General features: G+C 46.2%; 1 protein-coding gene across 1 annotated transcript; it reads left to right on the top strand.

Moving 5' to 3' along the window:
* Window positions 1–17,181: 17,181 nt before the first annotated feature.
* GLDN (gliomedin) lies at window positions 17,182–69,273 on the top strand (the record flags this gene model as incomplete). The annotated part of the gene is made up of 10 exons (XM_081106624.1): window positions 17,182–17,556; window positions 43,870–43,921; window positions 50,247–50,264; window positions 50,629–50,736; window positions 60,387–60,524; window positions 63,083–63,220; window positions 65,763–65,846; window positions 65,944–66,069; window positions 67,221–67,371; window positions 68,796–69,273. Exons 1-10 carry the CDS (start codon window positions 17,194–17,196, stop codon window positions 69,271–69,273), a joined length of 1,656 nt encoding a protein of 551 aa, XP_080962750.1. The 5' UTR covers window positions 17,182–17,193.
* Between the last annotated feature and the right edge of the window lie 2,816 nt (window positions 69,274–72,089).

Here is a 72,089-nt window from a genome sequence, read left to right as displayed (position 1 = left end):
TACATCCTGAATCATCCAAAAGAAGCTCAAGCTTTTAGTTTCAGGCCGTCAATCAAAGTTCTTAATCATCTAGCAACTCAAAAGAAAAACCAGAAAAACCACTCTAACATTTAGAAGTAAAGTAACCTAGGACTTAGTCCAGCCCTAAACGGAAGCTGGTGGGTGATACCAGGCGCCATATGTCAGGCTGGTGACAGCCCAGATCTCTCCTGCTTGTGCTCATCTCTGTTCTCTGTTTCTTCCAGAATCAGGTGCCAGGGCTAATTAAATTCCTGATTACAGCTCAAGGCACCACTAGGGGTTCAGCTGGTGAGCTGGCTGGGTAGAAAGCACAAAACAGTTGCCTCTGTTTGATTTCCATAGACATTGGGATTAAATGAGTAGAGCTATCCAATATTCCTCCCAAACCATTCATTCAATCATTCGTTCACATTCTTAATGAGCACCTTAGGACATAGGATACATCAATCTCTCCCCTGGAGGAATTTACAGTCCATTTGAGGAGATAAAAAATAAACACATGAGAAAGACAAGCACCATATGATTTCACTTATATGTGGAATCTAAAAAACAAAATAAGCAAACAAACAAAATAGAAACAGACTTATAGATACAAAGAACAGACTGATGGTTGCCAGAGAGGAGGGGGTTGGAGGACTGGGTGAAAAAGGTGAAGGAGTTAAAAAGTACAAATTGGTAGTTACAAAATAGTCACCGGGATGTGAAGTACAGCATAGGGAATGTAGTCAATAATATTATAATAATATGTATGGTGCCACGTGGGTACTAGAAATCTCCAGGGGATCACTTAGTAAAGTATATGATTATCTAACCACTATGCTGTATACCTGAAACTAATACAAAATAATACTGAATGTAAACTGTAATTGAAAAATAAAATTTAAATTTAAAAAGTTTTTTAAAATGAACTCATGCCCTGACTGGTTTGGCTCAGTGGATAGAGCGTTGGCCTGTGGACTCAAGGGTTCCAGGTTCGATTCTGGTCACGGGCACCAAAAATAAATAAATAAATAAATAAATAAATAAATAAACAAACTCATGAGAAGTCAATGTAGAGCAAATTGTAGGCAGATCAGAAGAACAAAGACAAAGGTTCCTCGAGGTGGAGCTAATCCATGCGGCATTCGTGGAGGAGGCAGAGCCTATAAGCTCCTAGGAAGAACTAGACATAAAACTTCTTGATCCTTCCATTCCTTATTTGAGCAAAGAAATATCTCAGTGACACTGAAAAGTAGGACACATCAGCCTGTTGCCTAGAGATTTGATAATTTCTGATGTTTCCCCGAAGTGAAAGCTAAGGTTATTGGGGATCCAGTCTCCTTACTATACACAGGCCCCTTGGGGCCATGCTTGGGATGACAGATAGATGAGCATTTCTTCCGAGGCACTAGCTCACTTAGAATATTATCTCTCATCCACATTAGACCGAATGCCCCTTTTATAACAAATAATTTATAACTCTCCCTTCATTATGCTCAAATGAAAACTACAGATAATATAATCTGCCTACACACAAAATTCCCCCTCCAAATCCATAATTTCAAAACAATTAAAATAATGCACTCACTGTGTTATAATTAAGGAACAAAGAAAAGCAATTTTATAGTAAAAGAGTAAGTATTTCAATGCCTAGGAAAAATGTGTACACAGCTACCCTGGAAGACCAAATGAGTAGTTAGATGTCTGCACTTAGGTGCAGAATCCCTGTGAACACAATACTTAATAATTGCACAGGTTCATGTGTGTTTTAAGGGCCACTCAAATACTGTAATTTGCACTGCCATTCACAGTATGATTTGCCAGAATAGTGAACAGTAAAGTTACTGTAAAGTTACTCCTCAGTAAAGTTACTCCTTCACTCGATTTTGTCCCTTCAGTGTGTACCTCCTTCATTCAATTTTTCATTCCTGAAAAATTCAATGTCTGTTAAAACTGCAAAAAATTCTTGTGTAAATGGTGTTGGGTGCTAGAACCTGATAACTATGAACAGGATTTTCACAGACATCAACATGTAGTGGGACATTTGAAAGCATGCAGAACAGCCCCCTGTGTGCAGACTGTCCTGGCTACTGCAGAAACTCTGGCATCTTTGCCCATCCACACAGTGTCAGGGACACTTCTCACTCCCATCATTGTGACAGTACCTCAATAAGTTCTCAAAAATGCCTCTTACTTATAGCAGGTAGAACCACCCTCTCTGGGAAGCCTAAATTAGAGGATTAGAGGGCAGGGTGTGTGTGTGTGTGTGTGTGTGTGTGTGTGTGTGTGTGTGTAAGTCATATGTGTCTTCCAAAACCTGGAGTTAGAGATCACCTATGGTCACCCTATTGCCCCCTGTGATGGTTAATTTTATCAACTTTGTCAGGGTCATGGGGTACCAAGGTATTTGGTCAAACAGTATTCTGGGAGTTGATGTGAGTGTGTTTTCAGGTGAGATTAACATTGAAATCAGTAGGCTGAGTAAAAAAACTTTCTCTCCCCAATGTGGGTGGGTCTCATCCAATCAGTTGCAGGCCTGAATAGAACAGAAAGGCTGACCCTTCCTCAAGTCAGGGAGAATTCTTTCTGCCTGATGGCCTTTGCTGGCATTTAGACTGGAGCCATACTGTCCACATTCCTGGATCTCCAGCTTAGCAACTCACCCTGCACATCTTGTCAGCCTCCATAATCATGCAAGCCAATTCCTTATAATACATATCTGTGTATCTGTATAGTGAGAGACTGTTTCTATATACTGTCTATTCTTATCTGTGCATACATGCTATTGCTTCTGTTTCTCTAAACACTCTGATACAAGTCAGAGCCATGTCCTTGCTCTGGCCTGCCTCCTGCCTCTGGTCCCCCACTCCAGGTGCTGGGCTCTCCCCATCACTGCCCTTCGTCCTCCCTATGACACCCTAAAGCTCTGATGGAGGTTTCAGCTTCAATACACAGGACCCACCTCAAACTCAGCATGAACCAGGCCATGGCAAACAAGAAGGAGAGGGATGTCAACAAGGCACCCTCTGGAGATGGCTGGATCCTGGGGATTTGGCCCCTTTCAGTATCCGCTTGAACACTCAGGCTTGGAGCCTCTTGTGAAACAGGAAGCACCTTGAGAGGAAGACATCGGTATTAGTTGTGCTCCCCCCAAAATGCAACAGGAAGGTCAATGGCCAGGCCAAAGGCAGGGAGATTTTACAGGGTGAGCAGATGTAGAGAACCCCCTCTAAACACCTGGGATGGAGAAAGTTCTTAAGGGAGTAGCTTCTCTCACTGCACAGAGGGCTGGTGGCATGAAACTTTGAGATTACTCCCCCTTCAGTGAGTGAATCCTATGTTCAGGAAAGGAGGTCTCAGAAAGAAACCATGGCAATGTTATTTCATCTATATATATATATATAAAATGCTAATATGCAAATAGACTGGACGGCGGAACAACCCAACAACAGGTCGCTATGACATGTGCTGACCACCAGGGGGCGCATGTGGAACATGGCAGCCATCGGCAGCAAGCAGCAGAGTGCAGAACATGGCGGGTGGCGGCCGTTGCAGAATGGTGGAGCAGGTGAGGGGGGGAAGCCAGACCAAAGTGGGGTGCCAGTCACTATCATCAGGCTGAGCCTCTGGTGGTTACTGAAAATTTTTTGCTCCCATGCACCACAGTCCCGCCTGGCCTCACACCTACTGCTGGCGCCGGTCCTGCTCACACCTGTTGCTGGTGCCCGGCACCAGCCCCGATCTCTCGGCGTCAGCGGGTGCAAGTGGCGGCTGCCAGCCCTGATCACCCCTGAGGGATTCTCCACCTCCCCCTGCTCCTGAGGAGCAATCGAGGCAGCAGCTGCCACTTGTACCCACTGACGGCACCGACGCCGCTCACACCCGCTGCTGGTGCTGGCCCCAATCACTCCATGCCATCAGCAGGTGCAAGCAGAGCCTGGGAGCAGCAGCAGCAGGAGCGGAGCTGCCAGCAGACAGGGGACAGGGGGCTGTGGTGGGAGGGGCCAGGTGGGGGTGTGGAGGATGGGCTGACACCTGCCCCTGTGTCCACCGCAGCCTCGCAGCCCACAGTTCCTTTCAAGGTGCATGAATTCGTGCACCGAGCCCCTAGTTTTATCATATATTCAGTCATTCAAAAATGTATTGTATTGAATGTCTACTGTATGCCAGGCATGCATTAAGTTCTGGGAATATAATGATGAGTGATGTTGTATTTTAAGGAGTTCACAACCTGGCAGGGAGATGTCATATAAAAAGGCAATGATAAAATGATGGGATGTACACTGGGACAGGTAAACAATTGCAGTGGGAGCACACAGTTGGGGCAGCTAAACCTCTCAAGGAGGTGGGGTCCGGATGGAGGAAGGCTCCCTAGAGGGAACACCAGAGGTTGGTTTTGAAGAATAATAAAGAAGGGGAAGGGACAAAAAAGGAAGAGATGAGCACTGCAATGGCATGGAGAAAGGAAGGAGCGGGTTCCTCCCAAAAGCTGGGAAAAGGAATATAAGCACAAGTGTGGAATGGTGAGAAACAGGTTAGAGTGAGTAGGCAGCGGCCAGGTCAGAGAGGGCACTGTGTGGGCCATGTCGGTGAGCTTGGTTTTCACTCTGAAGGCAATAGAAAGCCATGAAGTATTTTAAGCAAGGGAGTGACATGACCAGATTTGTGCAATAAACATATAACTCGGACCGAAGAATTTAAGAGCATAAATTAGCAGACTGGGAGCAAGAGGAGCACTCTGGAAAGTGTTGCAGTAATCTGGTTGAGGTGTGATTGGGCCCAAATTAAGTCACAGGGCAGGAAGGAAGGAAAGGCTATACGGCAGCGGTTCTCAACCTGTGGATCGCGACCCCTTTGGTGGTCGAACGACCCTTTCACAGGGGTCGCCTAAGACCATCCTGTGTATCAGATATTTACATTACGATTCATAACAGTAGCAACATTACAGTTATGAAGTAGCAATGAAAATAATTTTATGGTTGGGTCACAACATGAGGAACTGTATTTAAAGGGCCAGAAGGTTGAGAACCACTGCTATAAGGAGTGGCAAGTGAAGAAAGGATTTGCATACTTGCATGCACACACAGACACACGCGCACACACACATATAGATCAATAAAATATTTTTAGAAGTTTACCATCACTAATCCTATATAATAAATGCCTAATATGCTAAGTGTCCGGTCGTCTGGTCTACCAATCAATCACAACGCAATATGCTAATGATTGCTAAAGCCGCTCAACCGCTCACTATGACATGCACTGACCACCAGCGGGCAGACCGTCCACCAGTTGAGCAGTCGCTATAATGTTCATGACCACCAGGGGGCAGATGCTCTGACCATAGGTTAGCTTGCTGCTGGGGTCTGGCCGATTGGGACTGAGCGAGATGAGCCAGACATGCCCTGGGGCCCTCCCATGGCCCCTCTCCGGCTCGCCACCCTCCCACGTCCCTTCCCAGCCCTGATCATGCACTGGTGGGGTCCCTTGACCTGGCCCGCACCCTCTGGCAATCCGGGCTGAGAGACCCCCACCCCCACCCCCCGAGTGCTTGCATTTTGTGCACCGGGCCTCTAGTAAAGCAATAAAAAATAAAATGATATGGTACTTTCTTCCATCAACTTAATTAGAGTCTTTGTTTTGTTTTGTTTCTAGGGAATACAGGAGCAAAAGATGTGAGGACAATTTGAACATGTTGAATTTGAGATCCCTGTGGGCCTCCAAGTGGCAGCTGGCCCTGTGTGTCTAGACCTCAGAAGAGAGGCCTAGGCTGCAGAGTTTGGGAATAGTCCATGGTAAGTGGTGCTCAGAAGCTTTGGAAACGGATGAAATCAACAAAGGAGAGTCTATAGAGAGGTTGTAGGGTAAACCCTAGGAGAATGCTGGCAATTGAGATGTATAAAGGTTGCAGAGCTGTTGAAGAAGGTTGAGAAGGATGGTCAGAGAAGTAGCAGGAAAACTAGAAGAAAGTGATGTCATGAGAGCCAAGAGCCAAGAGAGGAAGGAGTGTCAAGGAGGGAGTGATGAAGAGCACCAAAGGTTGCAGAGGGGTCAAAAACAGTTGGCCTTCAGACTGAAAAGTATGCACTGTATTTAGCAAACAAGTCATCAGTGATTTATTTCTTCTCTTTTACTTCATGTTTATTACTTATCTCACCCTTTCCCCCATTTCCTTTGCATTAGTTAGTTAGCTAAAGTGGCTGTTCCATTCTTTTACATATTTCCCTTTTTAATTTGGGAGCTCTACTCTTCCATTCTACCAACTGCCGCCTCCTTTTTTGTCACTCATAGTTGGATTCATACTTTTCTTGCGTCATGTGAAGATGAGAGTCCAACTATTTCCCCCAGATTCTCTATTTTCCTTCTGTTCTTCCTCCTCTACAGGGTGAAAACTTTAGAATGCTTTCACTTCCCCCGTCACACACCAACATGAGACATAGCTATGGAACGCTTTTACTTCCCCTTTTTCCCTTAGTACTTTTAGTTCCAGACTATTATTAATGTTTCCCTTGAGATACATCTCTTCTGTTTTGAGCACTTCTATTACATATTCCTAAATGATCTATTATTGTCCATCCAAATGTAACTAATTATATATTGTACTGATCCTTGCTCATCACTCTTTTTTCTTCCTTTTCATCTTCCCTCCATCATGAAGCCTTTAAGCCGATTCATTTATTATTTGGTAGGTCTTTTTTAACATCTTTTCCTCTGATGGAAGATGTGGGTGGCATGCCCTTTGAATGCTTGCATCTCCTCAGCTGCATTTCTTTCACTCTGACAGAGGAGTAAGGTCTTGCCACAGGATTCTTGGTATGCACTTGGTATGCAACATTTTTATCTCGCAGATCTTCAAATGATTCACCTCAATCGACTCTGCTTCAAGTATTATAGAAGAGAAAGCTGATGCCTCCATGATCCTTCATCCTCTGTAAATAACTTGTACCCTCTGAAAGGTTGTAAGAGTTTCTTTTTATCCTTAGCCTTCAGGAAATTACCAAGCTATGACTCATTTGTCTTGCCCAGAACTTGCCCAAACCTTTTAATCAGCAGACTCAGACCTTTCATTTAGCTTGGGAAATTAACTTCCTATTGCTTAAGTATTACCTATCTCTTTTCAATCTACTTAGTCTGCAGATGTTGTCTTTGGTCCCTGAAAGACTTTTTATGTTCTAACTGGAATCTCTATATCCCAATGTTATTATTTTTAAAGTTATCATTGTTCTCTAGTGGTTTGGTTTCGTGTGCACCTCTTTTAAGAGCATTGCTGGACTTCTTAGTATTATGGTGCTGTTTTCTTTTGTCTGCTCCCTGGGCTCAATGCCAGCCACAATGGTGGGTGTTCATCCCCATATCAAGGCCCTACAAGGAAAACTCTCATTCTCCAGTATTCTCATATTTTTTCCATCTCCGAGGTAGAGAAAGAACTCAGTGCACCTACAACTTCCCTCCCTCTCATCCAACCAGGTTCCTATGCCAGGATACCTACTGGTGCCCAGATACTGGTACCTTCTTAAGATCACAGAAGGGGCAGTTTAGATATCACATACTTTCATGCACAGCTTTAAGAAAACAGCACGAGCCCCATTCAAGAAGTCATCTCAGACTTCCCCCAACAGACACACTAATTCAGCAGCAATTCATGGACAGATTTCCCCTGTGAGAAATCTAGAAACTAATTGAAAGGCTCGTGGACCTCAGGCAAGCATGAAGCCAGTCTCACTGAAACCAGTAGGAAAGTTCAGAACACTCTTTTGCCAGAATTCCTACTTCCAGCCATCATAATCCTACCAACAAAGAAAAGCCCAGGACTGGATGGCTTCCCTGGTAAATTCCACCAAACATTTAAAGTAGAATTAATGCCAATCCTCTTCAAAGTCTTTCAAAAGATTGAAAAGGAGGGAACACTTCCATACTCATTTAATGAGGCCAGCAAAGACACCACAGAAAAAGAAAACTGCAGGCCAATATCCCTGATAAACATAGATGCAAAAATTCTCAACAAAATACCAGCAAATTGAATTCAACTGCACATTTAAAGGATCATACACCATGACCAAGTGAAGTTTATCCCTGGGATGCAAAGATGGTTCAACATATGAAAATCCATTAATGTGATATACCTCATTAGCATAATAAAGGATAATACTCACTTGATAATCTCAATAAATGTAACAAAAAGTTCCATCCTGGCTGGCAGCTCAATGGCTAGAGCGAAGGCCTTACACTGTTCGATGCCCTGTCAGTTGGGGGCACATGCCTGGGTTGCAGATTCAATCCCTGGCCCTGGTTGGGATGCATGTGGGAGGCAACCAGTCAATGTCTCTCTCTAACACCAATGTTTCTTTCTCTCTTCCCCTCCTCCCTTCCTTTCTACTCTCTAAAAATCAATGGGAAAAATATCCTTGGGTGAGGATTAACAACAAAAACAAAAAGTTTGACAAATTCAACAAATTTTATTCATGATTTAAAAAAAAAAACACACACACCTCTTGCTGTGGCCAGTGTGGCTTCGTGGTTAGGCGGCGTCCTATGCCCCGAAAGGTTACACATGCCCAAGTTGTGGGCTTGATCCCCAGTAGGAGACAGCTGATTGATGATATGTTCTCACATTGATGTTTCTCTCTCTCCCTCTCCCTTCCTCTCTCTAAAAATCAACAAAAAAATATTTTTAAAAGACTCTAAACAAACTAGGGACAGTAGTAAAGTACCCCAGTATAATAAAGACACTACATGATAAGCCCACAGCCAGCAGCATCCTCAATGATGAAGAGCTGCAAGCTTTTCCTTTAGATGAGGAACAAGGTAAGGATTCCTACTTTTGCCATTTCTATTCAACATAGTGCTGGATGTCCTATCTAGAGCAAACAGATAAGAAAAATAAATATAAGGCATCCAAATTGGAAGAAAAGAGTAAAATTGTCATTTTCAGACAACATAATCTTATATATAAAAAACCCTAAAGATTCCATGAAAATACTGTTAGAACTTGTCTGGCCAGCATGGCTCAATGTTTGAGTGTTGACCCAAGAACCAGGAGTCACAGTTTGATTCCTGGTCAGGGCACATACCCAGGTTGTGGGCTTGATCCCCAGTGGGGGGCATGCAGGAGGCAGCTGATGAATGACTGTTTCACCATTGATGTTTCTCTCTCTCTCCTTCTCCCTTCCTCTCTTAAATCAATAAAAATGTTTTTGTAAATACTCTTAGAACTAATAAATGAATTCAGTAAAAATGTAGGATACAAAATCAAGATACAAAAATCAGTTTTGTTTCTATACAGTAACAACAAATCATATAAAAAGGAAATTAGAAAAACAATCTCATTTACAGTAGCACTATAAAAATAAAATACTTAGGAATGAATTTAAAGTAGTGAAAGACATAAATAAAACTGATTAAAGAAATTCATGAAAACACAAACAAAAGGAATGACTGTGGTCATGGTTTGGAAGATTTAATATTGTTAAAATGTCTATATTACCCAAATTTATCTGCAGATTCAATTCCCAATCAAAATCCCAATGGCAGCTTTTACAGAAAAAAAAATTCTAAAATTCATATGGACCAGCAAAAGACCAAATCAATGAATAGCCAAATCAATCTTGAGAAGAATGAAGCTGGAGACATTATACTTCCTGACTTCAACTTATAAAGGCACAGTAATCAAAATAGTACAGTTCTGGCATAAAGACAGACATATAGACCGATGTAATAGACTCAAGAACCCAGAAATCCATATATATACAGTCAACTGATGTTTGACAAAGGTGCTAATAATACACAATGGGTAAAGTATAGTCTCTTCAACAGATAGTGTTGAGAAAACTGATTATAAATATGCAAAAGAAAGAAATTGGATCCTTTTCACCACACACAAAGATAAATTCAGAATGGATTAAAGACTTAAACATAAGACCTGAAACCATAAAACTCCTAGGAAAAAAACACAGTGGGAAAGCTTCAGGACATTGGTCTTGGTGATAATTTCATGGCTCTGACACCAAAAGCACAGGCAACAGAAGCAAAAAATGGACAAGTGGGACTACATCAAATTAAAAAGCTGCTGTACAGCAAAAGAAATAATCAACAGAGTAAAAAGGACACGTATGGAATGGGAAAAACCATATGAAAACCATTATGTGATAGGGATTCCTCCAAAATATGTAAGGAACTCCTATAACTCAATAGCAAAAATAACATAACCCAGTTTAAAAACAGGCTAAGGACTTGAATAGACATTTCTCCAGTGAAGACATACAAATGGCCAACAGGCACATGAAAAGATGCTTAGTATCTCCATCAGGGAAATGCAAGTCTAAATGACAATGAGATATCACTTCACACTTGTCAGGATGGCCATTATAAAAAACACAAGACAAGTGTTGGTGAGAATGTGGAGAAATGGGAGCCTTGTACACCAAGGGTAGGACCGTAAAGTGTTGCAGCTACTATGGAAAACAGCACAGTTTCCTCAAACAATTAAAAATAGAATTATAATGTGACCCACCAATCCCACTTCTGGGTATTTATCCTAAAGAATGAAAATCGGGATCTCAAAGAGATACCTGTACTCCCCTGTTTACTGCAGTACTAGTCACAATAGCCAAGATGTGAAAACACCCTAAATGTCCATTGACATCTGAATGGATTAAAAAAATATTCCACATAATGGAATATTATTTCATCTTTAAAAAGAAAGAAATTCTGCAGTATGAGATATGCATAAGCCTTGAGGACATTATGCCAAGTGAAATAAGCCAGTCATAAAAAGACAAATAGTGCATGATTTCCCTTACATGAGGTATCTAAAGCATTCAAATTCATAGAATCAGAGTGGAATGGTAATTGCAGGGACTGGGGGGAAGGGATTTATGGGGAGTTACTAATCAAAGGACATGATGTTGTAGTTAATCAAGATGAATATGGCCTGTCCAGCGTTGCTCAGTGGTAGAGCGTCGATCCATGAACCAGGTCACAGTTTGATTCTCAGTCAGGGCACCTACCCGGGTTGTGGGCTCAATCCCCAGTAGGAGGCATGTGGGAGGCAGCCAATCAATGATTCTCCTCATTGATGGTTCTCTCTCTCCCTCTCCCTATCTCTCTAAAATCAAGAAAAACATTTAAAAAAATATTTTTAAAGAAATATGTTCTAGAGATCCGCTGTATGACATTGTGCCTATAGTCAACAATACTGTATAATATACTTAAAATTTTGTAAAGGAGATCTCATGTTAAGTATTCTTACCATAATAAAATTGAGAAGAAAAAAAGAAGTTTACTAGTAAATGGCACATAAGAATAACTCATTTCTAATTGTTTGGGGGTTTTTTTGGTTTGTTTTTTTTGAGATAGAAAGAGAAGGAAGGAGGGAAGGAGGAAGGAGGGAGGGAGGGAGCGGGGGGGGGGGAGAGAGAGAGAGAGAGAGAGAGAGAGAGAGAGAGAGAGAGAAAGAAAGAAAAAGGTATAGCCCAATATCACAGCTGTGCACATCTCTAAAAGAAGTCACCCCAGTTCACGGTCTGTATCTGACCTGTGCTCCCCCTGTCCAGGGGCAGTCCTTCCATCCGCTGGCTCAGCAGATGGACTTCCATCCTTTTCAGGCTTGATATTGGCAGGCATCCCTTTTGGTCCCTCCCACTTAGCGTCTGGAGAGGTGAAACATATCTTATCTTGCTTGTCACTCTGGCTCCTGACCCCAGGAAGGAAAGGTCTTGGACTCTCAGGTCCCCAGTTCACCTTTCTTTCCGGTTCCCTATTCATCTCTGAGATGCAGAAATCCCCTACCTGGTCTCCAGGAAATCATGTTCTGGTCATTGCTCTCTCTGAATCCTCCATAAAATGCTAGACTGGGGACTGGATTCCTCTCTCATGAAGCTTGCATATTCTAGTATTCACTGCTTGCCCCGCCTTTGTTTTTAAGCTTTGGAGCCGAGTGCCACTCTAAGCCATTTTCCATTTCATCCATTTGAATCCTTTCCCTGCCCTATTTTTTCACTTCCTGTACATCATCTTGAACATTCCTAACTGGCCCAAACTTTAGGATAAAAAGGTTCCCACTTAAAAAAATTTATTTTTTAAAATTCATTGGTTGATTCTTGTATGTGCCCTGACCAAGGATGGAACACACAACCACGGCATATCTGGGTGACTCTCTAACCAACTGGCCTATCTAGCCAGGGCAGCAGGTTCCCACTTTTGATGAAGAGGCCATGGATGAATGCTAGCCAGATTTCAATAGTATGACCACCTTGGGCAAGTCACTTAGCCATCTTGAACTTTGCTTTCTCATCCACGAAAAGGTTCTAAGACTTGCCCTGCTCACTTCACAGGCTTATTATGGTGCTCAAATGACATGAGAAAGGACGTGGAACACTGAAGGCCTACACATGTCTGCTTTGTTTTGTCCTTTCAAAAACAGTGGTTCAAGTTTCCTAAGTGAGGCTTTGCAGTATTAACTTACTTACACGGATTTAGCCATTTTAAAGACACCATAGAACTTCTCTTCATATTTTAATTCAGTTTCCGAAAATCACTCTTTTTATTTACGGAAAGGCCATAATTCCAGGTGAAAAAGAAGCCTTCTTTCTACAGTATGACAAGGTCACAATGTAAAGTCTACTTGCGGACCTGTCTCTGACATTGATCAGGTGGGCAATGCGGTACACAGAAATGTGCTCCCTCCCCTTTTAAGAAGGAATGGGTCCTTGACCTGATGGCTCAGTTGGTTGGAGTATCATCCTGCACACAGAAAGGTTATAGGTTTGATTTCCAGTCAGGTTGCGAGTTTAATCCCTAGTCGGGGCACATATAGGAGACAACTGATACCTCTCTCTCTCTCTCCCACTCTTTCTAAAAAAAAAAAAAAAAAAAAAAAAAAAAAAAAAAAAAAAAAAAATCAAGAAACATATCCTTGGGTGAGGATTAATAATAATTTGGGAGTATTCCAATTTTTAAAAAAGTATTTGCTGCCCAGCTGCAGGATGTGAAGTCAAGGTGTGCCTCAGCTTCAAGAGCTACCTGGCCCAAGATCACACCTTTCTGGGGACAACCCACATCTGCCCTGTGACTGCGTGAGACTAGTATGAAAGCCCAGCCACTCCAGCTGACGCAGAACAATGATGGGCAATACTCAACCCAGAGCGCCCCAGTATTTGGGCTGAGGCTTTGCAGGACTGCACTGAATTGAACTTCTGCCTCTGTCTAGTCCTTCCTCCTTATTTTTCACAGGTGCTGATCCTATAAACATCTTGCACCCCAAATTCCATCTCAGTATCTGTGGCAGAAACCCAACCTGTGACAATTGGCTATGAGGAGCTAGAAGGGCCGCATAGGTGAGGTGGGAGGGGAGGGGTACGTTTATGGCAAACAAAGGAAGCATGGTATGAAAGGAGTGGAAAACTGAAATGACGCTACTCTACAACCTTGGACAGCTCCATGTCTTACAATAACTGTGATAGGTGGAAGCTGGTGTTACATGCCCAACTCAGACCAATTCTCATAAGAGAAGCAATATCATCTAGTCTTATTCAAAGCCCTAGAGATAACCTGATTTGGAGCTCTCACCTTGAAGCAAGGCTGCTCTCAGAAAATGCAAATGCCTGCTGTGTGTGTAAGACACACAGAAACCCCTGCAGGTATCAAGATTTGCCAAATCATTTAAATGTTAGTCATGGTTCTATTTTTCAACCACCTTTAAATGTGCAGTGAAAGACAAAGTGGCATGTTCTAGAACTTAAGAGTTTTCTAATTTCATTTGGAAAGGTGGGTTTAAAGGCTGAAATTTAGCTTGGTGACAGTCAGAGATCATACAAAGTTTCTGTAGTGACAGAAGCCTCTGCAAATCCTGGCAATAAAAGGTAATATTTGAAAATGAAAATCTGTCATCCACTAATCCAGTCTCCTTCTTACACTCCTGTTCCCTCCTCCCCAAACATACACATACACACTTAAAACCCCTCTCTGCCTTCCCATTGACCTCACAATAAAGACCCCAATCCTATGAGGTCCCACTTACAGAGTCTGACCCCTAACTCTGTCTCCAACCTCATTTCATTCCCTTCTCCTCTCGGATCCCCATTCTCTCTATGCTGCAGCCACATTGGCTTTCTTATGGCCCCTAAAATAAGCCATAGTGCATCCTGCCATAGGGCCTTGCACATGCTGTCCCCTCTGCCCGCCACTCTTCCACCCACACCTCTGTGTCTTTGACAGCTATTCATCTTTTTCCAGCTCAAGCATCATTAGTTCCTCAGGAAAGCCTTCCTTGACCCCACACCTCACATTTAGGACAGGTTCTTCAGTGATGAGATCTCACAGAATCACACTCCTTTCCTTCAGGGCATTTATCTCATCTCATTTAGAATTATACCTCATGTCTGTGATTACTTGTTCACGTTCATCTCCCACTTAGATTAGAGGCTTCAGGAAGGCAGGAATGGTGTCCGGTTTTGCTCTCCATTCTATTCCTGGCTCCTAGCACAGTTCCTGGCAGACAGTAAGCACCCAGTTTGTTGAATAAATAAATGGATGGATGAATGAGTTTGTAAACAAAGAAAAAGAATTGCCAGCTTTGGTTGGTTGGCTTGAAATTTCTTGAGGTTAAAATGTAGAAATGGGAGTTAAAATCGGAAGTGGTTGGGTAGAAGATGTACATGGTGGCAACCATTAGAGAGACTTTCTCCCTAACCACTGGCAAGAGGGAAGGGTGGGTGGGGAGGTAGCAAAGCACCATCAGAAGTCACAGCATAGCTGCGAACCTCATCACAGAGGACCAAATAAAAATACCCAGGACTGAGAGTAAGTGAAAATTATCCACTTCACAATTAGGAAGAAATGTTGTAGAATTAAAGTTGGAATATATTATTGAATTGGACTTCATTCTCCAGTGCCCTAAAGTTAACCAGCTGGAATCATTTTTTAAGGTGCATCCTATTTAACCTTTGGAAATGGAGCATATCTGCCTTTTAATGGAAAAACTACTTCTCATTGTAAAGATTGCACACAATGTTCTTGGCCTCTTTGGTCTCTAGAAAAGGGAAGTCATATATCTCCCTGTGTCCTCACTGTATCTTGAACCCCCCTATGTCAACAAAACAGGCCAGATTAATAGCTAACCTTAAAAAGATAATAATAAGTAGAAAGTATCAGCCCATCCTGAGAAATACTAGGCAGGGCAGGCTAGGTAGATGTATTGCCTCTCAAGAAGTGGTGGGGGACTTAAGAAGTTAGAGATTGAAGAGGCCACATAACAAACTTCAAAGCCACTGTATTCAGACAACAGGCCAAGTTCACCATGCAGTCGAAAGTTCTGTTCCCGAATAAGCATCTGTTTCAGTGCCTGAAAATCATTTTTTTATTGACTGAAAGGCCATAATTCCAGGTGAAAACGAAGCTTTCTCTCTGCAGTCTGACAAGGTCACAATTTAAAGTCCACTGGTGTTGGGATTTGCGTTGATCAGGTGGTTGATGTGGTAGACAGGGATGTGCTCCCTCCCCTCTCTCGGCATCCTAAGCCTGGATGACACAAGATAAGGGTATATGGCAGTTCTTCCATTAGGTGACAGTGTGTTAGAGTTGGGAGGAACTGGATAAAGTTGTCTATATCATCTCCCTCCCCTTCCAGTCATCATGTCCCTCTAGTTGGGGTCCTTCATGATCCACTGGGACTTGCATGCTTTCCTAATTGTTCCTCATCCCGATGGTTTTCTAAGAACACGCAAGGTAGTCAGTGTCCGTATTAAAGCTCAGGAATCCAGACCTTGACACAGAGCGGCTGAGTAACTTTGGTGTTCTTGTACTTCCTCAGAGGCTCTCTCCCAGCGCACACTGGTGAGCAGTGGGCAAGAAGTGTGAGATTGCTCTTCTGTGCAAAAAACAAACAAACAAAAAATCCCACCTACAAGAATTGGAATGTACATCTTTGGGGAGGAGATAGTTACAGAGCCCTTGCCATTAAGTCATAAGGTGTTTGCTTCCCCATCATCCTACTGGCTCCCTCTGTGCTGAAACAGCTGTGACCTGCTTTGCTAGAGAAAGTCCTTTCTCCTTGCCAGCTCCAGCGGGCTCCATGGACCACCTCCTCCTCTGAGACAATGGGCCCTGGTGTGGGGGGCCTCCTGCCGGCCCTGGGGCCCTGGAGCACCAGAACCATTCTGGGGAAAGCCGAGAAAGACAGAGAGCGAAGAGGCTGAGAAGTGACTCTGCTTTGGGGAGACAGTGGCCCTTGAGGCACAGCAGGCATCTGAGCTGACAGGAAAGGGAGGTTGTGCCCCCTCAAGCAAGGCAGGCTAAGCAAGGCTCAGAAAGGGCCTGGCTAGAGTCCCAGCCCTTCAGCCAGAAGGCACCCCGGATCAGCCCGGAGTTGTCCTGGGACACGAAATGCCCCGCTCCCCTAGCGACAGAATGGGATTAGAACCAGGTCTGATTCCACCCTTGATTGTTCTCTCATTACCCTGCCACCTCCCAGGCATGGGTTTCATGGGAGAGTTCTTGACCTGTCAAATCCTGGAACTCTCCCTGCACAGATGACTGGCCAGGCAAGGCTGGGTTTTCTTGTTTCTGAACAGTGGCCTTCTTAACCCTCTAATGTCAACTGTCTCCGTCTCTATCCCCTTCGTTGAAAAGATCTAGTGGGGTCATCAGGGGCTCTCTCCGGTCCTGTGATGGTGGGAGGAGTGACGGGCAGCCTGGACTCTGCCCAGCAACAGATCTTTCAGGGTCAGTGGACCTGTGCTTTGGCGTGGGACATGATCTTTCCCAGAGAGGGCAGTGTGGGGGGAACAGAGGGAAGAATCCAGTGACTTCTTGGTCATGGACATTCCTGCTCTCCCCCTCAGACTGACCCTAGCCTGCCCGTCTGGGCCACAGCAATACCGACGGGCTGGGCAGCAGGAAAAGGGAGAGGCGGGTTTCCTGGTTTGCTTGGCCAGCGCCCGGTGCATGAGCCCTTTCTACCCCTCCCTCGCGGGCCGTCCCCACTGGCTCCTCTCCCCCTCTGCACACCTCCGCCCGCCGGTCCCTCCGGGCTGCTCGGGCGCCACTGCTACTGTCCCCCTACCCGCCCCGCCAGCCGGGCCAAAGGGCGGCGTGACTCACGGCGCTGCCACCAGCCCACGGCTGGCCCGTGGCGTATAAAGGCTGCCCCGGCGCGAGGCCGCCCAGCCCGGTCCGGCCGCCCGAGGTGCGCAGAGCATGGCCCGGAGCGCGGAGCGAGGCTGCGGGGGCGCGGGCTGGGGGCTGCGCGGCGCCCTAGCGGCCGTGGCGCTGCTCTCGGCGCTCAATGCCGCGGGCACGGTGTTCGCCCTGTGCCAGTGGCGCGGGCTGAGCGCGGCGCTGCGGGCGCTGGAGGCGCAGCGGGGCCGGGAGCAGCGCGAGGATGGCGCCCTGCGCGCCTTCCTGGAGGAGTTGAGTCGCGCGCCGCGCCGGGCGCCCCCGCCACCCCGGGACCCCGCGGGCGCCGCGCGCAACAGGCGCAGCCACGGCGGGGAGCCCGTGCCGCACCTCCGCGCCGAGAGCCAGGACATGCTGATGATGATGACCTACTCCATGGTGCCGGTAGGCGGGGCTCGGGCCCCGTGGCGCCCCTGCCAGGGTGGGCGGCGGGCAGTGCGGGAAAGAGCCCGGACGCCCTCTCCCCGCTGGCCAGAGGGCGGGGCGCTGTGCGGCCGAGCCCCGGAGGGTGTCTCTGGGGTCAGTGTTCAATGGGGAAGGGTCGTCGTTGAGTCTGCAGATAAATGAGGGCTGTAGAACGTGTTTGTAAGAGCCTACTTTCCTTTGTAACTTTGGACAAAAGTTTTCACCTTCCGGCGTGAAGGGAGCCATGGCAGTCCAGGGCTCTGCCGGTGCAACGCCCTGGCCCCCTGAGAGCAGGGAGGCCGCATTTCTGAAAGAGTGCGGACTTCTTCAACCAAGGGATTCTTTTCCTGGCATAATCTAGTGGTCTGGTTTTTCACCTGCCTCGGCCCGCCCCATGTCATGAGATTGCTGACCTAATTGTCTGTGTTTAAGTGAAAACAGTCAGCCCTAATTTTACCAACCACCTAGGACCTTGTTGCTGAAAAAGTTGCTCCTAAGCATAATACGGCTTTCTTACATTCAGTTTCAAAGCTGAGGCTCTAATATGTGCTCCAGGGAGTCTAGAACTCCAGAAATTGCTTGCAGGTGGTGCATGTGGGGAGAGGCTGTAGCTTCTCATTCTCTTTCCAAAGGGGCTCCGTTGCACCCCCCCCCCCCAAAAGGTTTAAGAAGCACTGCTCTAAGGAGAGTCCTTAAAGCAAAGCCCCATTTTTTTCCAGTTCTAAGTTTCTTTGATTTTGCTGATTTTAACTCAGTAATTATCTAACAATTACAAGTAGATCACATTGCTGTTCCCCATTCCATTTTATTACCCATTACAACACCGTGATCTTATTTCACTTTATAATTACAAAGATTTCAGTTCTGTCACCTCAAGTCAAGTGTGAGGAATAGTTTGGAATCCTAGGTATTTGAAGATCAATCCACTTAATGCTTCTGTTATCACAGAAGCTTTTAAGCGTTTCAGCTTTTAAATATCTTATATGAACTGAAATGCTTTTAAACCACATGGAAGTATTACACACTACACACACATCTATTGAGAGGTCAGATTCTTCCATCCCTGGCTTCATTTTTTTTAAACCCATAAATATTTAAAAATCGGGGCCTAAGCAGAAACTTCAAAACCTTCAAAAATGAAGAAATATCATTAGGGGAATTTGCTCTTTCTCTTGTCTCTCTACTGTGGGCTTTGAGGGTTGTGTTTTCTTTTTTAAACCCTCCAAGAGGATGCATCTAAGCATCATCGTTTTATATTTTTTTAATCCTGCTTTTAAGGTAGAGACTTATGTATCCAAATTGTAGCCTGTTCAGTCACTAACTCAAGAACATTGACTCGTTTCTGTGTCAAACTTAAAGCTAAATTTAACTACCATCACCTGCTCTATTACAGGTCAGCGAGCATGAATATCACATTTGTCAGGCTGAGAAATGGGCGTGCTTTGACTATTTAGAGTCAATGAGAGAATTTCCATGCAGTCCAGGCAGTGGTTGCCAGCCAGTGGTCCGAAAGATTGGCGACTGCTGGTCCTGGGAAGGCAACCATCATATTGCTGGCTTTCCTCTTAGGAGTAGTTCTCAAACGGTAGGCATATTAAAAATAATTCCAGGGCTCCCCCCTCAGACATATAGAATTGTAATTTCCCACCTTTCGACCCCCTCGGTGAGTTTGATGCAGGTGGCTCAGGTGCCACACTGTGAGAAACGCTACTCTAGACCACTGCTTCTCTAACTTCAATGTGCATATGAATGTCTTAGGGGTCTTACTAAAATGCTGATTCTGATTCAGAAGGTCTAAGTTGGGACCTCAGATTCTGCATTTCTAACAAACCTCCACTGACACCAAGGCTGCCAGTCTGAGGACCACACTTTGAGTAGCTGGGTTCTAGAGCAGTGGTTGCACACTGAAGTCGTATGGGGAGCTTTAAACATGACTGATGCATAGATGTCACCCCCAGAGATTCTGAACTAATTGTTAAGGGTGCCGCACGCCTGGGGTGGGTGCCCACTCCCCAGCAGGAAGGACTTGGACATGCCTTCCTGATGGCAGAGCTGCCTTAGCATCTCTCTCTCACTGGGTCTCCCTTGAGGCCTCTGCTTCAGGCAGAGGAACCAATTTTATTACTGAGAAGCCCTTTACTCCCCCCCCCCCCCCGCCCCAACATCCTCCCTCTTCACCTTTACAAATTTTTCTCATCTTTATTTTTCTTAGAACAGAGAATTATTTAGATGAGGAAACAGTTTTTAAAAAAAGAACTGTCCTAGGGCAGTTCCTCTAGTAGAAAAGGTTGCTAAGAGAACTATTTAGTGCACAGCATGACAGAGGTGTACACACGTCCTAAGGCTGAAGTCTACACCTTCCCCGCCCTTTTATACAGCACCAGTAGGTCTTGAATGAGGGGAAGATCAGAGGTCCCCTCATTGAGGTCACCACATGTCCTTAGAGATCTCAGAACAAAGAAGTAAGTTGTATGCAGATTAATATCACTTTGAAGTCCTCCAGAATGGCTCATTTATCCATGATGAGCCTCCTTAAGCTAACAGATAATTCAGAGTTCTGTGCTTTGGGCTGAAAGTACGTGTACTCAGCATGGTGATTCTGGCTAGCACATTCTGATCAGAGATCGGTTGGCAGCTGTAAGTGACTTTGTTACAAGGGCAACATAACTAATTATTAAGTACAGTTAGTTTGGAATTGCCAAGCACATTACATCTTTAAAGTAAGTGGGTGCTTTGAAGGAAAGTAATAAAAGGGGCCCTGGGAACCTAGATCAGTAATGGGAACTCCTGTAGGAGATGCTGTTCTGCCTGGGCCCCATCTGCCCACTTCTCTCTCACTTCTCCTCCCGTCAGCTGCTCTCTCTCATTCCAGGTCTCCTTGCTGATGTTCTGGTAGCTTTATCATCCTGCCCAAAATCTAGGGTTGAGCATCCAGTAGGAAGAAAGTTTTGCTTCTCACAGTGTGCACCTTAAGTTCTAAATGGATCAAAAATTTACATTTAAAAATAATGAAACTCTATGCTCAAAGTCACTGATCATTAGAGAAATGCAAATTAAAATGACAATGAAGTATCACCTCATACCTGTCAGAATGGCTACTATCAACAAATCAACACATGGCAAGTGCAGCGAGGATATGGAGAAAAAGGAACCCTAGTGCACTGCTGGTGGAAATGCAGGCTGGGGCAGCCACTGTGGATAACAGTATGAAGTTTCCTTTAAAAATTAAATATGGAACTGTCATTTGACCCAGTGATCCCACTTCTAGGAATATATCCTAAGAAACCAATCAGAAAGAACATATGCACCCCTATGTTCATAGCAGCACAATTTATAATTGCTAAGATCTGGAAACAGCCCAAGTGCCCATCAGTAGATGAGTGGATAAGAAGCTGTGGTACATTTACACCATGGAATACAATAAAAAAGAATCTCTTACCCTTTGAGACAGCATGGAGGGACCTGGAGGGTATCATGCTAAGTGAAATAAGTCAGTCAAAGAAAGACAAATATCACATGATCTCACTCATATGTGAAATCTAATGAAACAAACTGATGAAGGGAGTGAATCCAGAGATTTGAAGCATGGAACAGAGTGCAGAATCTCAGAGAGAAGGCAGGGAAGGGTTAGCGGATGGGAGATAATCAACCAAGGACCTTGTATGCATATATGCATGGCCCATGGACACAGACAATGGGTGGTGAGGTCCTAGGGCGGGGGCAATGGTGGTGGTGGGGTCAATGGGGGGAAAAGGAGACCTATGTAATACTTTCAACAATAAATAATTATTTTTTAAAAAATTAAAAAATAAAATAAAAATAATGAAATTCTAAAATTACTAGAAGAAAATGTGAGTAACTTCATTTTAAAATCTTGAAATGGGGAAGAGCTTTTTTTCAAACTATAACTTGAAAGCCAGAAACAAACAATAAATAAATAAAACTTAACATTTAAAAAGCACACACAACAATCACAAAACGTCTGTGTAGCAAATAAAAAGAAACAAGCACATGCCTTAAACAAAGGCAAAGATAAATGACAACATGGAAAAAATATTTGCAGCTCATATCATAGATGCAGAGCTAAACTTCTGATGTATATATATAACCACTCCTAGAAGATGGTAAGGGAAAAAAAAAACAACAAGAAGAATAAGTAAATCAGCAACAGAAATAGGAATCCAATAGGAAAATGGAACACAGTTCTCATGAAAAAAAAAATGCAAATGTCTCTTAAACACATGAAAAAGAACTCGATTTAAAAATGCAAATTATAACTGCCCTGAATAATGTTTACCTGTCAGAATGACAAAACTACAAACATTTGACAACACATTCTGTTGAGGAAATAGACATGCTTTTGCATTGGGTTTGGGATGCAAAATGGTGCAACCCTTGTGGAAGGCAATTTGTCAATACCTGGAAAAATGACAAATACATTTATCCTCTGACCCAGCAATTTCACTTATGAGAATTTATCCTGCACAGCAGACTATCCCCTATGAAATGACATAAGCATATAGTTGTTCACTGCACAATATTTGTAATTGCAAAAGACTTTTAACCTGTGTCCACCAGTGCAGGACTAGTTGAATAAATTGACCTATACCCTCACGGGGATACTAGGTGGCTGTGAAACAAGGATGAGGAAATCCTCTCTGTATGGCTGTTGGAACAATCCCCAGAGCCTACATAATTTTAGTGAAGAGAGCAAGGCAGAGAAAAGTATATGTTGTGTTACTTTGTGTAAGGAAGAAGAGGAAAGATAAATGAAGAAATAAAAGTACTTACTTAGGGAAGGTAGGAATGTGTGGGAAGAGCCTTGCACTGTATAGTTTTGTGTATTATTTTGACTTTTGAACCATGTGATTGTGTTACTTTTTTGGAGTGAAAGGCCATAAGCACAAGGTTACATGGCAGCTGCCACCAGGCTGCGGGATGACAGTGTGTAGGGACTGCTGCCTGAAGTCATGTGCCCTTGCCGAGTGGCTCAGTCGGTTGGAGTGTTGTCCCATACACCAGAGGGTTGCAGGTTTGATTCCCAGTCAGGCACATACCTAGGTTGTAGGTTCAGTCCTTGAGGGAAGCAACCAATCATTCATATTCTCTCTCTCTCTCTCTCTCTCTCTCTCTCTCTCTCTCTCTCTCTCTCTCTCTCTCCTTCCTTCTCCTCTCCCTTCCTCTCTCTGGAATTAATAAATAAAAAGCATACCCTCGTGTGAGGATTTAAAAATAAAGTTTGTGTGTGTGTGTTTTTTAAAAAAGAGAAGCTCTTGCTGATTGTTGCCATATAAGAACTAGAGCTCAATGTGCCTGGTCCTTTGATTTTTTTTCAAGAAAAGTAAAAAAATAAAAATAAAATCTGACTTTTTATATGAACTTGCTTGGCTTTTAAATATTGACAAAAATTCCCCCAAAATGTTTTTAATTGGCTGACAGCGTTGGCTAAACAACACAGAGTCAGGGGCCATGTTACAGCTTCCAAGCTTAGCTTGCAGCAGCCTCATCTTACAGTGTCATGAGTGGTTTTGAACAAAAATGGCTTCATTTAGCTCAAGCACGACTCCATGCCACCCAGTTATTCCCAACCTGATTCTGGTAGGACAGCAGTAGCGGTGCCATCGTTGTTGTTGGTTGATGAGTGGAGATGGCTTTTTGCCTTTGGTTTGGTTTGGCTTTTGGTTTTTTGGGCTTTTTCTAAAAGTCAACCCCACCTTCAGTGGATGGAGATTTCCCTTCACTGTGGCTTTTCAGAAGCATATGCTCCGATTCTGAGGGTGGTTCTCAAGGAGGAGATTCCAGTTGTGTTCAGCAGTAACTCATGATTGTAACAGACAGCTTTTCATGATGACCGCTATGAGGTACACGTGTATGGATCTATACGTTATCTTGTTTAAAGGGGGGGGGGGATCATATTCCCCATAGTCACAGCTCCTATTTGCATGGATGCTATCGTCCCTTGAAGGCTGTGCCAGGGCTTACCTCCCCTTCCACCCCTTGGCCTGGGTCACTTCCAGGTGGTGTAAAAGCTGAGGATTTAGACCTTGGGTCAGCACACTATGGCCTAGGGGCCAAACCCAGCCTGCTGCTGGTTTTTGTACAGCCCACAAAGTTATGGTTTTCTCATTTAATGGTTAGGGGGGAAAAAATCAAAAGAATGATATTTCATAACATAACCATAAATGAAGTTTTATTGGCACACAACCATGCCCATGTGTTTACGTATTGTCTGTGGCTACTTTCTCACGAAACAGCAGAATTGAGTAATTGCAACAGAGACCATATGGCCCACAAAGCCTAAACTATTTTCTGTCTGGTCCGTTGCAGTAAACTGTTGTCCATTAGAACAGAGGGGCACTAGGGGTCATTCCTTTGGAGAGCCCAGCTACTAAATCAGGACTGTTCGAGCATCGGTTAACCCTGGGTTTTAAGACCTCCCAGAAGAGACCTAACCCAGGGCAGAGCTGACCTGAGAGTGGGGCTACACTCTGGAGGGAGGCTGGCTTCCCCAGTCAGGTACAGTCAATGTTAGGACAGCGTGAAACACCCATTAATCCCACAGGTATTGTCTCAGACCTCATCTGTTCTCTTCAGTTGAAGGAGAGAAATTTATAACCCGCAGGTCCTACAGGATGGAGTGGCACTGATGAGAAATCAGGTACAGCAGGACAAAAAAAGGCAGGACTGCCTAAGCCATAAACCCACATGCAGAGCCTGGGAGGGGCAGCTCATAGCAGCATGTGCATATGGGCACTGGGATGTCACACCTGTCACGGTGTGGGTGGTTTCTAGGTCAGAAGCTATGTTTTTGTGTGTCAAATAAGGGTGGGGGTGAACTTGAAGGTGCATCTCTGCAAAGATGGTGTCTCGTGTTGGTACTGTTGGACATACATAAACCTAACTCGTCTATCAGGTCATGGTGGTATGTTGAGAAAGACAGGAGAGAGCTGGCACTTTAGCACTTGCTTCAGATACTTGCTTCGTCAACACAAATTCTGCACACATGCCGATAAAATATTCAGTGTAGATGTATGGTTATCATGACTCTCTAAGAACATATGTAAGGAACAAGTGGGTCAAGACTAAGCATCTGGACCTATGAGAGCAGGGCAATTGTACTGACCACATGGATGGCATTAAACCATTTGGACCCGTTCCCAGATGCTGGAGCTGTTAATACACCCCTAGACTCTTTCTAGCCAAAACAGCAGGGGTGAGAGCAGAAGGAACAAGCCTACTGGGCCTTTAAACCTGAGCAGGATGGATCTTAAAGGGCCTGATGAATCACCTCCTCTTTATCTACTGGAGCCCTACCTCTTCTCCAAACCTCATTGCCACTGTGCCAGGGGTAAAATGGGTTTTCCCCTTTGGAACCCAAAACAAATGCCCCACCTGAGAAGTGCCACTCCACTCTGGGGAGACAGCAGAACCCCTTAGACCAGCCCGTCACTTAGGGGCACTGACCAGTAGACCACAGGCTGAGAGGTCCTTGGACAGAGGGCCCTTTCTGGGTGAGTTCCACAACTCAGATCATGGGTCTTCCAGTGCCAAGGGCTTGTTCATCTCCTGAGGGCCCTTGTCCCAGGATCTCTCTCCGGTGGGTCCAGGCTTATCCCCACGTGGTGCTGCTGCTGCCTTCAGCCATTGTGTCCCTGCCCTTAACATGAACAACCTGGGAGTCTTTCTTTCACTGTTAGGTCCCAACCAAATTCTCTCTACCTGATGCTTCCCTGAGGTATGTTGTAGTGAGCAGCCTGGCCCGGGGGAGCGGGGGTGGGTGGGGGGTGGTGGGGGGCGGGTGGGGGGGTCAGGTGAATTCACATCCTGGGCTCACAGCTCAGTAGCTGGGTGACTGGCAAGTCTTTTAACTTCTCCAAGCCTGTTTCCTCATCGGTAAGACTGAGATAATAGTACGCCGCATAGAGCTGTTAGGAGTTTTAAGGGAAATGCTGTTGGTAAAGTACAAGAGCCTGGTCTAGTCAGGTTCCCCTTAAGTGTTCATTGTTGCTGGTAAGATTAATCACTACTTATCATGAGCCCTTCTTGCCCCATGCGCTCGGCATTTTATTTCTGGGTTTATTCTTTATCTCGAATCCCTCAGAATGCCAAGTTGTGTGTTCATAGGTGCTTCTATCAGCCACTGCTTCAGGATAATATTTGGCTTCTTCAAGCCTAGATCAGCATTACACCAACCGAAATTATCTTGTCATTGAAAACAAAAGAGTTAGCCTTGATATGGCCAGAGGGCTTCTTCGTCTGTCCTGGATTTCCTGGGCAACCACCCCTGTGCATGGCCACTGGTGACGAAGGTTGACACCCACTGACAGAGTCATCTTGACCCCAATTCTGACTGGCTCCACTGTTGTTAAATTCTGTTCATTTCTATTTGGTGGCAGTCCTAAAAAAAGTTTTGGATGCTTTTATTTGGAAAATTGACAAAATATAAGTGGGAGGTAGAGCAAAAACAATTTCTAAGAAAGGAGAACAATTTGCTTTACAGGGGGAAAGAGCAAAGGGTCTCCTGTTCTCCAGGATATGGTTACCTGTGTGGGAACCATCAACAGTCTTTAGATCTGATAAAACACAGTTATCAGTTGGGGGGTGAGGGGGAAGACATTCTTTTTTTGCTGACATTCCTCAAACTCCCCTCCCCTTCCCCCAAAAAGAAATCCTTGTCCAAATCGAGTTGACATTCAAACTTAATTTCCATGCATTTTATCTACAGACTAAAGGTCATGCTGTGTGAAACAAGCCGAAGCTTTTAGGTTGTGATTCTGCTACAAAGGGAGCATTTTCCAGCCCATCAGTTGCTTTTATGTAGCTCTTTGGGTTTTAACAGCTCTGTATTTTAAGAAGATATAATTTGCTTCTAGTTTAACTAAAGTTTAAGACATAATTTTCTTTAAAGGTGGAATTGAAACAACAGGGCCAACTAAAGATCATTTAAAATGCAATTTGTGGAGTTTGTTCTGATTGCAGTAGATAAGTAACCCCTTTGTCTGCCGCTGAGAAAAAGTTTCTTGTGCTCACCCAAGTGCAGGGAACTTTGGAGACGCTGCCTGGGCTGTTTGTAAAAACTGTGAAGCACTTGGGAACGTGTTGTGGGTAACTGTACTCAGCCTCAAATGATGAGCTGGCAACTACAAAATCATTCCTGTTTTTCGGTAACACTAGTGGGTGAGTGTTGGAGTCTGGAATCCTTTTCACTCAAAGGCAAAAAAGAAAAATAAAAAAGTCCTTTACATGCATGCAGCACCTGAGGACCTTGGAACCAGTCCCTCGGAACAGGAAGACCTCTAGAGGAAAGTGAGATGTGTGATGAGCATGAGGGCAGTCCAGGAGAGAGAAAACCAATTCTCACTGAAGTGATGAAGGAAGATTTCACAGAGGAGATAGAACTTGAAATGGGCAGTGTCGGGTTGGTGAGATTTGGGCAGGCAAGGAGGGCCAATCATCCCCAGCACAAGTAATAACTTGAGCCAAGATCTAGGGACTGGAATGAAAATTGTGCGGGGCTAGAAGAGCAAGAGGCCAGGCAGGCCTTCCTGCACCGGGAAGTGTGGGTGGGGGGTGGGGTGGAACTGAGGGTGGCTGGGTGAGAGAGAGCCTTGAATTTCCACTTTTGAGAAATGAATGTGATGCACAGTTGGGACTATTGTAGACCCTTCGCCAGCGGGGAGCCTTGAGAAAAGTGGTTTTATAGGAATGATTTGGTGATGTAATAGAGGAAAGAATGGATAGGGGAGAGGCCAGAGGCAAGAAAACAATTAGAAAGCTATTGCCTTAGTCCAGGCAAGAAATAACTTTGGTCTGGCTAAGGTGGTGGCATCAGAAATGGAGAGGAAGGTATATATCCTCAAAATATCAAGAGAGAAGAATGAATTGATCTTGGTAACTACAAATGTAGGAAGGAGAAATGGTCCATCTGGTCCAGACCCATCCCACACTGAGAAGGGTGGTGGCACCAGGGCCAAAATTGAGGAAGCACAGAAAGGGGTTAGTTTGGAAGTGAGGATGCTGAATTTGAGACTGAATATGAGATGAAAAGAAAGAAAAAAAAGGGGGGGAGGAAAATGGAGGAATGAGAGTACTCAGGGAGAGGAGAACTTCCTGCTTCTAAGAAGAACTCTGTCTGCTTCCTGAATGAGGTCTTTGCAAGTCTAAAAAGTAAAAGGCAGAGCCCAAAGCCTTTACAATGAGTGCTGGAATCATATGGTGTATGTTAACGTGGGATCCTCTATTAGCTGTGTGACCTTTAACAGGTCACTCAACCTCTCTGTGTCTCTCAGTTCCCTCATTCTTAAGAGAGCATTGATAGCAGTATCTACCTTAGGGTTATCATAAGGATTCAATTCAATAATCCATGAAAAGTCCTTAGCATGTTTCCTAGAACTCAGTATGTGTTAGCTTATTGTTACTGATATTTTAGTATTTCTCAAATGCAACCTTTCTGTGATTCAGGGATTTTTGGAGTCTTATAATGAAAACAATGGAGATGGGATCCACAGAACTTGCCAGAGAAAGGCAGATGCTAGGATGACTCTAAAGTTTGGTGACTGGGGAAACGCACAGACCTCTAAAAAGAATGTTGTTTCCAAGATAGTTGTTTTTCTGGTTGATGGGTTCAAAAGGAAAAATATTTTTTAGACATCAGATTTAGGGAAGTTATTTATAGTAATCATAATTTGCAAATAGTTTTATGTATGCCCAAGGTGAACTCATACATTTATTCTTTCATTGACTAAATCTTTTGGGAGCCCTTATGAATGGCATGTTTGCCAGACCAGTGATCCCATTCAGCCAGTGTTATGATGCTAACAGCATCAACAGTTATTTTGTGGGTGAGCAACTCACCCTAAGGACCTTCTCCAAATGTTTTCTGGAGTAATCACTCATAGCTCTTCCCTGTGCTGAGGGAGGAAGGGGCTGAGCAGGGAGTAGGTCGACAGAGCGTCTTCACAGCTGTTTTTGCTGTGCACAAAGAATGCCACGGGGCAGAGTCTGGGGATAATGGTTTAATTCTGTGTCCATTCCCCCAACATCAGACAACTTACTTAACTATGATTCATGTACACTTTTCTGACTATAAGGTGAGGATAAGAATGCTTAGATAAGATCAGAAATTCTCTAAAGATGCTTGTTGAAGGGAACAGTGTGAGCACAACATGTTGTTATTAACAGTTAGTGAAAGATTATTCCAGGAACACTCCTGCTTCAGAAAACTGCATTAGAAGCCTGGGGGAGACAAGTGATTCTCAACTCTCTTCAAAACACTCATCTCTTTCTCCCCTAACTCCTTCTGCACTTACTTGTCTGTATCGCACAACTAAAACCCAGTCTCTGTACAGTTGGGGTCTCTAATTTGTCACCTTTAGTCACCTTGTCTCTTTAAATATAGCTCATTGTTCTTTGCTGTGCCCCTAGTGAGATATTTGATGACAACCTCTTCACAAATGAATTCATCCACAACTCAACAAGTGCAAATATAAACTAAGCCCACTTTCTGAATCCGGTTTCTTGACATGCTAAGAGTTTTAAAGGTGGATCCTGAAGCATTTTTTAACTTCCTTCCTCAGAATTCATGCCACCCACCAAATAGGAGATGGTGTCAGGTATTGGAAAGACTGACTTAGGTGTCTTCTCTGTCAGAAATTTATTCATTCATTCAACACAGTTTCTGAGCACCTACTATGCCCCTAGGCCAGCCGTGGGCAAACTACGGCCCTCGGGCCGGATCCGGCCCGTTTGAAATAAATAAAACTAAAAAAAAAAAGACCGTACTTTTTTATGTAATGATGTTTACTTTGAATTTATATTAGTTCACACAAACACTCCATCCATGCTTTTGTTCCGGCCCTCCGGTCCAGTTTAAGAACCCATTGTGGCCCTCGAGTCAAAAAGTTTGCCCACCCCTGCCCTAGGCACTATAGTGGGTACAAGAGAAACAGTATGAATAATGCATACAAATCCCCATCCTCTTAGACTCTTTAAAAAAATATGTTTTTGTTGATTTTTAGAAAGAGAGGAAGGGAGATGGAGAGAGAAGCAGAAACATCTACGAGAAACATTGATCTGCTGCCTCCTGCATGCCCCCGACTGGTAATTGAAACGACAACCTCTTGGTGCATAGGATGATGCTCAGCCAACTGAGCCACACTGGGCACCATCCTCTTAGACTTCATGTTTTTTTCAAAGTGGGGGGGGGGGGGAACGGGGCAGATGGCCAGGCATAAACCAAAGTAAATTACCTACAATATTAGAAGAAGATAAGAGTTATGCAGAACCATGAAGTAGGGATGAGGTTTAAAGGGGGGAAGGGAAGATGCAATTATGTCATTTTGGTGGGGAAGGCCTCACTGAAAAGGTGACATTTGAGGAAAAACTTGGAGAAAATGAGCCAAGCGGATATCTGGGGAAGGGCCGTTCAGGTAAAGGGACTAGCAAATGCAAAGGCCCTGTGGTGGGACTGTGTCGGGGGAGCTCAAGGAACAGCCAGGAGACTGGAGCGGAGTGGGTGGGAGGGAGTGCTAGTAAAGGAGGTCAGAAAGATAATTGTGGGGGGAGGAACAAGGGAAGCAGTTCATGTCGGACCTCGTAAGCTGTTGTAAAGATATTGGCCTTTATGGGGAGTCTTTAAAGGATTTTAGGCAGAGAAGTAACATGATCTGACCTGCCTTTTCAAAGAATCATTATGCTGAGACTAGACTCTGTGTGGGGCAGTGGAAGCAGAAAGGCCATTAGTATAGCTATTGCATTAATCCAGGTGAAAGACAATAGTAGTTCAGACCAGGGTGGTAGCAGCAGAGATGGCAAGAAGTGGACAGTGTCTAGATATGTCTGATGGTGGAGTAGATGGGATTTGCTGACAGCTTTAACATGAGGTGTGAGATGAAGGGGTAAGAATTAAATGACTTCAAGGTTAGTGGCCAAGCAATGGGAAGATAGAATTGTCATTCAGCGAGATGACAGAACTGCAGGTGGAACAGGACTGAGGGGAGTGCCAGGAGTTCAGGGTGGGGCATGTTCACATTATTTCCATTAGATGTCCAAGTGAAGCTGTTGAAGAGGCAGCTGCATACCAGGGTAAGATTGGGTCAACGTTGGAAGTGTACGAGGAAATAGGAGAGATGCTGAACTTGAGAATACTCATTCCCTGGACACAGGGAGGCTCTAACTAAGAGTCAGTCTACTCCTTATTAAACCCAAACTTTCTTTTAAAAAAAAGCTCTTTTATAAACAAATTAAATCAATTAACTGAATTGTGAGCCTTTGGTGCCAGAGATTTTGTCTTACTTTTATTTTTTTTTAAATATATTTTTATTGATTTCAGTGAGGAAGGGAGAGGGAGAGAGAGATAGAAACATCAATGATGAGAGAGAATCATTGATTGGCTGCCTCCTGTACCCCTGCCCCCACTGGGGATCAAGCCCACAACCCGGACCTGTGCCCTGACCGGGAATTGAATCGCGACCTTCTGGTTCATAGGTCAATGCTCAACCACTGAGTCACACCGGCGGGCCTGTCTTACCTTTATAAGCACAGGGTCCGACTTATGAAGTGTTTGCTGATGAATAAATAAATATTTCTAAATCAGTCAGAAATATCTTGGAAAGGAGTTGAAAGGAAACCTTTTTACCAAATAAGCAACATATAAGTCAATATAACATGCTCAGTGCCTGTTCTGGGCAGTGTGGGTGCATCTGTGGGTGAGGAGGAGGAGCAACAGCCCCCAAGGAATGTATCGGCTAATGGGAGGGAAAAGACAAATCCTCAAACACTTCGGACACAAAGAAAAGGATAATAGAATCTTAAGAGAAGTAAGAATAAAACATCCAGTGGGCGATCAGGAAAGGTTTCAAGAAGGAGGCGGCATTTGAGCCATGCCTGGAAGGATGGGCAGGATTTTAGAAGCAAGGGCTGGAGCAGGGAAGAAGGCAGTTGAATGGCAGATGGTTCATTTTACCTGGAGCATGATAGAGGTAGACATAAAAATATCTAAAAAGTCAGCGCTGGCCATGTGGCTAGTTGGTCCCATACAACGAAAGGCCACGGGTTTGATTCCCAGTTAGGGCACATAGCCAGGTTGCAGGCTTGATCCTGGTCAGATGCATATGGGATGCAGGAGGCAACCGATTGATGTTTCTCTCCCTCTTCCTTCCACTCTCTCCAAAATCAATAACAGCATGCCCTCGGGTGAGGATTAAAAAAAAAAAAAAATGTCTGAAAAGTCTTTGCCTTCATTCTTGAAACTTATTTTGAGTTTAGAATTGGAAATGTTATCAGAAATGTCCCTAATATTTCCCCTTTATTGCATGTTCTAAGCAGTTTTATTATGCCTTAGCATCATTTTCTTCACATTTCTTGTGCTTGGATTTTATTGGTCTTGTTGGAGATAGAGGTTTATGGTTTTTATTAAATTATAAAAAGATGCCTACCTGGTATTGCTCAGTGGTTGCGTGTTGACCCAGGAACCAAGAGGTCCCCAGATCAATTCCCCATCAAGACACATGCTTGGGTTGTGGGCCTGATCGCCAGTGGGGGGGTATACAGGAGGCAGCTGATCAATGATATTTCTCTCTCATCAATGTTTCTATCTTTCAATCCCTCTCCCTTCCTCTCTCTCTAAAAAAAAAATTTTTTTTGAAAGTTTTTATTAGGCTTCTTGAAGCTGTCCCACAGCTCACTGATAATCTGTTCACTTTTTAATCTTTTTTTCTCCATGTGCTTCATTTTGACTCGTTTAATGGCTGCATGCAGCTCACTAATCTTCTGCAGTGCCCAAACTGTTCTTAGTCCCATTCAGTGTCCTCTTCACCTCAGACACTGTAATCTTCATCTCTAGAAATTTAAATTCAGTGTTTATATATTTTTTATGTTTTTATTTAACATGTTCAATCTTGCCTCTAGCTTCTTGAACATTTGGAATGCAGTTTAAATAGCTATTTTATTGTCTCTGTCTACAAATTCCTTTATATAGGTCATTTCTAGATGGATTTCAATTGACTGATCTTTTCCCCCTCATTATGGGTTGTGTTTTCCTGCTTCTTTGCAGGCCTGGTAATTTTCTATTGGGTGCTAGACATTGTGAATTTTACTTTGTCGGGTCCTATTGCTCAATTGGACGCCTTCTAATTGCCAAGGGGAAGAAACACAGCCTTGGGTAAGTTCCACATGGCTGACCAACCTACAAATGACACATTCCAACCTCGTACCAAAAAGGTCCAACTGTCTAACACTGGAGTAATAAATCAAAGGAAACACAAAAAGAACAGAAGATAAATCCAGGAAGATCAGGAAGGGAGGGTGGCCATTTCTCCTGCCTGTGGACAGATGAAGAATTTACTCATTCACAGCTCACTATGTGGAAAGCTCTGGGCTATTTGGTGCAGTTATAAAAATAACTAAATTGTATTCTTCCCTTGCCTTAGATCTTAAATTAGTGAGGAATAAACAAGTAATCAGGCAATGGCAGGAGTGCCCCAATGGGGGAGGTCCGGATGCTGTGGGACCACATAGGACACCTCTAATCCAGGACAGGAGGAAACACTTCTGGGAAAGTGACACCTAAGCTACACCTAGGATGGTACATGATGTGAGAGAATGGCTGGGGGTTTTATAACTTTCTTCTGATTGTGAGTGTGTCCTTTATAGTAAGTTAGGAAATACAGAAAAGTATAAATATTATGATTTTTAAATCATTTTGCAAATTAATAAGTTGATGTAGCATGGTAACTTGTGGAGAAGCTACCCTATGATCCTTTTTACTTTGTAAACTTATACATTTATAAAAAAAAAATCATCAGGAAAAGGACATAACGATCCCCACCTCTTTAGTCAGAGCTCAGTTCTCAAGGTCTGAGCTTACAGGGAGCTTTCCGGGGAAGGAGGGGGATGGGTAAGAGAGAAAATGCAGGACAGGCCCTTGTTTTGATGGCACAGATAGAACTTGTCAAAGTGTGGGTAGGGCCATCCATCTACATCAAGAAGACCTGTGAGAATCTGTTTAAAAAGCTGATGTCTGAGCCCCACACTGGGTCTCCTACATCAGAACTGATGGAGGCTGAGCCTGGGAATCTGTATGTAAATTGCTCCCTAGGTGATTCTAATAAGCCCTAAATTGGAGAATCATAAACCTGGAATTTGGCCAGAATGGGTGGGAGAAGGGATTAGAGCAAGCATGTCAAACTTTCGGCCTGCAGGCTGCATGCCTCATTTATTTGGCCCGTGTTAGCCTTTGAGTTTGACATGCTTGGATTAGAGGGTTGGTAGTTCAAGGTTTAAAAGAGGAGGGCTGGAAACCCTGACAGTTGGACCCCTAACAGCAGGGAGGGGCTGCAGGTGTTTGATTATGGTGAGCTAAATTATTTTTCATATTTATTGGTTATTTGAAATTTTTCATTGTGTGTTTGGTTCATTCATGTCTTAGCTTATTTTTTAATTTTTAAAAATATTTTTCTTACTAATTTATAAATAACCTTTTATAGGAAAGTTATTAGTTTTTTGTGTATTACACATGTAGCCATATTTTCCCCTTAATGAAGTTTATTAACATTTATTGAGAACTTATAACTCACCAGATGCTATGCTAAGATCTTTAGATATGTATGTCAAAACTATCTGAGGTGGGCACCATTATTATCATTACTAGATGCCCAGTGCAGGAATTCGTGGCGGGTGGGGTCCAGCCGACCCGGTCCTAATCCAGGCAGATCAGGGCTGTGGCTGTGAGGAGGAGGAGATGGCAGGAGGTCGGGCGGCCCACCTGCCCCAATTGGGGCCCAATCAGGGCCAGACCAGCTGGGGGGAGGGGCCGCAGGTGATTGGCCTGTGGCCCCACCCCTTATTGGTGTAGGGGGTGATTGGGGGCCAGCGGCCTGGGGGAGGGGCTGCAGGAGGTTGGCCGGTCAGCACCACCCCCTATTAGAGTTGGGGGGGGGGGGGGGCAACCAGGGGCGGGGTGGCCAGGGGGAAGGGCCACAGGGGGTTGGCCATCCATCCCACCATCAATCGGGGTGGGAGAGGCCAATCAAGGGTGAGGTGGTTGGGTGGAGGGGTCACGGGAGGTTGGCCACTAGCCCCACCCCCATCAGGCTGGTTTGCTGGCTGCAGTGGGAGTCATAGCGACCAGTCATTCCGGTCATTGCAGCATTCCGGTCGCTGGCTTTTTATATATAAAGATTGACATTCCCATTTTACAGACAGGTCACTGAGGCTTAGAGAGGTTAAGCATCCTGTTCATGGTCCCAGAGCCAGTGAGTGAAGGAATTAGAAATCAGAGCAGACAGAGCGGGTCTGACTCCAAAGCCCATGTTCTTCGGCCGTGGGTGTTATCTCCCTTTTACATTTGTTTCTAGGCCTTTTCATGTTTATACATTTTCATGTCATCAAATCTGTAAGGCCTTTCCTCTATGGATTCTTCTTCTGCTCCCTTGCTCAGAATGTTCTTTCCTACCTCAAGATCCAAGAGTCACCTCTGTTGTCTCATGGTTACACATCATTTCATTTGAAAGCTATTCCATTGCATTAGTATGTGTTTAAAATGTATGCACATACTAGTACTTTCCCCTTTAAGAAACAATTGGCCAGATAAGTTGTAAAATTGCTGGACTCAAAAATAGGCAATTTGCAACATAACAACTTCTTAAAAATAAAGTGCAGACAAGGATTTGAGATTAGTAACTTGATATTTGGCTGCTATTTTTCCTTTTATGTGGGGAGAGAACTGCCTCAAGATGGACGCAGCAGGACCAGACAATGCCACCCATCTCCGTGTTGTCTCCTGGAGGGAGAATGGCCCAGCACCAGAGGTGGTGCCAGCAGGAGTCCATGCTGCCAGTGACTCCTCAGGAGGAGCAGCAAAAGGCCTGACCGTTCCCAGGGTGCAGCCCAGAGGTAGCCGCCTGAACTGCAGACGGGACAAGGCTAACTCTGGGGCTTGTTGGCCCTTGAGGAGCTCCTGGTGGGAGAAGGGAAAGGTTAGGAAGGAGGTTACAGTGACCAACGGCAGCTTATATTTAGTGGGTTAGGACACTTACCTATTTGTATCTGGTTATTTCCACAAATCCTACTCTGTGTTACATTTTTAATTCAGTTGATAACCTGGTCTGGTAATTGGACTTTGGCTAAATACTTTTATAAAATAGTATGAATTGGTTTTCGAAGTGCAAAATCAGCTGATTTATATTCAAATCATGAAACAACATACGGAATGGTTTTTATAAGGACTCCCTCCTCTACTCCTCACAGTCATTGCTGGGGTATGGCCATGGGTCCTATTTTTGTCAAGGGCTGGGGCACTCACGCAGGGTCCTGGGCAGTGCAGTAGCAACACCAGGCACCTGCCACCCCTGTTTGCCCCGGGGTCAGGCCTGAAGATACACCTGGGGGAGAACATACTCCTTCGGGGACTTCTGTCCTGCAGTGTTGGATGTCTCCAGTGTTAATAAATGCCAGGCTGGGCAGTTCCCCAAGGACCTAATCCCAGCTGTAAGTAATTTTGCTGGAGACCTTGGGTGAGGGCATTTGCTGGAACTGCCCCCCTGCAACTGGGATTGTTGAGTCCTGAGCCCAGACCCGCTGCCTCAGTGTCTGTGACTTCCCAGCCTTTGCGTGCAAGGCTCATGGATGGACTCCAAACCAACCCTCGTTAATTACTTGCTCAGCACTTTATTAGTGAACCCAGGCAATGGCCGAGGCAGGGTGAGAAGGAGAGCTCTGCAGGCTGTACTCAGCTCCAGCAATTCAGTTCAGCCCATGGAACCTACTCAGCCAATCCAGTGCCTCAGGGACGAATAGTCTGACCCCTGCTCCTCGCAGGGCAGGTTGGTCTCCACCCCCATCCTAATCCACTTCGCAGAGCAAGAGGAGCTGGCGAATACCATGTTTCCCCCATGGCATGGCATTTTCAGGGATGTGTGAGTCTCCTTTTGCCAGTCTCCGCCTGGCTGACCCAACCTGGCCAGTCCTGGGTGCCTCTCAAGAGAGCCTGGAAGGTGTGTGTTATTCCCCCACAGGCCAGGGGCAATCCATGGTTCTGGTTTTTTATTAATGTTGATGTGGGGCAGGAGGAGGACAGCCCTGTGTCAGGGGCCCTAATAGGAGAAGCCTAGCATCTCTGAGCTCCTGTTTTCTAGGGATTAGTGGAGTGTCTGCCAAAGTGACACTTTCCTAAGCAAACAGGCACAAAGAGAAACAGGTAACCAACCGCCTGCTAGATACTCAGCTCCCACACATGTTACTGGGAACATCATTGATTGAGGAGCACATTTCCCACCCAGTGGAGTGAGTAATCAATAGTGAAGTGTTTATTGAGTACCTACTGTGTGCTTGATGGCGTTCTAATGGGGGGAAAGGGAATGGATCAGTGAAAGGGGCAAACAGAAAAAGGATGGAACAGCCCTACCGAGTATAGCCTATCTGGTTAGAAGCCAAAGTAATGCACTAAATGTGTGCCAACTCCCAGCCACACAGGGATGCTGCTGGGCCCAGGAGGGGGCAGTCAGTGGGAATCAGGATCTTCGGGGAAGTCTGGGCAGGACTCAACTGGGCTCTGAGGATCCCAAGCAGGATGAACCCACACGCGCATTCGGCCCCAGGCTGTTGATGTGGGGTGACCAGGGCTGGCTCACTTGAGCTGACAAATGCCTGGACCTTGTCTGGCCTTCCTGTCGGGCCCCAGAACTTCACTTCCGTACAGACAATCCCAGTTACTGTTGGGGTTTGCAGATTGTTGTCACCATGTCTTGGCCCCAGTGTGAATTCCTGCCTTTCCAAGGGATGAGCTGACCCCAGCCAGCTTCAGACCCTCGTGAGGGACTCCTCCAACACCCGTAGGCCAACTATCAGGTACAGGCAGCGGGGCCACCACATCTGTAGGCCCATCTCTGCAGTACAAGGAATCTCAGTCAATGGCAGGCTGATTATCAGCTCCCTAGGGCTGTTTCTAAAAGATCATTTGCATGCACATAATAAATCAACTTGCATAATTCAGGAGAGTCATAAAGACTACTCATCTGTCTCAGAAAAATAGAATTGAAGTTACAAAATAGGTCAGATCTGAAAGGTAACTTAGAATTGAAAGTGTCCCGGCTAGCAGACAGCAGGGAGCCTATGCTTGGGAGCTTCAGAGGAGCCAGCGAGCAAGCGCTGTTTTAGCCACTGCAGACCAGGCCAAGCTGGCCACGGCAGGCACGTTCACTCCCTTACTTTCTCATGAATCAGTCCTGAGAGTAAAATGCTTCAGGAAGGGAGTTCTAGAGGGCAGCCAACCTGTTACCAAGGGGTTTTATGTTCAGGTCAACAGCGGCAGCTCTCTGCACTTAGCTCTATTCATTCTGATGAGAAATACGTTTGATTAAACCTTTCACTTTTGCATGGGAAAGATTTCTCAAAACTGACGCATTTTCAATTAGTAAAAATCTAATATTCCATTCATATTCGAATTAAACTACAGCAAACATTAGTTTCTCACATTGAATTCAGGCCATTTGTTTTGCAAAGGCTAGACAGTATGGAAAAGTAGATGTGGGGGGAAGTAATACTCAGCTGGGAAGCTGGGGATGAGCCCAGGCCAGCTACTCCACTCGCTTTCTCTGGACCTCAGCTTTCTCATCCCTGTTCCTCCGACTCTAGGTCTCTGGGTGTTCCTCCCCACCTCCTCCCTGTATCCCCCGTGGGAGCAGTGTTTGAATCCCTCTGTCTAGTCTAACCTTCTCATTTTACAGATAAGTACTGGTAAGGCCAAGCCCCACCCCAGCTCACCCAGAGTAGCTCCATTTTTGTGTTTTATATTTTTGGGTTTGGCCATTGATGTGGGAAAAAGAAAACTCTCATGACTAATGATGAACAATTTGAAAATCACTGGACTAGACAACTGTTCTAGTTCTTTCCATATTTATTTGCCTAGAAGCAACAGAGATCTAAGTTGTTCTGAGTGATGGGGGTAATTGTGAAGGCGAGATATTTGGGTTCCCATGGAAAGCTGGATCATTAGGTTCACATAATGCTGTCGCTCTGAATTACTCAAAACACCGCGAAGGAAAAATCACCAAAGTAAAATCCTAACCCATCTGTTAAAACTGTATAAACTAAGAAGCAAAAATCTTCTTTGTATCCTTAGTCTCCAGGAGAAAAAAAATCTCAGTGAATGGTTTGGTTCATGACCCTCCCAACTTTTTCCTGTGATTATCCAGACATATCTAGATATTCTTTTCAATCAAAAAGTTGTTTTGTGTTATGTGGCCTGGGCTGTACCTTGCTTTTATTACTTGGCAGTATGTGAAGACTATTTTTCCAGATTAGTCCATTTAGAGCTACATCATTTATCTTTCTCCATTTAACAAGTGCCTGTTGATGAACATTTAAGTTGTTTGTATGCTTTTATCATCATAATGTTGCCATGAGCATTCTTGTCCAGATATCTTTATATACTCTTCCTACAAAGGAGATTCCTAATTCATAGCATTTTCTTTCTAATAGAAACTGCCAAATTATGTCCAATGTCTTTTTAGTTGGATTTAAAGTCAGCTCATGCCATCTGATGCCAGATTAGCAGGAAGTCCATTATTTTTCTTCGGGGGCCCCTTCCTTGCCTATGAATTGTCCATGAATCCCAGGAGCACTACTAATCCAGTGAGACCAGTTCTATGTTCAGCGAGGAACCAGGAAGTTCTGGTCAGGCCACTGGCAGGACCCATTCTGGCTCTTTTCTCCCATCACTAGCATGCGTTGTCGATGCTGACAAGTCCCCTACAGTGTGGTGTGTCCTTGTCCACTGCTGTATTGACTTTTCATTGGGAAGATGACCCTTACCCGCCACAGCCTTCCTTCCAGGGAGACAATTCCAGCTCTTCCGTGACATGCTGACCAAGGTTGTGCTAAGCCTGAGCTCTCGGGGATGCTGTTCTTTCTGTTGCACTCAGGGGGCAGCTGTTGTTCCCATAGAATGTGTCCTCCAAGCTCGTGTAGCTGGGTTGGGAGGGCTTCCCACCAGAGCTATGGACCTTTCCTATGCCTCACCCACCCTCTTCCCAACACTGTCGGATTCTCATATCAGAAACCCCGGTTAACAACTGGTCATCGCCTCCTCTCAAGGTCAGCTCTCCCTGGGAGACCACTGATGTGCTTTCTGACTTGAACCCTGTCTACCCCATGAAGTTCTGGGCCTGGAGTCAGGCACTGTTCTCTGCACAGGGGATTCAGACAGAAGTTCTCCTGCTCTCTAAAGGCTGCTGTTCTTTGGAGAGCAGGACAGGTAATAAATGAATATATACCTAGGCAAGACAACATGGGATAATGGCAAGTGCCACAAAGAGAAAAATCAGGTGAGGTGATGGGGCTCCTTTCAGCTGGGGTGTCAGGGAAAGCCTCCTGGCGAGCTGGCATTTATTTGAACTGAGGCTTCAGTGAAGATGTGGGCACAGCATACTGGGCACGGCAAAGACGGTCCCATGGGAATGGCCAGTGTGGCGGGTGTGGGGGAGGGGGATGGCCTCCCAGCAGGGCCACCTTACAAACAGGTCATGCCAACACCCCAGACAAAGAGCTCTAAAGCCTCTCCCAGCGTGCCCCATTCTCCCATCCTAAATCAAGATTCAGGAAGCCCTCTATGCCAACTGTGACTCCTTAATTTGACAGTGTAGATTTTGTAACTTTCAATTTGGATTTTTTTATTTTCATCCAAATTCTTAATCACTATTATCAGGAAAATAAATGTTTCTGACTTTCTTGCATTCACCTCTTCATACCCTATGTTTTCCCTTGGTACAATCTTATACAGCCCACATTTGTGAAAAGAATATTCCCAAGTAATATTCCCCAGTGAAGAGTAACACAATTTCCTGGTAAATATCTAAATTGACATTCATCATATAAATGAAGTCAAAAGGCCAGGAAATGAAATCTTCATCTTTTTCTTCTTTTTTTTTAACAGAACCTGGGCCTACACCAGACCTGTATGAGTATAAAAGAGAAAGACTAATTTTCCCTATTGATTTTCCATTGTCTGACACCCCTCCTTCTGCTGTGATCCCCCAGGCAACAAATGAAGCATTGTAAAGTCTTTAATGGTCTTCTCAATGGGCAATTATACATTTTTTATGATAAATTTTGTCAGTCGTACAGCTGATTACATTCATTTATGAAAATGACTAAAAACAATGAATCAAAATTTTTTCTGTCTGGTTCCTTTGAGATAATCATCAGAGCCATAATAAAAAGTGTAGTAGGCCTGGAGCTGAGCCCAGCTCTTCTGTGAGCCAGCGAGTGACCTTGAGTAAATGAGGCGACCTATCTGAGCCTCTGTGCTCTTATCTGTATGAAAGGGAAAGTAGCAGGGCCCACTCTACTTCAGCTGGAGTTGTTGGGGGGGCGGGAGGGGGCGGGTGTTCTGTGAAGGGGCACCTGGATGTTCCCAGTCCTTAAGATGGGCGAGGTATGTACCCATTTGTTTCATTACTCATCTTTAAATTGTTCTTGCACATTCTATACATCTGTGATGTGTGTGATATATTTCACAGTAGATTTCTAAGAAAGTCAATACTGTTGACAGACTCGACAAAAAGTCAATGCAGACCGAGTTTTCCTATGGACCTCCTAGCAAACAGCGTAAAACTAGACAGAAGACAAAACAATTTTCCCCTCTAATCAAAACATGTTCTTCCTAAAGAGTTTAATTGAAAAAGTGAAGATTTCGAATAAAACAACAGGGTGTGTCATGCTCAGGACAGCTCCCTCCCTCACGGCCCTCCCTTCCTCCTCACTTAAGGTTTCTATATTTCTCTCCAGAAATAGCCTGGAAAACCAAAGATAAACAGAGAATCTTGAAAGCAGCAAGGAGAAAGAAACACATAGAAATAAAAAGACTAACAGAGCACTGTCACCTGAGGATATGTGCTTATTGATTTTGAGAGAGAGAGAGAAACATTGATCAGTTGTCTCCCATGTGAGTGTGACTGGGAATCGAACCCACAACTTAGGTGTGTGCCCTGACTGGGAATCAAGCCTACAACCTTTTGATGTACATACAGGACAACTCTCCAACCTACTGAACCACCTAGCCAGGGCTGCGTCGCTCTTTTATGTAGATGGAAGCACATTACATATGCTGCTCTGTACTTGGCATTTTTTAATTTATCTTGGAGAGCTCCCAATATCAGCCTAATGGATCGAAATTCTTCACCCCCCACCCTGCAGCATTTCTTTGTGCAGCTATGCTACACTTTAACCAGAGCTCGCTGGTAAATACTTAGGTGGTTTTCCGTTTCTACTCTCGCTCACCTTTCTGCAACAACCATCTTTATGCGTACGTCTTCTCACACACACATGTGTGCATCTGCAGAGTAAATCCCAGAGTATCTGGATGGATCAAAAGCTAGATTCATGTAAATTTCGGTAGCTATTGCCCAAATCCCTCCAAAGAGACAGAGGATCCCTTTACACTTCCACCCACAGGACACAGGAGCACTGCTTTCCTGAGGGGCCTGTGACATGTGATCTCTCCGTCTTTACTTACAAACCTAAAAGGCGAAAATAGTATTCCATCGCTTGGGTTTATTTCTTTAGCTCTAAGTGAAGATGAAGCTCTTTACTTTTTCTGAACTTCACGTTTGGGTCCATTGCCCATTTTTCTTTTGGTTTCTTGTTCCTTTACGTGTTGCTTCGAAACAGCTCTTTATATGCAAGCCCTTTGCAAGTATTTTCCTAGGTTCGTGTTTCTCCTTTGTTATTGCTTGTAGTACTGGTGTTTTACCTCTGGTAGAAACTTTTTAAGTATTAGGTAGTCAAATGTATTGATTCAATCTCTCTCTATATGTAGTATGGGGTTGTTTTGTTCTTAGAAAAGTCTTTCCTCTTCTAATGCTATTATATTTTCCCCAGGTTTCCTCAAGTACCTTTACTAGTTTCTTTTTTACTTTTAAATTTTTGATCAGTATCATTTAAATAACTTATTTAATGTAAGGAGTGAAGTAGGGATTCAGCTTCTGTTTTCTCCTGGAATGTCTATCCAGCTGTATCAACTTTATTTCTTAACTAATAAGTTTTCTCCCTACAGCTTGAAAAGCCACATGACTTGGATCTAAAAATTGCCTTATCTAGATATTGAAAATTCTTGGATGATGAATTGATAAATTAACCAAGTTCTTAGTATATTCAAGGAATCGTCAAAACAACAGTATAAACAGAGTGGGCTTATCATGTGCTGGGCCTGTTCTAAATGAGCTGCATGTATGTGTTCATTTAATAAGGCAGGTGCTGTGAGCTTTATGACAGGCAAGGACACTGAAGCACAGAGAGGTTAAGTAACTTGTCTAAAGTCACACTGCTATGAACGTGCTTTGAACACAGGCAGTTTGACTTTAAAATCCATGCTTCTCTCCACATATTTTGCTGCCTTCGTGAAATGGAAAACGCTTTTGTGCATGCTTCCTACATGCTAGGCTCTGTTTTAAGAACTTCACACATAACACTTTTATTTAATCTTCACAACAATCCTAAGAAGTAAGCACTAATGCTCTCCCCATTTTACCGACAAGCAAACCGGGGCAGAGAGTAACTGGAGAACAGACAAAAAGGGAGGGGGAGCAGCATGTGGTGAGCCCACAGAAGGAGGAATTTTGCTCTGTCTTTAGAGCAGCAAGGAATCACAGACGTGTCTGAATCAGGACGGACCCCATCAGATTGGGTTTTTGTGAAGTTCATTAGGAGCAGTGTGGAGAATGGATGAGGGAAGGGGCTGCACAGTGGGTGTGGGAGACCCAGATATCAGGCTAACACCTCGCTGCAAGGACACCTCCAACCCCAGGTGCCATCCAGTGGTGAGTAGGCGGCATCCACACGGCCTGAGATAACTACCCTCTGGGGCTTATACTGTTTACATTTTCAGTGAAAACAAGTGTCCCTGCCCACCCAGCTTATGAGTGCTTGCTCCTAACCACTGAGCCTGTCAGCCCTCTGTATTCAGGCCCGCGGACTGAGACCTTTAGACGCTGGGGGGCCGGCTGAGTATAGCCTTGAAAATTGAATATGGCAATTCCTTCACCACCCTCTGTCTCTCCAATAGAAATCAAGGAAATTCTATTGACATCGTTGGTAGGTGAGCTTCCAATATCAAATATCTTCAGATGTTTTAAAGATTTCTTTTGTGTCTTAGGTTAACTTTTCCTAGGACATCTATATATTCTCCCAAAGTTACTTTGTGAATTTTTATAATTGCTCTTCTTGTGTGAATAAAGGGCAAGCTCACGGGCCCCCTGCCTGCTGTGCTGCTATTAATCACAGCCTCTCTCCCCGCAGATCCGCGTGATGCTGGACCTGTGCAACAGCACCAAGGGCATCTGCCTGACAGGTAGGCTGGCCGCGCCCACCCCCGCGGCCACGGGCGCACAGGCATGCTCGCCAAGGCCCGGGGCGGGAGGAGCACCTAGTAACACTGTAGGTTATAGAAATACATGTTGGTTTACTTTTAGCAGATGTGTTTAATGGCATGAAAATCAATTGTCACATAATTATGAAAAATAATATGTTCAGTATTGCCATAGAAATATAGCCATGAAAAATAATGAGGTCTCGGGTAATTAGAAACGTGTGGTACCTTGAACCAGAGCCATGGATGTTTTCCTATTCCCGTTAGTTTTTAAAAAGGAAGAGAAATAAGAAGACCTCGCTAAGTGGTAGAGTTCTCTTACCAGAGAATAATGTTCTCTTAGCAGAAATCATTATTTCCCTACATCATACACATATGGTACATATAACATGCATGGGAAGCTCTAGAAGCGAACTGCTAATTAGTTGGAAAGCACTTTTTCTGAAGCCTGGTCTGTGGGGTGCCTGCTGTGTGCTGGGTGGGACTGCAGGGTCACACGCTGACCCCCTCCGCTCAGTGATTCGAAGATGAATAGACAGGAGAGGGCATGAACCTCTGGGCAGAGCAAGCCTTTCGACAAGGAGTGCCTGATGGGTGGGACAGGGGAGGGGGGAGTGGTTTTGATATGCTTGTCCACACCTGAATCAGACAGTCCTGCATCTCACCTGAGGGGAGGGGCGCCTGCCTCCTGCCTTCAGAAGCTGGGAGCAAGGAACTCATGCACGCCCCACCCCAGGTTGGGCCATAGAGCCTGATTTCAGACATTGCGTTTCCAAAGGGAATACATTACACTCTGAGGCAACAGGAAGAATCCTTTTCGCATTAAAAGTCTGTTATGGAATAAATGCATGCTCTCGTGGACCTTGCAGTATAACCGAGACTCTGTAGCGCTCTGAAGCTTTGCTGGGCCCCTCAGACCATGGCCCACGCTCTGGGGAGATCCCATTCATGCTTCATTTGTGCCCAGGGCTGCACTGAAGGAGCCTGTAAAACCCTGCACTGTGTCTACTGAGGAGTAAGAAACCTCACCCTTATCAGAGGTATTCTCCCCAGTACCTCCTATTACCTGTGTGCAGGAGGCGCTTACTGGGAGTTTGTCGAATGACTAAACCTGGGGTTTCTGTGAGTATTAAATGGGGGTGTTGGGCTGGGAAGAAAGACACTTCCCCGAGGAACCCCAGTCCAGTCTGACTCTCATTTGCTCGGGTTGGCCTCAGAGAGAATAGCTGTAATCCTGTGGCTTCTTGGGAAATGCTAATTGAATTATTCAAGTCACATTTCAGCCCTCACAGAAAATTAAATATCTTTAGAACAGCTTGGTCCTTTATTCTGAAGCTCTTGTGGCTTAAGCACCCTTCTTCCCTCTCTGGAAGTCCCTTTTCAGAGTTCCCTCGTGTGACGGTAATGAGTGCTGGGGAAATGCTCGGATGGAGGAATTACAGGTACAAAAGCCCTGTCGAGAGGCACAGGAAAAGCCTCTTTCTTTCTTATTTTTACAGTGACAGGAGGGCCATCCTGTCCAGTGAATGTGTGAGGGGCTATTGAGACCACTTAGGGGAGATTGACGCGGCGGGAGAGCTCATCTGTGCATCCCTACAGGAGTGGTGCAGGAGGTTCTTTGGCATCTCAAATGCTTTTCAAAGGCCACACCTTCTCCTTTCACACCAGCTTGAAATTGGGCCTCCTTTTACACAGAAAGCTCTTCTATTAAAACTTTGATGTAAAATGTACAAGTTACAACGTGAGGTGGTGCCTCAGCAGAGGCCAGGCTGCCCGGGTTGGGGTGGGAAGGCCACAGGACGCAGGACTGAATTGGCAACTTCAGGGGGAGGGGAGAGAGCCTTGGTCCGGAGCCCGGGGGAGATGTGGGCAGGAAGCGATGCCAGGGCAGATCCCGGGCTCGGAGCCTGAGAACTAGATCTAGCTTTACACTGGGCTCATCTTTGAAAAACCAGGCACTTGGGGGGGGTGGGGGGTGCTCATCCGGCTATGAACAAGGACCACTTTCCTGTTCCTTGTTCTGGGCTCAGCTGAGGTTGGTATGGGGACAAGGACAGGTGCCGGGTTTTGTGCAGCCTGGACATCTCCGGTGAAGATGAGGGCAATTCAGTAGCTAAAGTAGGGGGTTTTGCTGGTGCTGCGTGTATCAAACAGCATGGGCTTTTCTGGCTGCATCTTACCCCTGAACCCAGATTTCCTTGGAACCCCAGAAGGATCTCTGCTGGGAGAGCAGGGGGCTTAAAGAAGGCGGGCTCTTGCGTTATTCTTCACTTCCAGCAGCCTCCCCATAGGGACTCATTGGAAAAATCTCTAAGCCCTCACATTGCTGATCTGCTTGTTAGGACAGACGCACAGACACACTTCGAATCCAGCGTTCATTCTCCTCACAGCCAGTGACTCCAACCCAGTGATGACAGTTATCACCACTCCGTATCCTATGTCCAGGGAAACATCAGTCACGGATCACAGCTGCTCTGAGCATGGCCTCCTGTCGTTCTTTTCTGGTGCTCCAGAAAGCTGCTAATTGGTTAGAATAGGTACCTGAAACAAAACCCATTTGCCATCCCTATGCTAATTTATTAAGGTTGCCATAGCTCAAAGTTGAAATGCACCAAATAGATGGGATTGGACCAAAGCTGCAGCCCCATGGGGATGGAAGGCGGCGGCAGTCGCTGCTGGGGGCTGGGGTGTAGAGTGGGGCAAACACACCACACCAGGGCAGGGAGCAGGCAGGAAACTGGTCCTGGGGAAGCAGAGAGGCCAGGGAAGCAGCACCACATTCGAACCGAGGCCCCAAGTCCCTGGAACGTGCATCATCATCCCCTCGGACTTCATTTACAAACCACAGATTCAAAGGTAAAGTTAGAATTTCTAGATGCTTCCACAGCACATTATTCCCAAGCACAGGCCCGTTCAGAGGTGGCAGGCCCAGGGAACCAGCCCCGTGCAGCATTCACAGGACGGCCGCTGTCCACAGGTATTCCTAGAGGGTCAGAGAAGGAGAACGGTCAGGAGCTGAGAAAACATTCTGAGAAACAGTATTCTAAATGCCAGTTGGCACATGTAAGTAATGTGACATTTGACGTGACGATAATGCCGCATATTTGGGGCCGCTTCCAGGTGTAAGGAGCCCCGGGCAGCTGAATTGGCGCCCTGAGAAGACAGTGGCAGGGCCTCGCCATCACTGGAGCTCTCTGCTTCTGCGCGCTCTCCTCTCCCGTAGCTTCAGGGCAGGGGCCCTGCTGGATGGCCCCCTACATCTTCTTTCCTGGTGCTGCTTCTGTCACCTGCCTCCCCACAGATAGGGTGTGTCCCCATCCCTCTGCACCCCAAAATTAGGCTGGCCCCAAATTTTTACTCTTCCTGTAAACAAATAGCTCTCAACCTTTCTAGGGTCAGGGACCCCTTCAAGGATCTGCTGATCGTGACTGATTCTTTTCCAAGAAAATGTTCACATCAGGTGTGGGGTGGAGGGAGGAGACCCAAGACCATCTGCATCCCAGTCACCTGTCATGCTTGGTAAAAATGCAGGTTCCTGGGCCTCTGCACCCAAACTCAATTAGAATCTCCAGATGAGACCCAGGGAGCTGCATTGTCACAGGCACTCCAGGAGACTCTGTGGACTCAGATGATTAAGAGCTGTAGCCATGGGGTGTCCATGGATCTTTTGTCAGGAAACCCTAATCTAAGCACTTCACTCTAGTGGCACCCTTGGCCAAGGCTAATGTGTCCTAAACATATGGTTCCAGCCAGGACCTTTCTTCAGTAGTCCCGCTGCCTGGAAATGGTATAAGACCGTCCTGGGAACTTTGAAGCCTACTATATACAGCTGGTCTGACTTGTTCCCCGTCCCCCGCCCCCCCCCCCCATCTGCACATCTGAATTTGGGTCCATCTGCACTCGGGAATGAGATTGATTGATTTCTTTGGACCTCTGTCAGCTGTCCAGTGTGTGTGTGTGTGTGTGTGTGTGTGTGTGTGTGTGTGTACGCGCCATCTTGTGGCAAAGTCATGTAGCTCAGGCTACACTGATCCTAAAAATGTGGTGCCATTTTCAGCAAATTGTTTTGGCCTGAGGTAGGCCTATATGTATTGAAAGCATACCTTCAAACACGTGTTCTTCCATGAGTCCCCATGTATGCAAAACAGCCTCTCGCCATTAATATCCTAGGCTTTTTTTTGCCTCACACAAAGCCCTGCTCATTCTGCTGAAATACCTCTGGAATGTCTAGCTTTTCCTGCAACTCTACAGTCACCAGCCACTTTTATCCAGAGCCTCACCCCCAATTTTAGCCACAAAGACCTCCTGGGTATTTTCTCTCTATCCTTTCTTTTCCCTCTTTCTCTCTCTCGTCTTATTCCCAAGTTCTCTTCAACTTCCATCTACAGGGGAGATCTCCTGGTATCACTGACTTCATGGTATCAGCCCTCTCCCCTGTTTAATAACCTGCTATAGCTCCCTACTGCCTCACAGACACTGTCCACACCTCTCTGCTTGGCAATCAAGTGCTGCTGCCCCACATTGGCCTCATCTCCACACACCAGCTTGATCTATCTTCTTCCTTCCTCACCCTGAATCATACAGATTCCCACCTCTGTACTTTTGCTCCTACATGGGATGTCCAGCCCTCACCCCTGCAGCCATCCCAGGCCCACCGTTTCTTCGGCGCCCCAGATCCAGGCTCACGCTTCTCTGGAGGCCTCTCAGACAGCCGTGTGCCCAGGCTGCCCCAGCAGCCCTTTGGGGTTTTGCTTCTCTGCAGCTCCCTCACATTTCATTGTGATTGCCAAGTATCTACCTTCCCCTAGTAGGTTGTCAACACAACAGACACAGGGGCCAAGCTTGCTGCTGCTTAGTGAATTTTGGTGCACATAGTAGGTGCTTAGTAAATGGTGATTTTTCTGAAAGGCCACAGCTTGGATTTATGGAAGACCTTTCCCTGTAGTACTGGTGATCACATGCAGTCTGGAGAACGGAAGGACCTCAGCTGCTCCGGCTACAGCCTCACTAGCTTGTCTGAGTGCTCACATAGAATAACTGATAAGAATACTCTTCTATTTGGGAAAGCAAAATCCTTTTGTTAGATTATGTGTAAATGATCCATATGAACACCCTTAGATTTTCTGGGTAATTACACACTAAGGAAAGTATTTGCTACCTGATCTGGGCCCTCAATTCGTCTTGGGCTATTTCATGCAACAAAATAGAGATCTGGAAGGTGAACTGTTGTAATGTAACCCGCGAATCACAGAAGGACGCTTCAAGAAGTCGAATTAAAGAGTCACATTTATTGCAATCCGGGACTATGAGGGGCCATTCCCCAAATCTTATAGCCATAAGATGGTGGCAAAACCAGACTTATATAGGCAAAGATCACAAAGGTATTGATTACATCTCAAGGTTTGGAATGAGGAACCTGGCTCGCAAAAAGCAGTTTACAGAAGAATTAAGCATGTTAATTATAGTTTTGGGTCTCAGGGTCACTGAATTGACAGAAATACATTATCTTGAGCCCTCGGGTCTGGAATGAGGAACCTAGTTTGCAAAAAGCAGTTTAAACAGCATGTTATAAACACATTATCTAACCTGGGTTAAACTTAGGCATGTTATCTAAATTACAGTTTTGGGCCTAGAGCCCTCTGACCTTGGGATAACTGTGCTGTCCTTCCCAGGTGAAGAATGTGCTTCTAAAACGAGTAAGATCACAACCAATGGGATAGTCACGGTACAATCAATAAGGCATTCAATCGAATGGGATGATTTATACAATTCAGAAAATCAAAGTAACTTTTCTATTGTTAAGCCAAACAACAGGTTAGAGTTAAACTACAGTTTCAATCTGAAATGATTGCTACCATACTTCAGAACCAGCTTCTGCTCTCAGACCCCCTCAGTGGCCTAGCGGAGACACACTGGCTAGCTGGGAGCCCTTGGGACTGCTCTCGTGACAGCCAGACCTCAGCCCTGCAGTGCCGGCACTTACCTGTGCCAGGTCTGTAGTGCCTACCTGTATTGTCACCCAGCCTCATTTAATTAAGTTGATTGCTTGAGAGATGACTGATTTCTGAATCGATACAATTATTCTTGGTCCACTGAAACTTAAACAGGAGTGGTTTTGGTTGGCAAATGTGTCTGTGCTGACTTGATTTTAAGAATCTTTCGGGTAAATATACTGAATTCTAAGTAAAAGGCATGGGGTGGCTCCTCGCCAGTACATTCTAAGAGGGGGGAAATAATTTTGGGGTGTGGAGCTGCTTTGCTTTCTTCCACCTATAGTTCACCATTTAAATTTCTTTTCCTCTTCTAGGACCACCTGGCCCACCAGGTAAGAGCCCATGGCTTTTCCTAGTTCATAGGGGGGAATATGGGTGGCTAACTCCCCAGGATCACTCAGAAGGGACTAAGGTGGGGAAGGGGGAAGAGTTTAGCGCCAACCCCGACTGTCGCTGTGTTCCCCCTTCTCTCTCCCCCAGTCTTGAACTCTCCTGCCCCTCCCACTTGAGAGCCTGCCTTCGCCATCCTCCACTTGTCACTGCTCCAGGCCAGGGTAGCAAAGGAGGCGAAGGAAGGGAGGAAGCGGGAAGGATCTGGGAAAGGTGTCAATGCTGCCCACCTTCACTGGCTGCAGGAAATGACCTGAACTTCAGTGAGGAGATGTTTTTAATGTTCGTTTCCCGTGTTTGATGCAGGACCGCCAGGAGTTGGTGGGCTACCAGGACACAACGGGTCGGATGGACAGCCTGGTCCCCAGGGCCCAAAGGGCGAAAAAGGAGCAAATGGAAAGAGAGGAAAAATTGGTATTTTGGCAACTCTTTCATTATTTTCCTTGTTGCTTGTTTCTGTTTCTGCATTTTGAATGGGCTAATGTGTGTGCAGTGGCTAGAAAGTGCTATATCTTTGCAGGCAAGGCTGGTTCGACTCTTGCCTGGAAGTTGCCGTGTTTTGGGGGCCAAGGGCATTCTTTTTAGTACTGACAATGGTTTGTCTCCCTGGGAACTGCTTGCTCTGATGCAGAATGACAGATGGAAGGGGCGGGAGCCAGAGCCCAGGGTGGGCACGTGTGGGCTGTGTGCTGGCTGCATGTGTCACACCCCGTCTTTCCAGGGTCAGTTCCTGCCTTGCCCTCTCACTGCCTTCATCTGCCCAGAAACGCTATGTTTAATTGAAAATCAGTTGTGTGATGTCAGCCCCTGAGTTTTCCTAGTAGAGGAATAGCTGGAACGATTTGAATGGACTGGTGGCATCCAGGCCTCCCTGAGGCCTGCACTCGGGTTGTGGGGTCCCAGCTGTCAGGGCCTCCTGTCCGGGGGCCACAGGGTGGTTACAGAGATGTGGGGTGTCTCCGAGAGACTTCCTGTGCCTCTGTGAGCAGCAGTGCTGCCATCACCCGAGCCAAGGCCCCAAAGCCCCGAGGTGTCAGGTATGTCCAGGGGTCAGTGAGCGGCAGGGGCTCCTGCGGGGTCTGGCAGGAGGCAGGGAGCAGGCGGGCGGGCGAGTTCTAAGGGTCTCTGAGTACCAATCCTGAGGGGCCGGGGAAAGGCCTGCTGGGCAGATTCACTGAAGAAAGCTGGCATGTGGCATGTGGAAGCTCAAGTGCAGGGGTAGGGCTGCTCAGGAGGCCTCTAGGAGGCCTGGCTCTCAGCCTCTGGCAGGTGGAGGCTTCATCACACCCTCTAGCTTATTTCCAACTTCGTGGCTCTGCTACTCCCGCTCACTTAAACAGGCTCTGGGCTAGAAGAGCTACTGGAAGATTCTTCCAGACAGCACAGTCCCCCTCCCAGCACTCTGCTCTTATCGCCCGTGGAGAGGGAGAGTCGTGGAGGGGCTTTGCCACTTGGCCAAACCTGCACGCTCACGTTCCCAGGGGACAGCCCCTGTGACAATGGGCAACATAGCCAGTCAGCTCCGTCCCCAGAAGGCCAGTAATTACAGCCCGTGCTACGGAGCAGTAATGGATTGTTCCGTGTTGGATAATAATTATAAATGAACATCAGCATTGAATAATGATGACCAGCAGTGTACAGACATTTGGTTTATCCTGAGAAGCCCCCAGAAATGTGACCCAGTCCTAAGGATTCAGCAACGAGTGTATGAGGGGCAGCTGAGGGGAGGCAGCACTGTGCTAGCATGGGCGTGGGCAGGGGGGAAAGGAGTGGTTTCCAGAAGGGCTCTGGCTTTGCAGAGTGTGCTCAGCATGCAGCCCACAACCCAGTGAGGGCAAAGGGCCGTCCACTCAGGTACCGCATATTTATGTGGCAGGTACTGTTGTAGGTGCTGGAGATCCAGAAGTGAAAACGCTCACAACATCCCTGCCTTCATAAAGCTTAAATTCTAAGCTGGGAGAATGAGTAGTCGACAAGATCGACAAGTAGAGTAGATTGTTACACGGTGGTAAAGGAGAAATATAGAGCCAGGAGAGGGAATGGGGAGTGCGGGGGGTGACTGTGGAGTGGGAAGCCATGTAAGACCCCTGGGAAGGGAGCTTTGAGCAAACACCTAGAGGAGGTGAGAGCGGGGGCCTGGGGAGAGGGTTCCAGCAGAACCGGGGAGTGCAGCTTGCCCCCATGAGTCTGAGAAGCCACAAGGAAGCCAGGGTGGCCGGACAGAGAATGAGAGGTAACTGTGGTCAAGTTAAGACCAGAAAGGAAAGAGGACAAATCAGATTGGCCCTGGGCATTTGAAGAACTGGTTTGTGCTTAGCGAGATGGGCAGGATTTACAGCAGAGCAGAGACCTGCCCCACTGGTGAACCCACCACCCTGGTGGCTGTGCCGGGGAGGCCGCAGGGCAGAAGGGAGGAGGCTTGGAGAGGGGTGGCAGTGGCTGGTTGAGGAGGTGCTGGATTCTGTTTCTCTGGAGGTTGACCAAGTCCTCATTTCCTGGAGATCCCATGGGAAGGGTAGCAAAGACACGGGCCTTCCCAATGAGGGAGGCCTCCGGGGTCAGCAACGTTAGACCTTAGAACAAGAAATTTCCACTAAGGTTGAGGTTAGAACTGGAGTCATCAAGGGCCCAACAGGGGGTCCTCGCCCTGGGCCAGGGGAAGTGGAGACTAGCCTCCCTTCTAATGTATAGAGACAACGGCCATTAGAAGAGCCTGTCTCTATGGAAAGGGGTTGTTGAAAGCTTTGCTCAGCCCTGGGCCCGCTCAGACTCCAGAGCGAGGGCTGTGCTGTCCGCAGTCACCCTGCTAAGGGCCTGGGCCGTGCTTTCCCTCCTGCTTCTGACCTGAGCCTCGAAGGCATGTCCATACCACCCAGCAGCCAGCTTTCTCTCAGGGGCACCAGGGATGGCAGAGCCACGGAGGGAAGATGTCTTTATCTTGAGAGCAGGAGACGCCTGGAGGGGCTCGAGCAGGAGAGAGTGACGGGATCAGATCTGCCTTTATAAGAACCAATGTGCATGGAACACATTGAAATAAGCACAGGAGACAAGTGAGCACGGAGGCAGGGAGACGTTCAGAAGCTTCTCAAAGAGCAGGCGGGGGGAGGGCGGGGATGGGCATGGAGAGACAAATGGAGTGGGTATTTGGGGGTGAAATCTGCAGTCTATGATGACAGGTGGAGAAACAGAGGTGGAGGAGGGAGGCCCTCAGGCAGACTCCAGGCCTCTGCACTGCCTGACTGCTCTGCCCCCAGGTGGGAGCCTTGCACTGACTCGGGTTCAGGGAGACTGTCAGGAGCTCAGCATGGGATGTGCTGAGATTGAGACACCAGGGGAGGAGATGTAGGGGGTGGGGGTGTGCCTTGGGGATGCAGGTCTGCGGTCAGAGGAGACCAGCAGACTAGAGGTCTACATGGCCGAGTATCAGAGACCACCGGCATGTGGGCATAGCTGTGGGAGAGCCTGGGTGGAGCCCTGAGGAGAGTAGCATCTAGTGACCACGCAGAAGGGAGCCTCCAGGTGAGCCGACCCAGAGGCTGAGCACAGCAGAAGCGGGTGGGAGTTTGTCAGCAAATATTTATTGGACAGATTGCGAATACTGCTGGGGAAACAAAGTAGACACAGTTCCCACTCTGGACCCCTTCCCATCTGATTGTTCATAGTCAGAAGTCTAGTACATTGGTAACCACATTACATTCATATTTGAAGGAAAGAACAGGGCGCTTTGAGATACACTGGTCTGATTAAATCAGAATTTCAGAGCTCTAGCCTAACCGTTGTTTCCAGGAGATTAAAGCATCAAAGATAACCCTCAGTTTCTGACCGCAGGAATGCTAAGCACGATGGAGGACTAGCATGGAGCCAGAGCCAGAGCTCAGGTGGAATTCTGGCTCCTCCACTTGGTAGCTGTGTGCCCTGGGGCAAGTTATTTAATCACTCTGTGCCATGGATTCCTCATCTGTATAAAGGGGACAATAATAGTATCAACCCCATAGCACTGTTAGGAAGAGCGAGTGATTATATATATATATGCTATTTATATTAGTGTTAGCTGTTGTTACCAAAAATGGGAAGAGAAACTTGGTTTTATACCTAAAGGAAGTCTAAGTGGAAATACCTGTATTCATTTGAAAATACTGACTTAGATTTGGAGAGAAGAACTAAAAGAGACTTAAATGTTGTCATTTTGCAACTAGCATCTTCTATGAAGTTTGACATTCTGTTGCCTCAAAACCAAACATTTACTTTCTCTCTCCATCTGTCTTACTGTCTCACTTAAGAGTTAATGCTGCAGTGTCTTCTCTAAAAATCAAATCCTCATGAAAACAGAAATAAACGCCCTCCTCCTTACTCATCCCCGTCTTGGGACTGGGTATTGTGGACACCCTCCAGTCCCCTTCCCCCCACCCTCAGTCTGTGACAGAGAGTCCTGCCAAAAATAAGCCATCCTCCCTCAACTCCTGCTGAGAAGATGCTGGAGTTGACCCCTGCAGCATCGCACAACCCCCAACTCTAACGCTAGTGAGATGGTTTGTTTTGAGTGGGCGCCACGGAGGAAGAAAAATAGCAGAGAGCCCCTTGTAGCACAGAACCTCGGCCAGCAGATCTGACCTTTCTTCCCTGGCAGAATGTGCTGACTCAAAGCTTGCCAGAGCCCAGGCGACACAGTGATAGTATCACTGAGTTCAGCTGAGTGGGGCGGGGCAGAGTGCCCCCCACGGGCCTTCTGATGGTGCCTGTGATTAGAGAGCAGGGTACTTCTGACACCAGCGCATGGCCAGTGTGAGGACAAGGAGATTTTATCTACAGACAAAGGGAAACTTTGTCACAGGCAATAGTCATAAGAGGGCAAAGAGAAAACATTTTGTATCTTGACAAAACGTCCATGACTCTTTCTTTTTCATTTTTATTGAATGTATTGGGGTGACATTGGTTAAATAAAATATATAGGTTTCAGGTGTACAATCTATAATACATCATCTGTAGATTGTACTGTGTGTTCATCACCCCAAGTCCTCTCCTTCCATCACCACTTATCCAGCCTTCACCCTCTTCATCCTCTCCCAACCCCCTTTCCCTTGGAAATCACTATACTGCTGTCTGTGTCTATGAGGGTTTGGGGATGGGTTTTTTTTTGTTGTTTTTTTTTTTGCTTGATTCCTTCACCTTTTTCACAAGGTCCTTACCCGCCTCCCCTCTAACAATTGTCAGTCTGTTTTCTGTATCTATGAGTCTGTTTCTATTTTATTAGTTTATTTTTTTTTCCATTAGATTCCACATATAAGTGAAATTGTATGGTACTTGTCTTTCTCTAACTGGCTTATTTCACTTAGCATGATACCTCTACAGGTCCATCCATGCTGTCACAAAGGTAAGGTTTACTTCTTTACGGTCGAGTAATATTCCATTGTGTAAATGTTTTATCCACTCACCTATTGATGGGCACTTGGGCTGCTCCCAAATCTTGTCTACTGTAAACAACACTACAATAAAATAGGGATCGGGCCTAAATTGGCAATTGGACATCCCCCAAGGGCGCAGGTCAGGCTGAGGGACACCCCCCCCCCCTCAGGTGCATGGATTTTTTGCACTGGGCCTCTAGTTGACTACAAAGGCAGGGGTATATTTCTGCTTTATCTAATCTACTATTTATTCTTTCAGGTATTGTATTCTTCATTTCTGATTTGTTGTTTTTTTATTGTTTCTATGTCCTTTGAATGCTTTATAACTCTTTATTGAAGTTTTTACTAAGTTCCTTGCGCATCCTTATAACCACTTTTTGAACTCTATATCTAGTAAATTGATTGCCTCCATTTCAGTTAGCTTTTTTTTCTGGAGATTTCCCTGTTCTTCTATTTGGGGTATATTTCTTTGTCTCCCTATTTCTGCTACTTCTTTATCTTTGTTTCTATGTATTAGGTGGATCTGCTATGACTCCTGGTCTTGGTAGGGCAACCTTATGTAGTTGGTGTCCTGTGGAGACCCAGTGGTGCAGTCTCCTTAATCACCTGAGCTGGGTGCTCCAGGAATGTCCTCTGTGACCCCACCCTTTCTTAACAAATGCTTAAAAATGATCATGCACGCCCTGGCCAGTGTTGTTCAGTGTTTAGAGCATTGGCCTGTGCACATCATCACAGGTTGAATTCCTGGCCAAGGGCACATACCTGGATTGCAGGTTCAATCCCTGGCCCTGATTGGGGTGAGTGTGGGAGGCAACCAATCAATGTATCTCTTTCTCTCTCCCTCTCTCTCCTCTCCCTCCCACTCTCTCTAAAAAAAAAAAACAATGGGCCGAAACCGGTTTGGCTCAGTGAATAGAGCATCGGCCTGCAGACTGAAAGGTCCCAGGTTTGATTCTGGTCAAGGGCATGTACCTGGGTTGTGGGCACATCCCCAGTAGGAGATGTGCAGGAGGCAGCTGATCGATGTTTCTCTCTCATCGATGTTTCTAACTCTCTATCTCTCTCCCTTCCTCTCTGTAAAAAATCAATAAAATATATTTAAAAAACAAACAAACAAAAAAGAAACATGACTACTTTAAATAAAATAAAATAAAATAAAATAAAATAAAATAAAAAAACAATGGAAAAAATATCCTCAGGTGAGGATTAACAACAACAACAACAACAAAAGATTATGCACATCCAGATAAGTATCAAAATACACCTTTAAGCAAAGGTCTTTAATATCTTTAGTTTTAAACACCTGCCCCTGTAGGGGCTGCCTTACAACAGCTGCATTACAGCATGAATATTTTCCTGTTTCACAGATGACCTTTTTGAGAAAGAAAATAAAAGGCATATGAGGAAAGAATAAAAGAAAAGAAGGGAAAATAGGATGATGATGCAGAAAGGCTTTTTGTGACTAGAATAAATGCCTGAAAAAGAAAACTCTGAGGTAACGAGAAGATACCATTTCCCTGAGCTTTGCTAAATCTGGGCATGTGAAACCTTTAGACGGTATCAGTTATACTTGGTGCATTGTGCTGACTGGACTCTATGGCAACGGACTCATCTTTTGTGTCCTGCAGATAATGTGCCAAATTGCCTATTTCAAACACTGACAAAAGAAAGCCTCCTCATGCAGAGGTTCCCGATTAAAGGCTCCTTTAAGTGAGCAAACCACTTTCCAGCAAGATGTCCTGATGACCTGGGCAGGGATGACCCAGACCAATGGATTTCCAATGCTGTTGTGAGAGATGCATCATGAGCCATGAACCACCCAAGAGGCACGATTTGCTTCATACTGAATCCATAGCAGAGCAAATTCCGACAATGGGGTGGGGTAAGGTGGGGGGCTTCTGCTCTTCTTCACTCCCCTCTATTGTGTAACAGCTCCCCCTTCAGTGCATGGCATCTGCCTGGGATCATGCTGGAGGGAGCCTGAGGCCTCTGACTCCCAGATACAGCTGAATTTCCTAGTTTTTTACTGAGGTGTTTGTTTGTTTGTTTGTTTTTACGGTTGGCTGAAATGTAGCAAATGTTTCTTTGTTCACTACATTTACTAATAGTGATCAGCATCTTAAGGTTTTTTCACACACTGTCTTCTTTGGCATGGCTTGTAGGGTGCCTTGAGTATCGAAGAGCAGAAACCATTTTGAATATGTATTACTCCTCCAGCATAAAGGAAAGGTGTTAAGAGATTCAGATTTATGCTTTAGAGAATAACTGCCTTCCATGGCTGTGCAGAGTATTGGGGTATGATATGTGATGTGATGCGATGTGAATGCAGTTATCTCCCCATTGCTGAAAAGATGTGAAGAGAGGCTTTTGGGATTTTGGAGGTTAATCTAATTGACCTTTTAGGTACCTTCCAATCTGGAATTCTATGATTCCCTTGGGACAGTTATGTTGAATCCTGTGGTGCTAGCGGACAGTGAGGGTGGGGTCAATCCAGATTTGATTTTTCATCTGGAGAGAGGATAATTGTAACGCCAGAGGATAACCATTAGAGAGTAGGGATTGTCCCAGTTTATGGGGCATAGGAGGGGGGCAAACGGGCAGTCACTTGGCCAGAGCCTATAAAAAGGGGAATAGAGACTGACAGGGTAGTTAGAAAAGATCCTAAGCCCTCTTGGTTATTGACTTTGAGAGGAATCAAAGTTTTTCCTGTTGTAAGACATGCCTCCAGGTCTTTCCTGTTGCCTGAAATCTCTACCACTCTGAATAATACCTCTACTGAGCAATAAATGTAGGAGGCTGTCATCAAAATGAACAGGGGGCTCCCTGCAATAGTAGATCATGTAAATTGATCCATACCTGGCAATACCTTTGCACAATATTAGGCAATCCCTTCCCCTCTCAGGAACCCAGTGTCCCTGGGTGCTCATGAGATCGAGTAGCTCTTTTATAGATTTCATGAAAATTTCTACATACTAGTAAACAATCATGTCCTCTGAATTTAAATTTAATTTTTTTTTAATTCATCCTTTCCAATCTGCTTGCCTTTTATTCCTTTTTGCTTGCTTTTTTTTTTCCCCCCCAATAGCTAGAACCTCCAGTGATGAGCATAGATACCTTGTCTTATTCCTGATCTGAGGGAAAAGCATTTAGTCTTCCACCATTAAGGATGATGGCAGCTGTAGGTGTTTCATAGATGCCCTTTTCCATATTGAGAAAGTTTCCTCTATTCCTATTTTGATGAGAATTTTTATTGAGAATAGGTGTTGAATTTTATAAAATTCCTTTTCTGCATCCTCTGAGATGATCATATGATTTTTCTCATAAATTGTTAAGTTGCTGCATCACCTTGACTGAATAATTCAAATTTTGGGTCTATTTGGGCATGCAGTTCATCTATTTGCAGATTAGTGTAATCCTTTCAAAGCTTATTTTTAAGCATTGTTATGATGGACCCATGGCAGCCTTGTCTCTCGGGCTTATTTAGCCCCACTATTAAGACAAGACTTTTCCAAGGACTCTACCCAATATCCTGCCATTTTCTGAGCTCTCTCCGCCTTGATTGGTGGGAATGAGAACTTTCCCTGTGCAGGCTCTGAGAGTTGTGTAGTGAAGTGCTTTCTGTCCATTCTTTCCCCTGCCTAGCATCCTGCACAGATCATTCCTCAGCCAAAGACTCCAAGTTCTGAAGTTCTCCAGCTCTTTCTATACAACGACCTCCTCTCTCATATTCTACCTCACAAGTTCTAGCCACCTCTAGGTCCAAAAATTCTTGTTTTTGTTTCTTCTCTATAGCAACATTGCCAGGCTCTACTTGGGTTCCCCTCCCTTGCGGCTGTGTGGAAACTACCCACCAGCAGTGAACTGTAACAACCGTATGAACCTATTTGCTTCCTTTCTCTCAGGGGTCAGAATCCTGTGCTGCCCGTAGAGTAGTGCTGAGAGGTCATGGTACACATCTCGACAGTTGCTGTGTGTGGCGGGGCTGCAGTTCCTGGAGTGATGGCTCCTGGAGAGCAGAGGCAGACGTTTCACCCACAGCAGTTTGTTCACCCTGTACCCACCCGTCTTAACGCCTGTCCTAAAGCAGCTTTACTTGTTTTGCTATTCTGAGTAAAAGCATTTTGCACTGGAATGCCCCAGAAGGAGGCCATGGTGGTAGAATTGGATCTCTCTCTGCTACTCACGTAGCAGCATCAGTTATAACCACTGTATCCTTAGTTCCAATTTCTAAAAGTGAAAGTATGGATGAGTGCCTAGCCTCCACTCCAATATGTTGTGAGGAATCAAGCAAATAATGCAGATGACGTCTCCATTGTTATAGCACCAAGTCGGCCCCTCACAGTGCTCCATCCAACCTGTGTGGATAGATCAGACTTCTGATCAGGCCTCACCTTCTTTCTACTCTTCCTGTGACTATCCCTCTTGAGGTTCAGTCCTCTGTTCAGCCTGTTGTTCCAATCAAGCGTCTCTAAAAATATCCCGTCAGAGCCACCTGCAAATACAATTCTCCAGCGATGGCCACGCTGCTGTCCTAAAGTGGTTGTGTGTGTTAGGTACTTGGTGTTTGAAGCTGCTTCACCTTTAAAGTGCACAGTATAATATCACAAAGCAGTGTGTCAGAATTTCTTGTACAACAGGCTAATATATCTTTTTCCCCCTCAGGGCTACCTGGAGCCACGGGAATTCCAGGGGAAAAGGGAGACCCTGGTGAACTGGGCTTGACTGGAAATGAGGGCCCAGCAGGGCAGAAGGGTGAAAAGGGAGACAAGGGGGACGTGTCCAATGATGTGCTCCCTGCAGGTGAGAGGCTGCGCTGGGGCCCTCTCCCGGGGGGATAGCCTGAGACCTGTCTGATTTCAATGCAAGGGCTGCTCTGGGTCTTCTCTCCTCATCCACCTTATGAGGCCATCTGTTCTATGCTTTCAAAAAGGAGAAGACTGTGGATGTTACCCCACTGTAGGCAAGACCAAATCTGGGATCTAAGCAGAAGTAGGCTTAATACTTCAGGTCTAAACATCATGGCTGGATTAAATTAGGATGAAGGAAACTTCCTTTTTCCAAGTATCCGTTAAATCCAGCACGATCCAGAATAATACCTGTCAGCAAGCATGTTTCCGATTCCTCAGAGAACAACTGACAGGAAGCACAGACATTTCCTTTGCAATAGAGACAGGGCCATCCTCGGGCCTTTATCCTAAGCTTTTGACACAGAAAATGGGGGCAATCATGGTTGCTGGTCTTCTTTTTCCAGTTTTCAGCCCAGATTAAAAGCAGATAATTGGTGTCTATGGGGGAGATGGAGGAGGTGCAGGAAGCCACAGAAAGACAATTACCTGGTGGAAAAAGTAGGTGACAGTTGAGGTCATGGAGGAGATGAGGCAGGAGAATTTTAAAAGCACAGGACTTTGGAGACCATCTATATCATAAAAACATAGCTATCCTATTAATGTATTCAGTAAACATCTATTGAACATCAGAGAGCAGTATTTATGAATTGGGCACTTTGCTGAGAGCTGAGACTATGAATGTGAAAATGAGCAAGACATGGCATCTGTCCTCAAGAAGCTAAGATGATAGATGTTCAGAATAATGACCCTAATCATTCATTTGCCCATCTATCCCTCGGAAATTAACTGAGCACCTGCTATTTGCCAGACACTGTGCTAAGACCAAAGCATCAAGGAAAGATCAAGTTATATTTAGCATGCTTTGTTTCATAAACAGGGGAGGGTGCTATGCAAAATGCATAACATTTAAGAAGTGTTTTCACAGGGTAATATACATGAATATAATTTTAAAACATAAGACCATGTTACACTTCAGTTATATGGACGTCTATACATCCCTATACTGCTGAACAAGTGAAGGGTGATGATACACCATTCAGAAAAGCAACCATGCTTAGTGCACCCCAATTCAGGAGCCCAGGCCAGAGCTGAGTGTGTCCTCTGGTCAGAGAGGAGAGGAGGTGTAGTAGGGTTGGATCATGCCTGCCCTGCCCTGGGCACAGACCTGCCTCTCACCTTTGTGACCCCTGCTTGCCCCCTCTAAAGAGACTGACTGGGAAGAGGCAGCTAAAGAGACCTTAGAATGGGACTGGCCAGGTGAATGGAACCGAAGGGCTGAGCGGCCCAGCCTAATGGCACCTTTATGAGAGCTCCAGAACCAGCCCCTGCGGAGGGCGACACCCACATTGGCACCCGAGGCTAGAGGAATGGCTGCCTTCAGATGTGTAGGGGCCCCAGTGACCTCAGTCATTCTCAAGGCAGGGTTGGGAGTAGGAGATTGTGTTAGAGATGAAACCGGCTCAGCAGGGTTGAGCTGCCTGCTCAAGGTCACAGAGCTGGACAGGAGCGCCTTACTTCTACCACACAGAGCAGTGCTTCTCATGGCTGGCTGCAGAGGAGGAAACTTTAAAAAATACAGAGGAATAAGAAATAGCCACGGATATAAAGTACAGCATAGGGAATATAGTCAATAATATTGTCATAACTGTGTATGGTGTCTGATGGGTCCTCAATTTACCAGGGTGGTCGCTTAGTAAGTTACATAATTATCTAATACTCTGTTTTACATCTGAAACTAATATGTCAACTGTAATTGAAAATTTTTTTAAATATATTTTTTAAAAAGTACAGATGACCCACCTTCCCACAATTCTGATCTAATTGGTCTGGGAGGGAACCCAAGCATAGAATTGTATTAAAGCTCCTTGCATGATTCTGATGAGCAGTCAGGTTTGGGACCCACCAACATGGCCAGTGACAAAAGGATGAGCTTTGAAGTGAGACACCCCTGGGCCTGAGTTCCAGCCTATTCATGTGACCTCGGGCAAAGCACTAGACTTCCCTGAGACTGAAGTCGTTTAGAGCAGTGATGGAGAACCTTTTGAGCTCGGCGTGTCAGCATTTTGAAAAACCCTAACTTAACTCTGGTGCCGTGTCACATATAGAAATTTTTTGATATTTGCAACCATAGTAAAACAAAGACTTATATTTTTGATATTTATTTTATACATTTAAATGCCATTTAACAAAGAAAAATCAACCAAAAAAACAAGTTCGCGTGTCACCTGTGACACGCGTGTCATAGGTTCACCATCACTGGTTTAGAGTCTGCTTCATAGAGTGGTTGGGTGGAGCCATGAGGAGATTTATAAATTCTAGCGCGGTTCCTGCTGCACAGTGGCAGCTCAGCCTGGCTATGGGAGCTTCCAGCTCCACATGGACAAGTGCACGAGCAGTCGCCTGTGGCAAGCCCCTGGGAGGTACTCATTCTCTATATCTTCTGTGTGAAACCCAACTCTGATTATGGCTCCTTAATCAATCTCCCCCCACCTTCTTTCTCTCTCTCTCCAGGTGCCAAAGGTGACCCAGGCCCACCAGGCCCTCCTGGCCCACCTGGGCCCCCAGGCCCTCCAGGTCCCCCAGGATCCCCTGGAAGCAGAAGATCCAAAGGCCCGCGGCAGCCAAACATGTTCAACGGCCAGTGCCCAGGTCACCAACCTTGCCCCAGGGAACGTGCCTCTTCCATTAACAGTCCCAACTCGGGCTTCATCCAGGCTTTGTGACAGGTTTTTTAAACAGAGGGAGGAGATTTTATCCAAGGAGTTCCCCCTTGTACCATGATTGTGGGAGGCCTGAGCAGTCTATCCTGGGTGAGGACTGGTGGCAGGTTTAGAATTGGGCCTCCCTCCCCCTTTCCTCATCTCCCTCCCTTCCCTTGTCACTGGACTTTCTCTTTCTGCCAAATGCACCATCCCTCTCCCCAGAATAGTCTGGAAAGCTAAGCTGCTCACTCTTGGAGCTTGAAGGGCTTGGCTGATGCTAGAGGAGATGATGGGGAAGGTCTGACTGGTTAATCCCCGCTGATACTACAACACTACCGCTGCCACCATCAAGCTTTCAGTGCTAAGAGTGTGCCAGGCACGGTGCCAGCTGCTAAGTTCATTTCATTCTCACAGCAGCCCTAGGACATAGGAATTGTTATTGTCACCAACTCACAGACACAAAACTGAAACACTCCGTCGTGAGTGGCAGAACACCCAGCCCTGAAGGGTTTGAATCCTGTACTTGACTGTAAGGCCCCGGCTCTCAGAGCATCTTCCTTCGGAGGTGGAAATTCACACTTTGAGACTAAGCCGATCAAGGGCGAGGAGGCCAAGAGGCCTGGCTCTGGGGCCATTTTGTGATAGGTGTGGCCACAGGATGGACAGCTGCTGAAAAACAGGATCCACACTAATGGAGAACACTTACTGGTAGGGCGATGCTAGGTGAGACCCGGGATCTGCCCACCTCCTTAGCCACATGGAGGCTCAACTTGCTGCTGTTGCTTCGGTGGCAGACAGGACGCCCTGCCAGCAGTGTCTGCCACTCTCGCTGGATTGCACAGCCGCCTTCCTGAGCAGCCCTTAGTTCTCTCTGGTGAACTGCTTTTGCTGGAGGGTGTTTTGGGGCCATGCACTCTGTTATCAGAGTGGGCAAATCTGTGCTTTCAAAGATGTCACACGTGACACCCTCCCACTCCCCATAAATGGAGCCTGATTAGAATTCTCCCTGGAAGTTTGGTTCCATCACAGGCATTCAGTACCACCCCCTCCATTAGCAGCAGCCCTTTGTTCAGCTTCCCTTGGAGAGTGACCTGAATGGGACCTTTGGCCGTCATCTGAGAGGAGGGGAGGTCTGGCCTGAGCATGTGGGACTCTGACTTGCCAAGGCTCCGCCAGCCAGTTACAGTGGTGCCCAGAGAAGCACTCCCGCGGCCTCGCTGCTGAGAGGCAGGGCTAGGCCCCAGGGTTGTGAAGACTGAGCTGTGAAGGTTTCAGTGAGAGGCCATCGTCTCCCACTCCACCCCCTAGAGCTGAGTCCTCAGCTGCCAGGCTGCCTGCCGCCGAACGTGGCCCTCTCCCGGCACCAGATCCATTTCTCTCCCTCCCGTCCCCACAGCATCAGAAGCAGGTTGGTACTGAGGGACTAATGAGAGCCTCTTCTCCAGACGAAGAACAGGAGGGCCTCCCTGTCCCTTTCTTGTACAAAGCCCAGGCTCCTGAGGGAAACTGCATGTGGGGGAGTCCTCAGGGACCCCGGACAAGGGGACTTCATCCAGCTGGCAAGGAGCTTGGAGATCACGGAGGGCCCCGCCCCCTGGTGGCTGCTAAGGAAACCGCTCCAGATTGCTCTGCGCTTCCTCACTGAGCGCTGAGCTGCTGCTTTGAGTCTAGCAGCCACAGGGTGGTGCGAACCCATCAGAATGGCCTGGCCTTTCCCAGAAAGTCCCATTTGCCCCAACCTGCCCTAGACCGGGGCCCTTACCGCCAATTCACTTCCTCCTGTCTTCACAGTGGCCATGTCCCTCCCCTTCTCCTGTCCTGCTTCTGCCGCCCTGAGCCACCTCTCCACCGAAGGTCTGAGTTAAGCCCATTTGATACAGGAACAGTGACAGACTGAGGAGAATGGATTCTAGCTCAGGCATAGCCTCAAACCGAGTGTGAATCAGGTGCCCATCCAGGACCTGGGAGGGGAGGCCTTCGAGCAGAGGCAGTGGGGAGATGGTGGTGAGGGGCTCCGACGGTCTGGGCCAGGCTGCCTCCTCCTTCCTCTGTGATCCCTGCCCTGGGCGGCTCAGTCCCTCCTGAGGCCGCTGCCTCCCACCTCTCCATCGGCCCCCTGAGAGTGAAAACCCTCCCAGAAAGTTGCAAAGTTGACTTATCTAGATAAGGAGAGTGTCACTAAGCCTCTTCCCCTCAGATTGCTAAGGGCCGGACCACACTGGCTCAGGCCTCCGTTTCCCCTTATTGACATCTCTGGGGATGGTTCCATCTTGGCAGCTGTGGTCCTGGAAAGCTTGCTGGGAACTCACTAATGAAGGGGGGAAATTTGGAAGCGTATGACTTGATGGTTCTTAGAAGCAAGCAGCCAGAACCCTTGGTGGGCCTGTTGTAAGGGATGCCTATGGGCCTAGATCTGGACTGGGGTGGGGAGTTGTGCGTGCTCACTGTGCCGACTGCGCTTGCCCTGATTGCTGTTGTTATTGTTTTAGGTGAGACATGTGCTGTCCCCAATGACGATACCTTGGTGGGAAAAGCCGACGAGAAAGTCAATGAACACCATTCCCCACAAGCGGGTACAGAAACAAAGCATCCTATTTCGAAATTCAGAAATTGGATGCCTTAAAGTCAAAATTGGGAGGTGAGCAACTTTTTTCTCTCCTCCTTTGGTAGAGTCCATGATCACCTCCATTGGAAACGCAACACAAGTGCTGAAGGTCACGGAGACATTTGGGACTTGGATTCGAGAGTCTGCAAACAAGAGTGATGAGCGGGTCTGGGTGACTGAACATTTTTCAGGTACCTTCACTTGGCAGGTGATCTGAACCTGTGTTGTTGTGTCTTCCATCTGCTGCCCGCCTGCAGGCTGATCCTCTTTGTGTCTGTCTGAAATCCCTGCTATCTGGTGTAACAATGACTCTTTATTTTAGGAAACACAAATGAGTGGGCAGAATACTTTCCTCCTTTGAGGACACTGATGGCAAACCTTGCTGTTCAGGTCACAGGGACATTCACGAGCAGGGCACCCCAGTGTAGATTTAGGCAAACTATCCAAAGGAAACCATGGAGCGTTAGGACTGATGGCCTCGGAGAGCCCACACACACAGTGGGGAAAGATGTCAGAGAGGAAGGCTTCCGCCCTGTCCCTCTGTCTGCCGTTGGCTCCGCCCTGGGAGAGTGCTTTGGTCCTCGGCCTCAGGTGTCCGTGGGACAGAGCCCCCAGGAGGAGGTGAAGGGCCGCCTCCCGGGGCACTGCTCCCGCGCGTGACCCTCGCCACGCTGCGTCACGGGATGCGGTCGGGAACTGCTGGTCGTGGGAGCAGTGGCCTCACCCCAGAAGGGGTGTAGCCACGCTCACTGGTCGGAGCAATAGCTGAGATACGCGGCTTCGTTTCATCCAGGCTAACTGTCCAGCTGGCGGCGACTGCCCAGATGACCAGCCGAGAAGCATTCTGGGCTCACGAGGAAAGAGCAATAATGTGAATGAGCAGTCGCTGCTGTGGAGGCAGGAGGAGTCAGGAGGGACTGCACAGCTGTTCCCGGGTTAGGCCTATGTCAGTCTGATAGAAAAGTTCATGAATAATCGAGAGCGGGTTGGGGAAGGCTGGCCGTTTTTCTGGAGCAAAGCTGACGCTGTGGAGACTGTGTTCAAAAGACAAATCAGAATCCGTAGAAGAGAACTGGGCTTTGAGTTTGGTCAGGTCACAGGGACATGACCAGGGTACCCCGCCTGTAGCTTATCCAATTTTAGGCAAAGTATCCAGAGGGAAACCATAGCATTGTGAGTTTAAGGGTCTGAGACTCTTCAAGCTGGACAAGGACCCTCCTTACAGGACATCTCCCTCCACTTCCCTCCATTTTCCTCTCCCTCCCCCCGCCAGACTCCTCCCCAGCTGTGATTGCCAGGCCAAAGGGCAGGTAAGAGCCTTTCCTGGGCTTCTCTCCTGCAGGCATCAGGGTGAAGGAGTTCAAGGACCAGCCCTCCCTGCTGAATGGCAGTTACTCGCTCATCCACCTCCCGTATTATTTCCACGGCTGTGGGCATGCCGTTTACAACAACTCTCTCTACTACCACAAAGGAGGCTCCAACACCATAGTGAGGTGAGTCATGTGGGCCCCGCAGCACCTTCTCACACATCCCAGACAGCTCCTACTATGGTGCCCTAGTTCCCCAATCCCATCACTTCGTGCCCTCAGGGCCTGGCACACGCTCAGAGGTCAGTCAGGACTCGGATGATGAGCCCCTGGCCCAGCCCCTGCCTGGGTCTGCATGCATTGCTGGTCTGGACACCGAGAGTAAGGTTGGAGCCAGAGAGAAGGAGACCGGAGTGGTCAGAGGGGCAGCTTGTCATCCTCAGAGACAGGAAGCAGCCAGAACGCAGGGCTCCCTCTGGCAGGAAGGTGTCACACCCAAAGCCGGTCCCCGCCAGGGCCGGACAGGGACCACAAGGCAGCCCTGAGTTCCAGACGTTCGGAAGAAGCCGAGGTGGGCAGCCAGGCCTCTCAAGTCCCCTCCTCTCTGGTTCTTTCAAACTCCAGTATTTCTTCATTGGATTCAGGTTTGTTAGGCTCAGCGCACATCCCCAGATCACAGGCTGCACATTTCTCCTGCTGCTCAATGGCACCCTCTGGTGTTTTTCTTTTCTTGTAACTTAATATCCGAACTTTCATTCCTGCAGGCAGGTGCTTCTGGAATCATAAATCCCCTTTATGATTCAGTCTAGATTTGGAGTTGGTCAGATCAGACAGCCTCCAGGAGCTGAGGGCGTGGGATCCCACACACAGCTCCATCTGTCCAGTCACCCACCAGCCGTGACTTCGCTGCATCTCTTCCAGCTGGTGACCTTCTTAGCTGAGCCTGCTATGAAAAATTTTTTAAATATATTTTTATTGATTTCAGAGAGGAAGGGAGAGAAATGGAAACATCTATGATGAGAGAGAATCATTGGTCAGCTGCCTCCTACATATATTCCCCGCCTCCCCTTCCTCCCCCCCCCCCACCCCTCCACAATGGGGAGCAATCCTATAACCCAGGCATGTGCCCTGACCTCCTGGTTCATAGGTCGATGCTCAACCACTGAGCCACACCAGCAGGGCTGCTGTGAAATTTTTTACTTAAAATTTCAGCGTGGGGTGGAGGAAGAACCCCCAAACTTGGGGTTGGCTCTGTGAGTTACTTGTATCCTGGGCCTGTCACTCCTCCTTTTTCACTTGCCAAACGAAAGGACTGAACTAGGCCCCCTGCGGCTCCAGGAACCTTTGCGAAGGCATTTCAGGAGGTCAGCCAACACAGAGTTCTTGAGGTGAAGGACTTTTCCTGGGCTCAAAGGGCTGGGAGGTGAACACTTAGATGTCATCACCATCCTTTACACCCCGCTGCTCATAGCACTGGGACGGACCAGCAGAACCTGGGAACATACTAGAAATGCAGTCTCAGGCCCCGCCCCAGTTTAACAGAGGAGCCTAGAAAACTACCCTTGTCAGAAAAAGTGGTGACTCGTATCTACTTTTTTTACACATTTCAGATTTGAATTTGGCAAAGAAACATCCAAAACTCTGAAGCTTGAAAATGCCTTGTATTTTGATCGAAAATACCTCTTTGCCAATTCCAAGACTTACTTCAATTTAGCTGTGGATGAAAAGGGCCTTTGGATTATCTACGCTTCCAGTGTGGATGGCTCGAGCATTCTGGTAGCCCAGCTGGATGAGAGGACATTCTCCGTGGTGCAGCACATCAACACCACGTACCCCAAATCCAAGGCCGGCAACGCCTTCATTGCCCGAGGGATCCTCTATGTCACAGACACCAAAGACATGAGGATAACATTTGCCTTTGATTTGTTAGCAGGGAAACAGATCAATGCAAACTTTGATTTAAGAACTACTCAGTCTGTTCTTGCCATGTTATCATACAATATGAGAGACCAGCATTTATATTCGTGGGAAGATGGGCATTTAATGCTTTATCCTGTGCAGTTTTTGTCAGGGGCATTGAACCAGTGACGCAATGCAGTCTGTTCCCCTCTGTAAACTTCCGATGTTCTCAGGCACCATTTCTATCCCAACAGAAAACTGTCTTCAAGGGGAGCCAGGGACTTCGCTGTCATAATCTCATGACATGAGTGCTTATATGGTTGGTAAATGCCCTTTAAATTCAGATTCTTTAGAGGAAAATAACAGATTGGAAACCAAAAGATTTGGTGATTCCTCCACAATCCAGCTGGGCAAGTTACCTCTCCCTTCCATAGGTAATATGAGAGAGCTGGCAACACGATGGGTGAGATTTTCTCTAACTGTAGGGAATTCAGTGTTTCTTGGCTATTGCTGCTCTACAACTTTTATATATTTTATATATCAGCCCAAGTGCTTGAGCAGTGAATTCCTTAGTGCCTACTTATATTTGGCACCGTGGGAAGCTGCCCTGGCCCTTTAAGGCTGCTGAGGTAGCACATTACCCAAAGTTTATTACCTTTCTCTGTGTCTGCACCTGCCACCACAGCACCAGAACGGCCAGTACCCTCCGTTCCTGATCGCTGACCCTGGATTAGCAAAAGCAGTGCAGCTACATGAGCAGGTTTCCCAATAAGACAGACACAGGCCCCTCCAGGTTCCTATCAGTTTCCAATCCTGCTCGTTGGCAGCAGTGGGTCATAGACTGAATCCTCAGGTCTCACGGGCTCCTACCGCAGCTGTGTCTCCGCTGTCGGAGTGAGCACTAAATATTGTGCAGGCGTTAGCTGGTACAACTATGGGAAGCACTCCGCAGTTTTCAGAAGAGAGGCACCATTCGTGGTTAACTGAAACAGGGGCAGGCAAACTGGCCCTTGGGCCAAAGCCAGCCCCTCAACTGTGTTTGTAAATAAACTTTTATTGTAACACAGCTAGTTACATGCATTATTATAATTAGTCTGTGGCTACTTTTGCTCTATAATGACAGAGTTGAGTCACTACAAGAAAGTTGAGTAGTGGCCGCAAAGCCTAAAACATGGGCCGTCTGGCCCTTTGCCCTCCCTTGCTTTAGAATATAAAGAGAGCCTGATTCTTGGAAGGGCAAATTCACCAGAGCTTTTATGTTTGTTATGTTTTGGTTTATTCCAGAGCAAGAAGTGGTCATTTATATGGTTTGAGTTTTTGATAGAGGGAAAGGGTGAGGACAGTATAAAACTAAGTGGCCTTCCAAAAAGCAGTAGTGAACTGTCCCTTCTCCTATATAGTTTTATAGGATGTGCTCTGGTCCCCTTGAAAGAGGAGAAAATCCAGTTTAACTTCCTCCTAAATGCCCTAAGTACATCTATTTCTGCCAGCTTAGTTTTTCAAACAGGCTTCAGCCAGGTGGGGCCACTGACAGCAGAGAGGAATCTAGACAGTCACTGGGGTCCTGCAGCCAGGAGGGCACATAAGGAAAACGTGACGTAGAGATTTTTCAGCAATTTGCCCTCATCGAATACAGATGTGTGTTTGGGGGAACGCTTCTGCAGCTTTTTGACTGGCGCCAAATCCATCCTCACTGACCCTGAGTCCTGGTTTTGTAGTTACTAATAGAAGCATTTTCAAACTCAGGGGGGTACAGATTTGGATTTTAAATCTCTCCACCCCTGAAAATACTCAGGCAGTTATGAGGTAATTTTTTGTTGTGTTCTCAAAATAAGGGTTTCTACAACCCCCTACACACACACACACACACACACACACACACACACACACACTAATTACATTGGTTGTGTTGTGTCATCACGGCTTCTAAAAATACTCTTTTCAGATTCATGTTTGTAGAAAAGTAGTGTTTCATGTTCAAGATCAATGTGTCTAATGAATGCCAGTCTGCTGTTAACGTATTTAAATACGCGTGTTGCTGTTTCTGGACACAGGGGCCTGGATATGAATATAATTTCATAGTAACAGCCATGTTAGTAATAATAGTAATTAATCATATGTGTGGTAGCAACCAAATGGTTAGTTATTAAACTAGCATATATTCCTTTTAGGAAAAAGTTTTAGAAACCCCAGTCTTGCTTGATATCTGAGCCATCTTGGTTCCCTTAATTGTGGGTAAGGAATTATATATTCACTACCGGAGAAGGTTGTACTGGAATGTGTGTTTTGATTTTGCTGCAGCAGAGTAATATGAGGACAGCTGAGTTTGATCAAGGTCTAATGGGTAATTTTATAAGGTTGAAAGTTTGTTTTTACAGAGGGAAGAGAATAAAGATTTGACTCATTCTTTTCTGCAAGCAGCACTGGATTAAAGGCAAAAAGGTGTGGGCTCACTGCTAAAACAGAATGTACAACCGAACGCTTTTAAGTCAAGATATCATTTTGGCAGTTTCCACTCTCACTCATTACCAAAGTTGCTTTAAAGCACTTTCCAAATAGCTGCACTTCTGATGTCAGAATCAAACCAGATAATTCTCTAGTTCCTCTTTAATCTATAGTAGATAGCTTCCCCCGGGAAAGTAAATAAAACCCCCGTCCCAGCCTCAAACGTAGGTTGGACCCTATTTCAAAGCATTTTTGTTCAACTGATAACCGCGCCCTCATGAAGCCTCGCAGGTGGTTACGGCCTCAGCGTATCGCGCAGCACAGGTGTTAGGACAGAGGAAGAGTCTGGCATGAACGTTTTAAGATGAGGGGTTCTGATCGTAGGCATTTTGACCATCTTATTCCCCTCAAGGTCGCAAGGTGAAAAGTCAAGTGAGAGACCACAGCTCTTCAGGAGCCAGGTGTCCTTTTCCAGCGGCACATGCTGGCGCTGTTTGCTGTGGAAGCGTCTGAGGGAGTGTGTGATAGGTGTTTCCCCTCCCATCCAGCTGCTGTGACCT

Source organism: Myotis nattereri, assembly GCF_964212035.1.
Source record: "Myotis nattereri genome assembly, chromosome: 1".
In the NCBI taxonomy this organism is placed as follows: domain Eukaryota; kingdom Metazoa; phylum Chordata; class Mammalia; order Chiroptera; family Vespertilionidae; genus Myotis; species Myotis nattereri.
Note: the sequence above shows the minus strand (reverse complement) of the source record. Positions and strands in the feature narration are given on the sequence as shown.